This window comes from Papaver somniferum, chromosome 10, assembly GCF_003573695.1.
Source record: "Papaver somniferum cultivar HN1 chromosome 10, ASM357369v1, whole genome shotgun sequence".
In the NCBI taxonomy this organism is placed as follows: domain Eukaryota; kingdom Viridiplantae; phylum Streptophyta; class Magnoliopsida; order Ranunculales; family Papaveraceae; genus Papaver; species Papaver somniferum.
This window is the reverse complement of record NC_039367.1, coordinates 69,666,098-69,738,186: the sequence shown is the minus strand read 5'-3', so window position 1 is coordinate 69,738,186 and position 72,089 is coordinate 69,666,098. Positions and strand designations below refer to the sequence as shown.

The window sequence follows — 72,089 nt, the reverse complement described above, 5'->3', positions numbered from 1 at the left end:
TTAATAATGAAGCATGTACGAAATACCCGTACAGGCTATAACTCTCGGAGTGTTATAATAGCCCGATTGAGCATCTGGACTGTCTATATGAGTCTCAGAAAGGATCACGACCATCCAACTTCACCAGCATGATTGGATGGCTCAGATCGAATCCATAACCCTCAAGCAGGTATTGGAGTATTCACCACCGTCCCAATGCGGACCCGCATGGTCGGCCTCGCCAAAAGGGTAGCATGGATTTCCAATTCGTCCAGCCAAAGTAGCGTGGACGAGAAACCCTAAATTAGGGTTTGCAGCACATTACATGTGTCGCAAATCACTCTTAACCATCCATCTTCGCAGGCATAGATGGAGGGAGTAGATGTAGATTCAAAGGGCCCAGAGCATGTCAACACAAACACTGTGGGCCCGCCTACATACATGACCGTTCAGTCAGGACCACACATGGATGGTCGTCCCAATTCGTGCGCCCAAACAAGGCATGACGCACGGCTGGCAAAACCCTAATTAGGGTTTTCGATCACGAGCGTCCATTTTCACCTGATCGCACGAAGGGTCTAGGAGTCGATTAAGCAGGTCCAGTGAGTGTCAACACGATCACTGTGGGCCCATATATCTCCACACCCGATCGTCCAAGGCTTGTCATACCTGGTCGTCTCGATTCGCACGCCCAAACTAGGCGTGGTCACACCTCCCAATTGCAAACTAATCCCGACCACTCAACTTTGCCGGAAAAATTGAGTGGCTCAGATCACGTTTCTATGGGGTATTAAGGTATGGACGTGTACACCAGACCGCCGTCTGTATACCATACTAATCGGCCAAGACCGACCAAGCTTGGTCGTCTCGAAACGCGCGCCCGAAGTTGGCATGACGCGCGGATTTTGCGGCACCGGATTTCTGTCGCAAATTGATCTCAACCACTCAACTTCTCCGTAAAAATTGAGTGGCTTAGATCACACTTTCACGAGACAATGAGGTATGGGAGCCTACACCGGCATGCCATCTACACGCATGCACGATCGGCCCGACCAAAATTGCATCCCAAGCTTGGTTTCGACCAAGCTGAAGAGTGATGCTTGCGCACCTCTTCATAAACCCTAATTCCACTAAAGGTCGCAGATGAGCGTCTCAAAGATCATCTCGTCCGTTCAACTTCACCTGCTTGGTTATACAACCCTGGTCAGGAGTTAGCTGGTCAATGAGGTGTTGTGGTGATTACCATCCGCCACTCTACCACACCAAGTGATCGGTCAAGTCAGGAATTACCTGTACAGCCCCAAACGATCACTTGAAGATGGCTAGTGACGCATCTATTTTAAGACGCTTAATCGTGACTTACTCCATTAAGCCTTAAAACAGCGATGCTTCATACATGCTGAATATATTCGATGATTACATGCATAGAATTCACGTGATATTTTACAAGTATCAAATTCCAAATAACTTAGTTATTTAACCTAGCATTACACGCTACCTTTTGTGGGTCCCACAATCCACACGCTCGAGACATCAATCATGTCAAAAACTGGGGGATACATACTGGGGTATTGGTCTGGCAGTTTACAGCGTGCAGCGCATAACGGGCCATCACAAGAACGTGTCAGGAAGTCATGGACGGTTGGTGATGATGAGAGACGTGGGCAAGACTGATCGTTTAACACTAACACCCGCAACTCCACTACTCCATCACTCCACTTTCTCCACTTCCCACGAGATACGTGAGTAAGGCTCAATGACTTATATAAATAGGTTCTCCTCTCTATTTCGACAAGACAAGACAACAGAAGCAAGTGTTGATACAACCGTATTCAAACACCGTAACTGATAGCGTACATTCTGCAAGCCAGTTCAGCTTTCTGATACAAGTCATACATAGCCAACACCTTCACAATCTCAACACCTTCTTCGCTTCCCTCCCTAAGATCAACCCCATCTCCTTCACTTTGTGACCGAAGCAAGTCTGGAACGGCCATTTCTTGGTTTAGGCCAGAATTGTACATATTGATTTCTCGAATCACAAAGTACTTCCGTGCAGTGCATTTGTTTAGGGTTTAGATTCATTCCTCATACACACACCCCAAATTACCAAATTCGGCAGGAATAGTTTTCACCTATAAACAGATGCATAAGCAAGTTGAAGACTACGTGGATGACATAGTGGTTAAGTCAAAAACCCGGGCGGCCCATACAGAGGTTCTGCGACAGGTGTTTGAAAGGTGTCGTGAATACAAACTAAAGATGAATCCTTTGAAGTGTGCATTTGGCGTCTCTTCGGGAAAATTTCTAGGTTTCCAGGTGACCGCCGAGGGAATCAAAGTCGACCCAGCCAAAACCCAAGCCATTCTCACGATGCCACCTCCAAAAACTGTGAAAGAACTCCATAGCTCCATGGGTAAGGTAAACTACATCTGGCGTTTTATACCGGGTTTAGCTCAGCTTGTTGCTTCATTCACCCCCTTGCTGAAGAAGGGGGAAAGTTTTGTTTGGACGACACTACAACAAGAGGCTTTTCGGAAGATTCAACAGATACTGTCATCCCCAGCCGTCATGAAATCTCTTGTACAAGGAAGACCGTTGTATCTCTATACTGCTTTTAGTGATATTGTTGTCGGAGCTATTCTCGCCCAAGAAGATGATGAAGGAATTGAGCACCCTATATACTACTTCAGTCGGACTTTGAGGGATGTTGAACTCAGAAACCCTAAGGCAGAAAAAGCGTGCCTAGCTCAGATTCACTCCATTCAGAAGTTTAGGCATTATCTGCTCTCAAACAAAGTGGTGCTGATATCTAAGTCCGATCTTGTGAAGTTCTTGCTTTCAAAACCGGGCCTGATAGGAAGGCCAGCCAAATGGCTCTTCCAATTGTCAGAGCTTGATATAGTGTGTGCTTCCCCAAGAGCTATCAAAGGATAAGCGGTCGCAGATTTACTAGCGGCTTTCCCAGGAGAGGGTACCACATCACTACACGAAGACCTTCCTGGAGAAATTCTGTAAATCTCTTTTGTCAAAGAAGAAGCGTGGCTACTATTTTTCGATGGCTCCGCCACCCCTAGCAATAATACCGGAGGAGCGGGAGTGGTTCTAGTATCCCCAACCGGTGAAGTTTTATCGCATTCCTTCAAGCTAGACTTTCATTGCACCAAAAATTCAGCAGAATGTGAAGCCTTTCTCATAGGGTTGTCATTATCCAAGCAAGATGGAGCCACACGTCTGGAAATAAGGGGTGATTCTAAATTACTGGTTAACCAGATGAATGGAGTATATGCACTGAAAGAGGTGACGCTGGCCCCGTATAGATCTGAGGTGCAAAAGCTGCTAAATTACTTCGCTGACACGACCATAACACATATTGGTCGTAGCAACAACAGACATGCTGATTTCCTAGCCACATTAGCATCAAAGCTGCAGTTCGGAGGTTTGGAAGAAACCCTGACGGTGAAAAGACGAACCGTGGCATCAACATGACTTTCGCAATCTAAGGAGACTGAAGCCAACGACTGGAGAACACCGATTATTCAAGAACTTAACAGCTCTCTTTTCCCAAGGAAAGGTCAGTCTCAAAACCTTACAAAACTTCTTCATGCTTCATGGGATGTTGTACCGCCTAACCCAGATGGTTCCCTGTCAAAATGCCTCAGAGATGAAGAGGCACAACAACAGCTGAACTGTATTCATAGTGAAATTTGCGGAAAAACGTTGGTGGTAACACTTTATCGTCGTCTGCAACGCCTTGGATACTACTGGCCAGAAATGGAGGCTCAATCTCGATTGCTCCAAGGATCTTGCTCCAATTGCCAAGCACCGCCGCATCAATTGGAAGTTTTCAATGTTGACCACGCTGGGGACTGGCAAAAGTTGTACATCAGTGATCTTCGTGACGGCGTACTCCCTACAAGCAAGAAAGACGCAACCAAGGTGAAGCAAAGATCCAAGAGATTCATACTCCATGAAGGAATCCTGTTGTAGATGGTGGATTTTCGACAAGGCTAAAATCGTAAAACCCTAATTATATATGCTCCTGATCCGGCAGTCGGGCGAGTATTGAGACTCATGTCTCTCATTAAAGCGTGAAAGCTCATGCCATGAATCTCTGACTAAGAAGGATGTCTCTCAGAGCATATGTAGATGTGTAGTCTCCCAGCTGAGGTCACGGCACATCTCATGAATACTGAGCAATTTCAGTAATTATTTCTGTATAGAATCGAAAGATTGGACGGCTCCTAGACAGCATGCCTGCTAGTATAGAGCAATAACATCTTCAGTATGCAACCAGGTTTTCCCTGACTATATAGGAGAAGTATCGCACTCCAGATAATTAATGCTCAACTCTCAGATAATTAATGCTCCTACACAACATGCCTGCTAGTATAGATCCATCAATTAATTATCTCTGATCGTAATTGAATATGCAGCTATATTCTACGATTCTTCGAATATTTCGTTACTTAAATTTATGGTTCTTCCCAGCAGAGTTCCATGGGTTAGTAATAAATATTCAATGTACGGGCATCTGAGCATCGAATAAGCCCTGACTAAAATGGTGCAAGCGTACTTAGCAATAATGCACAGACCAGCATCTGAATGCACAAACGAGCATTTCGGAACACGAAGGAACGATGAACCTATGCAAAATAGGAAGAAAAATAATAATAAAATATTAACAAAGGCGCCATGGGACTGGGCTCACCAGCCGGACAGTCACGCCGAGACCAATCCCACGCCCAATTTTATATTTTATCATATTTTATTATTTTTCCCTGATCTCATGAAAATTCTCTCATTTGAGCAAATCTCCTTCGTTTCAAGGAAACTCCCAGTCTCATGGTGTTTCCGCACGCCAAGGAAATAATAAAATTAGGAAAAGGTGTCGCGGGACCAAGCCCACTAGCCTGCCGGCCATGCCCTAGCCGTGGCTGGTCCCACACCTCATGGTTCCTTATTATTTTATTATTCCCCTCAATCCATGAAAACTCTCTGATTTCATGATTTTTCCCTAAACCCATGAAAAGTATTATAAAATTAGAGAAACCGTGGGACCGGGCCCTAGCCGGCCAGTCATTCCCTAGCCGATCCCACATGCCCCTTATTTTATTATTATTATTTGTTTTGTTTTCCTCATTCCATGAAAACTCTCTGATTTCAACAAAATACCTTGGTTTCAACAAAACTCTTGATTTTATGATATTTCCCTAAAATCATGAAAATTACATAAAATTGGGAAGAGTGCCCTGGGACCGTGCCCGTTGGCCGGCCGGCCATGCCCTAGCCATTGACGATCCCACACTCCATCATTCCCTATTCTATTATTATTTTATTTTTCTAATCTCATGGAAATTCCTTAATTTCATGAAATTCTTCAGTTTTAATAGAATTTCCCTCAAATCAGAGAAAAGATACAAATAATTATACAAAATTGGGAAAAGTGCTGAGGGACCGAGCTTGCTAGCTGGACGATCATGCCATGGCCGGTCCCACACTTTGCAATCCTCTATTTTATTAACTATTTTTCATCATCTCATGAATTTTTCCTAGTTTCAGCAAAACCCTGGATTCTGCATATTTTCTCAAAATGTTGCTCAAACGCGCATCGGAAAATATCCAAACTCTCAGGACTGAGACACGAACACCATGGTGACACGGGCACATCCCCTTGACCGACCAAGGGTGGCCCTAAGGCTTGCAAATAGCCGATCCCACATGTTTTAGTTATGTTGACCTAATTTGCTCAATTGCCCGTATTAGGTCCAAACTCTTTTCAAACAATTGAGGGTTTGCTCAAATGACCATCAATTGATCCCACAACCACCAAGGGCCAGTCTCGTGACCTCTTGGTCGGTCCCTCATCTTTTCATTGCTAGGTTTTACTACATGTCGCTCACACGAGCATCATTTTAATAAATGATTAAACCAGCATTTAATCATTCTTTCACCAACTGGTCTTCAAGAGACATTGGTATTTTGCTTATTCGAGCTTCTGGGTGTTACATGGTACACTCATCATCCCATGTAGCTGGTCCCTGCTTCGCTCTGTGGTTGATTTTCAATAAATCATCAATTCATTAAAATTAGGGTTTTGAATCCAGAGTTCTGCAAAACATAATTCTGAACAGATTCAAATATTGATAATTTTATGTTGATCCCGTGATCAACACTTTTATTTATTATACTCGGCCCAACAGTCGGTATCTTAAATTAGTATTTTATTTGGTCCTGCTACCAACAATTCATCGAACTAGCAATATTTTCTCAAACCGGCAATATTATATGCTCGAACTAGCAATATTTGCTCAGATTAAAGAATATTGGTTCAACTATCAATATTCAACAATTCAGCAACACGGCTTGTTCAAGTTATCAATATTTGTTTGACAATGAAATTTTTGCCTCAAAAGGCATGTTCGATCCATGAGTCTTAGAACATTTGCAAATTATGTTCAACTCAGCAATACAAGGACTCATCGTCCCATAAAGTCAGCAACTGACTCCACAATCACGAGATATCATTCGTGTCACATGGGGGGATATTAACTAGGGTTTTGGTCTGACGGTCTATGGCACATGCGTCTAAACACACGACGAGAATGTGATCAAGTCGTGCAATCAGTTGGAAGAGTCAACAAAGTAGTGGGTGGAAAATTAACCAAGTCTCCGCACGATGAGCAACTGGTTTTGACATGATTTCCCACTTCCCCACTCTATGACTCCAGCAACGGTCACGCTTCATGGGATCATGGTGTTTACAATTCCAGCAATATAAATGAGTCTCTGAATCCTGATTGAAAAGACAAGGAATTTCTCGGCAAGTTGATACGGATAATGTTTCGTCTACACAAACTCATCGTCTGAGCAATCACTCTCAATTGAGTAAACTTCAATCGTTCAGAACTTTCCTACGCTGAATTCACAACACACCTACAATCTCAGATCACCATTGATCCCGCTCATTTCTCGGCTTCCCTCCTACAGATCAACTCATCCTCTCTTGTGACCGAATTGACTCTGGAACAGCCATTGTTCTTGGTTTAGGCCGGAGTCCTACAGATTGAGCTCTCGAACTTAAAGTACTCCCTTCTTGCAGTGCATCTGTGTGAGGTTCAACATTTCGCTCGGTTCAAGGAGTCTCCACACAAACGTCTCCTCAATTCCGTAAACACCAGCAAATCGTTTTTCCCCATCTACAGATTGGCGACCACAGTGGGAGATCTTTCTCTCGGTTGGAATCTCAATTCTCACAAAGGTGGTCGGTCTTAGGTATGGTTCAGTTACCAATCTGGGTTTAACACCCAACTCTAACATTGCAATTTCTAGTGGTACTTCCACTGCAAATATTAATCCTCTCAACGATGCAGTCTCTAGTGGTACCGCTAACACCAGTCCTCCGGCCAGCAATGTCACGCCATTAGTTACTCCTCCTCCTCCGAGTGTTGGTGCTCCGGTGATCACCCCTGCAAGTGATGGTACTGGCGCCATCAACAATCCACTCTTCGGTCGGTCTCCTGAAAAAACCAGAGAAAATTCACCTACCATAGGTGATCTCATGAATGTGCAAGAGACTCTTGACAAGAATTAGACTGACATGGCTGCAACACAGAAAGAGTTGTGTGCTTATTTCAAAACTCTCACAGACAAGCTTGCGTCTGAACGAACTCAGCCTCAGCGCGAGAAAGGAAAAGCTAAAGAAACATCTTCAACTGCCGATCCTAAAATCTCTCAAATCCATGTTGTACACGATGAAGAAGTATGCAAAGCTGCAGATGAATCTCCAGCAATGGAACCTGCAAGTTTCATCACTCATGAAGACGTGGAATGCTTTTTTGAGGATCGAGGAAAAGAAAAGACATCATCTGTCCACAGTCACCAACCTCCTGCTTCTACTCAGAGGATTCCACTTCCAAAAGGTTATACCTCTCCAACATTCACTCTTTATGATGGAACATGAAATGCTCGAGAACATGTTCCTCGGTTTCCGGAATCATTGGGAGAACACGAGCACAACCATGTCGTCCGTCTGAAGGAATTTTCAAAGTCTCTGACAGGCAGAGCATACACCTGGTACAACAACATCGCACTAGGAAGTATCACCAGTTGGGGAGAGATAATTAATGTTTTCGACAGAAAATACTTCTTCGTGTCAGAGCAAGTCACTCTCTCTGATCTAGGAAGAATGTTTCAGAGGAGCGATGAACATCCCAATGATTATGTGAAAGGGTTCAGAGTTCAAGCCTTGGACTGTCACGACCCAAACGTCACAAGGCAGCAACTTGTAGACTTGTGCATCAACGGAATGATCTCGGTTCACAAATATTTATTGGAAAATATTCGTTCCTGACTTTTCAGAACTTCATGAAGCATCTAAGCTATCAGCAACTATCGCGCCTGCTTTACTAGAAAGGCAAAGTCTACAAAGATTGAGGAACCTCGTGGAACTCGCGATATCCGACACTCAGTCAACGAACAATACAATCTCCAACCTTCCAAAAATATTATTGCAGAAGGAAACAAAAGGAAAGCCGAGGCACCACAGCACAAGCACACTCCTTCAATCTCACAGGCTCCTCCGAAAGCGGAAAGAAAAGATAACCAATCCTGAAATGCACAAACCTCGACCTAGCATCAAAAAACGGGAAATGATCAGACAGACTCAAACCTCCCTCTTCACAATGAAGAAGTGATCGAGTTTCCGGAAGTATGGGTTCAAGATGATACAATCAAATTGATGTTCATCAAAGAGAGCCAACTGGAGCAAAAATGGAGAATCCCAGGTACTCTCACCTTCATAGATTCATCAATCATCCAAAAAGTAACTACAATATCTTGAAGCACGTCTTCAAAGAGAAGGTTGATCCAGCTTCAACTGGGGACTGAAGGAGTACACAAGAATCTTCTCCCAGTCAGAACCTTTACACTCTCTGAACAACAAGTCAAAGAAGCAGTTCAATCGTTGATCGAGCAGTGAATTGATCTATCTGTCTAAGGCACAAAGGAAAGTCATGTTCACAGAATTATATTGTGTCAGACGTATGCCCATCCCGGAAATACTCCTTGAACCTTCATCCACAGACAAGGAGATGCACGACTGGGGACTGCTTACGACAGTCCATCTTAGAGGAAATGAATTCGGAAGAATGTTGATCGATGCTTGTACTTATATCAACGTCATTCCACTAAAACCTTGAGAGCTACGGGACAAGAAGCTACTCGTGATCAAGTCTCAAGCAGAGACCTTGAAGGAATGTTCGGAAATACTTATGGCTACATCACTCTCAAAGTGAACATAAGTTCAACCTGGACAGAAACCAAGTTTCACATAACCAGGAAGATCCAGGATTATAACATGTTCTTTAGACGAGCATGGATCCACGCTAAAAAGATGGGTACTGAAAAAGTGCATTTGGTTGCATATCTCTCCAACAAAGAAAGTTCTGATCCGGAAAATTTGACGGACATTCCATCATCAGAGCACTTGGAGGAATTTCTAACTTTGACGAGGTTGAAGCAAGAACCAACAAAAACATGCATAGACATTCATCAAGAGGTTTCGTACTCAGGCAAGTCTCATTCTTTCCATGTCCATGTCATTTAATTCCTCACATGCTATCCTAGCATGGGTACTCAATTCTGCTAGCAACTCTGCAAAGACGTTATGAATGGATAGCTCCACCACCTCTCCGAATCGAGCATCTCACTGAGACATTCATTAATGAGAAGATATCCAAGCATGGCAAAGAACACTTTGGGCGTTTCTCCGTAGCCTTGCAGGAGTGTCCATGTGTTCCACAAAATCAGAAAGTTATGATGTCTACACAAGTGTGGAATCCTACCGCAAAAGGAATGTTGAATCAACAGAAGATACTCGAGGCCAAGACGATCAGGCGAAAGACATTCAACTCTTAAGGTATGTGACGCTTCAACATACAAGCATCTAAGAAGCCTTCAAATTGTAATCCCAATCAAATAGTATACCTTCAACAATAAGCGCCTCTAGCTTCAGTACAAATATCTCGACGATGACACACTGATTCAACACCGACACAATCAAAGTGTTGTAGTCGATAAGTCTTCATTATCCCATGATAATACTTCTGGAGCAGATGAAGCGTCATTCATCGATGGTACAAACTCCTTCAACACAGTGGGGACTTGATCTTATTGAATGAAGTCCACTGCTGCTCTTCCGGAACAACGTCAATTCCCTGACAAAGCCACTTCGCGGCTCAGTGGATGGAGGAGCAAGACTATGTCGATAATCATGGTTCTAGCCTTCTCGGTCTCTGGAGCAACTCCGACCATAGTATCTGCATCAACAAGGATATCTGGAGGAACTCCATCCATGGTCTCAGTATCGACAAGAATTTCTGAGGAAACTCAATCGTGATCTCAGCATCAACAACGGTCTAAGGAGCAACATCCTCATGACAGAACTTCATCAACTAACCATTCTCTGAAGTGTTACACATGAAGCGGACTTCTCTAAGAGCCAATGATTCATATCAAGATGTGTAGACCTAATAACATACTCGAATGAAAGTCTTCCCAAAGCTTGCACGACTGGTGGGCATAATCCAAAGTCTTCTACAATATTGTTCTCATCACCTCTACAAATGAGATACAACACACTTCAGGCCATGGGTTTGCAAAAACGTACCAATAGGTGAGAAATAGGACAATGTTTCCTCAACGAAAGATGTTTTTCTACGTCTCTTCTACAACATACCAAAAGGGCGCATCAATCGGACATATGAGCTGAAAGATATGGCCTCTACCGTCAAGTCTACGAAATCTGAAAATTTTGTACGGGATTACAACTTACAAATGTGCACGCTTCGTTGGCTGACCTCTACAACTCCAAATTGAGTAATTCTTTTCTCATGTGATAACTAAGTCTCTTAGCTTCAAAATTTTGGGTCAAGCATCGAATTCCTATGTCGTATGAGGTTCATACAGCTTCCAGAGCATACAACATGCAAGCATCAATTCTTAGACGGGATTCATAACTTCCACAGTCGATCGGTGTCCACTTGGACTTTCCGCTAAGTCCTCATCAAGGTACCTCCAACTTCGACCACCTGGGTCTTTACATCAATTTTTCTACCTGGGTCCTCTATCTAGGTCTTACCAGAAGAAGGGAAAACGAAAAGGATAGATTACTGGGGACTGACGGTCCACTAATCATGACGATCAGTTTCACAGTCCAAGACCCGTTTCACCAGACTCTCATATGTTGATCATTCATCATAAAATGAGAGCTACCACCGGGACATGCAATCATGGTCATTACATCACCCCCTCTTGAGAGCAACCTCAGTCATGGTCCCGTGACCAGTGTTTCAGATGTGATGTTTTTACGGCTGACAGAGACAAGATGGTTGCAAGCACCATGCTCATTTATCAATCAAGGGGTCCTGATCTCAAATGAATCAATGGCATTGAAATCCTTCACCAACCGTTCAAAACACAAGCGAATGTTCCAAAGACACAACAAGAGTGTTTTACAACAAGCTCGTCTGAGATGATTTTATATTTTCCCGCACAAATAAGCGATCTGGGGGCAATTGGTGAAGAATCTAGGGGTGGGTCATATACCATTCTCTTCGCATGGATTTCCTTTACAACATATCCAAAATTCACAGCAATTGGAGAAACGAGCAAATAGTTGTGGCCAAAACATTGGATTATATGTCAGCTGAAAATTTTCTGAAGGTCTCATGAAAGTTTACTGTTTCGCTGATTTCGGCTCTTAAACGTGCTCAAAACTCTAAAATCTTCTTCACTAAAGCTTGGTGTTAGAGCATAGCTCGGTCGACCTCGCATGCGTTGCTATATCAAGCATGTTTGTCAATGTTAGTAATCAAAACTATGAGTCTTGATTTCTAGTCTATTATGGCTAGGTCTCGGACTAGGATAGAAAAGTGTAGTTGAGCTCAAGGACTTCATGGAGATTCATCATAAAACGACGAAGATCTACTCAAGGAACCATGGAACTTCATCAACAAAAAGGTATGTGGAGACTTGAACTCATCTATCACTCAAAAGTCTATCTATTCTATCTTTTACTTCTTATGAGACAAAAAGTCGTACGCTATATATACTGGATCAAACACATTTGACATTTCGAGCTGAGTATTCACTACTTATCTTTTTCTCGAAATCGTGTGTTGGTAAAGCGTTTCGCTTTGATCAAGTTTATCTTCACCTAGTGACGAAAGTCATGAAAAGTTTCAATTACTTTGAGAATTGCTCTGACGTGAAACGGTCTGTGAATAACGGCTATATAACATCCTCTGAGAATGTCTAAATGATTGGAATGAGATTTTTAGATTACGTAACCATGTACTCCTTAATCTGAAGTTTTCGAACTTTATTGATTGAGAGAAACCGGAAGAATTGGCTTTGCCAGGGCCGTGAACCCAGTTTGCGAACTCAGTCCGCGAACTGTCGGAATTTCTTGTACCGAGAATTTCTGCTGGGATTCCAAATTCGTTCGTGAAGTTCAAGTCCGTGAACTCAGTCCGCGAACTATCAAAAGTCTCTTTGCCGAGATTTTCTGCTGAGTTTGGAAAACTCTGCCGGTTACCTTAAGTCCGCGAATTTGTTTGTGAGATTAAGTGGTTATGATCTAAATATGTACTCTGAACATGAAACTTAAATTACTAAGGAATGCTTATGCAAACCGTGGCTATAAAGTTCATGAGACGATTCAATCGAATCGAATCATCTTTGTTTCAATTTTCTCTTGTGTAGTTACATGAGACCGCATAGCAATTGAACAACTCTCTAACTAGTTCATTTGAGTCAGTTGAACTAGTTATGGTGAAGAAGAACTAGGTTAATATGAATTGCTCATATGGTTAACCTTTTGGGTTACTATGTTGAACCAACATACACGTACACGTCTGGGCATGGTTTTTACAAACCAGTAAACGTCTACCCAAGTGTGTGTGACAAGCTAAGTTTTCGATCTAACGGTTGAGAAATATTAGCTTGAATCCAAGTCAGGTTTTCATCTAACGGTGAATATGGATTGCTTTGTAACTAAGGCAAAACCCTGATTTGAAGGCTATATAAAGGAGACATCTAGCATTGTGCAAAACTAATCCCCACACGTCTGTGTGATACTAGTGCGCTCGCTAGAGTCGATTCTCCTTTAACCTTTGGTTTTCTTCTCTAAAACCAGGTTAGCGACTTAAAGACTTCATTGGGATTGTGAAGCCAGACCGATACTACTTTTATCGTAGTTGTGTGATCTGATCTTGCATCTTCTATCGTAAGAGTACAATCTATTGATTGTCTTTAGATCGTGAGAGTTATCCGATAGGCAAGATAAAGAAGTCACAAACAGCTTCGTCTCATTGTTTGTGATTCCTCGACAAACCGCTTGTGTAGTCAAGAAGGATTGTTAAGAGGTGGTTGATTAATCTAGGCTGTTCTTCGGGAATATAAGACCAGATTATCAATTGGTTCTTGTTCACCTTGATTTTATATCTTAATACGGAACAAAACCTAGGGTTTTTCTGTGGGAGACAGATTTATCCTTTGATAGACTTCTCTGTGTGAGACATATTTTTTTATTATCAAGTCTGCGACTTTGGGTTGCAGCAACTTTTAGTTGTGGGTGAGATCAGCTAAGGGAATCAAGTGCGCGGTATCCTGCTGGGATCAGAGGCGTAGGAGTACAACTGTACCTTGAATCGGAGGGAGACTGATTGGGGTTCAACTATAGTCCAGTCCGAAGTTAGCTTGTAGTGGGCTAGTGTCTTTAACGGCTTATTACAGTGTGTATTCTATCTGGAATAGGTCCCGGGGGTTTTCTGCATTTGCGGTTTCCTCGTTAACAAAACTTCTTTTATCTGTGTTATTTCTTTTCCGCATTATATTTTTTATATAATTGAAATAATACATGTTGTGCGTTAAATATCATCAATTGGAAATCCAACCTTTGGTTGTTGATTGATCCTTGGACATTGGTCTTTGGTACCATCCAAGTTATCTCTCTTTGATAAAGACTCGCAGATTTCCATTTGCTTGAGTAAAGATCAAATCGAGAGATTGAGATATAAACTCTTTGATATATATTTTTATTGATTGAGTCTAACTGTCTAGTTGATTCTCATAAAAAATATATTGGAGTTTTTCCATACAGATTGCTAAGAGAAATATTGGGTGGTGTTGTTAGACCCCCGCTTTTTCAATTGGTATCAGAGCAGGCAAACACGTTTAAGACCTAACAAGTCCGTGTTTGTAGCGATCTGACTCTATGGACAGAGGTGTTATCTCTATTAACGTACCACCATTCTTCGATGACTCCAATTACTTATGATGGAAAATTTCTATGCGATCTTTTCTTCGATCGCGTGATTTTTGATCATGGGTATATGTGGTTAATGGCTATGATGCTCCCGTTGTGGCAATTGGTGATGTAAACGTTCCCAAACCTATTGGTGAATACACTGCTGTTAAGATAACTGCTGCAAAGAAAAATTCCGACGGTTTGAATGCTATCATACATGCCATTACCCCAAATCTTCAGCATCATGTGACAAACTGCACTAGATCTAAAGATGCTTGGGATATCTTAGAAACCGTATTTGAAGGCAACTTCAGTGAAAAGGATGCTAGGCTTCAAAACCTTAATTCCGATTGAGAGAACATTCGTATGGAAGGTGAAGAAACATTTGATGAGTTTAATCACAAAGTGTCTGAAATTGTTAATGCATATTTTGCATTGGGTAATACTATTCCTGAAAAGGACATTGTGATGAAAATTCTCAGATCGCTGCCATCTAGATACGAGTCTAAGAAGCATGCCATCGTTGAGGGGAATAACCTCGATAATCTTTCCAGGAACACCTTGGTTGGAAATCTTATGATCTTTGACCATGAGCATACATCCAAAGTCGGTAAGAATGTTGCCTTTAAAGCACAAAAGAACACTAAATTACTTGTCAAAGGTAAGAGTGTTCATGTCTCTGAGGATGATTTTTCGGATGAATATCTTGAAAAATCAGTCTCCTTGATCACAGGAAAGTTTAGGGATCTTCTGTTGAAGAGAAGTAAACGGTTTTTAAGAGAGAAACCTAAGTCATCATACAAACCTCACTGTCGCGTACCTCCTAAAAACAGGGATGCTGACGAGGATGATGACGAGGACATGCTCAGTGCTTTAAGTGTAAGGGTTTTGGCCATTTTGCTAACGAATGCCCAAATCGTAGAAAATACACTGGGAACAAAGGTCTAGCTGTAACACTTGGTGAAATGTCTGAAACCTATGATTCCGATGAAGATAGGAAATCAAGTGTAGGGCTTCTTTGTGAAAACATCGATTTTGAATCCGATAACTGGAAACCCTATCAGTGATGTTTCAGGATCAACTGTATGTCTAGCTGCTTGCACATCTCAAATGCCTGAATACTATCCAAGATTGACGTGCTCGTTTTGTTCGATGAAGGGACACGATCTATCAAGGTGTTACAAATACAAGCACCAAATAAAGCACGCCCGCAAACTTCAACGAAGAGCAGATCGATTAGCAAGGAAGCTGAAACTTGCTCAGAAGACCTCCGAGGTATGTAGGATCTTATCTTCGTCTAAGAAGTTGGTTTCCAAGGATAGAATAAGACCATTTGAAAAGAAAATATGGTCAAATTATTTTGATAGACAGAGATCATATGATTCCTCCCATGAGGAAAAAGATGGACAAATCGTTGTTCATCGCAACACAACTTGATTGTGTTGTTGGGAAAATCTTGTCTCATGTGCCTGTTCGAAAAGAGACAAGATTGAGTACTGATCCAGGCTTCACAAAAGTTTTTCCTTCTTTTCTTAGATTTGTTATTTTATTTTTGTCTATCAAATAAAACAAAGGGTTATTATCGACAATTCTACTCTTTATAGGGTTTTAGAGTTGGGCGAATACGAACCTGTTAATAGGTTTAGAACCCTATATTCCTTTTTCCTTTTGACTTCCTTTATAAGACTGCTTGTTGATTTAAGTGATTCCATCACACAAATCCAGTTGTTTATAACTGTTCTCAAAGCACTATGTCGTCAGAGGGAAAGGATGTCAACATGATTGTTAAGTCTTCAATCAAGGAAAAAGAGAAATCTCCTGTTTCTAAGTCCCTGAAAAGAAAAAGAAGGAATACACGAAAACCAAGGGCTGTTCCTTCTAACTCTCAGAAGTTTTCCGATGTTCTAGATGAGTTAAAGGAAATAAGAAGGGAGATTTATGAAATAAGACGTTCGTGTCTAAATCTTTGGAAATTCATAGGACCCTAATTGGACCTCTTCAGCCAACACAGTTCGTCGGTATTGACACTTATCTCCGTGAACCTTATGTCCCGATGGTTGTCGATAACAAGGAGTTCGGGAATGATAAAGAATTTCTCAAAGGAATTGTTTCCTAGTATGTCTTCTTTTTGGTTTAGTTGGAAGAATAACTAGAGATTTGAATAGTGAAGATTGTGACTACACATAGCTATTTTTGTTTTCATCTTCTTATGTTATTTTTTAGGTTTATTGGTTTTTAAATTCTAAATTTTTTTGGAGGATGATATTATTGCAGTATTAATTTGTTTTGAAGCATTGCAATATTTTTATGGGATATGTATTGTTTGCGTCCATGAACTTGAAGGTCCCATATTGTGTCAAAAGTAAAGTCGTTCATAAATTGATATTCGCATTGATGAAAGGACAAATGGACTTTTGACAATTACAAAAGTTATGCCTATGCAGTCATTTATTTGATGGAAAATAGGATGAAATCTTTTGTTTGACAAGGATAAAGTATATTATGTCATTATGCAAATAGTGATGGAAAATAGAATAGATCCTTGAATTTTATCCACGGTATAGATCTTCATTGATCCATTTTGTTATGTTTTACCGTGAAGGCTCCATTGTGTATCTTATGTTGAGCACCTTACAACTATGTCGATTAATATTGGCCTTGTTGGTTGTTCCATGAGATGCTATTGAGCATTCTTGAACTAAATTAATCATATTGATTGGTTATTTAGTTATTTGCTCCGAAAGTCTTCTTTTGTCGACCAAAATATTTTGACAATTAAATTGATTGCTTCAGTGATTAGTTTGGTTGTGTATTCCAATTAGATTAATTATAGGTTTAATCTAGTTGAGTTTTTCATATGTTCCACAAGTTCTTGTGTTGAGTATATGAACGGTTATATTAATCATGTTCTTTTGGTTGATGTAGTCGTATATTCCATAAGGTTTTCCTTATGTTGAGTATTTGAACGATTAAGGTAGTCATCTCCGTGTGGTTATCTTAGTCGTAGATCCGTGAGTTTTCTTATGTTGAGTACAATCAATTAAATTGATCACTTTTGTGGTTTGATTTAGTTGTGTATTCCGATTAAATTAATCATGGTTTTACTTGTGATTAATTTGATTGAGTTTTGGATTTAGAAAATCATTTCCATGGTTTTTGGTGTCCAATTAAAAAATCCTTATTTTCTTTCGAAATTAAGGTCGCTCTTGTTGTTCTTTCGGGAATGACATCAAATGGGGGGAGTTCTTTTGAACTTGTGCTTAATGGTAATATCTTGCGGGGTGTGCGGCTGTGGAATTTTATAGGGGTTATCTTGTATCTTAAAACTCCTTGATGAATGCATTTAGCTTCGGCTTTATGATTGCATCTAAATTAAGTTGGTATGTTTTTTTCTTTTAGTCTATGAAATGTCTCTTGTGGAAATTTCATTATGATCCCGTTCTTTTACCTTTGCCAATTTTATTGACAAAAAGGGGGAGAAATAATGTAGTTCACACTACAAATACATATGGTTTTCGGATCATTGTGTAAGGGGGAGTGGTTTCCATGATCGAGATGGAGTATTGACTAAGGGGGAGTGATACATATCACCATAGTATTGTTGTTAAAGTCGTGATGCAATTGGACTTTGATGTTACATAATGATACTATGACACTGTATAATAATGATCGAGAATCTCGATTTCTCTCATTGTTATAGATACGGATCTTCAACAACGGTGGTGCTAAACTTACAACCTTTGGGATCATTGGAGTACTTGGAAGGATGAAGATTTCAAGGAACGTTGAAGATTAGACTATGGAATAGGAGCCACTAAAGTTTATCTTTTTTGTATTCCATATGTATTAATAGTTTTGTCACTAAAATTGACAAAGGGGGAGATTGTTAGAGCATAGCTCGGTCGACCTCGCATACATTGCTATATCAATCATGTTTGTCAATGTTAGTGATCAAAACTATGAGTCTTGATTTCTAGTCTATTATAGCTAAGTCTCGGACTAGGATAGAAAAGTGTAGTTGAGATCAAGGACTTCATGGTGATTCATCATACAACGACGAAGATCTACTCAAGGAGTCGTGGAACTTCATCAACCAAAAGGTATGTGGAGACTTGAACTTATCTATCACTCAAAAGTCTATCTATTCTATCTCCTACTTCTTATGAGACAAAAATTTGTATGTTATATAGATTGGATCATACACATTTGACATTTCGAGCTGAGTATTCACTACTTATCTTTTTCTCGAAATCGTGTGTTGTTAAAGCGTTTCGCTTTGATCAAGTTTATCTTCACCTAGTGACGAAAGTCATGAAAAGTTTTAATTACTTTGAGAATTGCTCTGACGTGAAACGGTCTGTGAATAACATCTATATTACTTCCTCTGAGAATGTCTCAATGATTGGAATGAGAGTTTAGATTACATAACCATGTATTCCTTAATCCGAAGTTTTCGAACTTTGTTGATTGAGAGAAACCGGAGGAATTGGCTTTGCCAAGTCCGCGAACCCAGTTTGCGAACTCAGTCCCCGAACTGTCGGAAGTTCTTGTACCGAGAATTTCTGCTGGGATTCCAAATTCGTTCGTGAAGTTCAAGTCCGCGAACTAGCGGAAGTCTCTTTGCCGAGATTTTCTGTTGAGTTTGGAAAACTCTGCCGGTTGCATTAAGTCCGCGAACTTGTTTGTGAGATTAATTGGTTATGATCTAAAGATGTGCTCTGAACATGAAACTTAAATTACTAAGGAATGCTTTATGCAAACCGTGGCTATAAATTTCATGAGCCGATTCAATCGAATCAAATCATCTTTGTTTCAATTGTGTCTTGTGTAGTTACATAAGATCTCATAGCAATTTAACAACTCTCTAACTAGTTCATTTGAGTCAATGGAACTAGTTATGATGAAGAAGAACTAGGTTAATATGAATTGCTCATATGGTTAACCTTTTGGGTTATTATGTTGAACCAACATACACGTACATGTTTGGGCATGGTTTTCACAAACCCAGTAAACGTCTACCCAAGTGTGTGTGAAAAGCTAAGTTTTCGATCTAACGGTTGAGAAATATTAGCTTGCATCTAAATTAGGTTTTCATATAACGGTGAATATGGATTGCTTTGTAACTAAGGCAAGACCCTGATTTGAAGGCTATATAAAGGAGACATCTAGCATTGTGCAAAACTAATCCCCACACGTATGTGTGATACTAGTGCGCTCGCTAGAGTTGATTCTCCTTTAACCTTTGGTTTTCTTCTCTAAAACCAGGTTAACGACTTAAAGACTTCATTGGGATTGTGAAGCCAGACCGACACTACTTTTATCGTAGTTGTGTGATCTGATCTTGCATCTTCTATCATACGAGTACAATCTATTGATTGTCTTGAGATCATGAGAGTTCTCCGATAGGCAAGATAAAGAAGTCACAAATATCTTCGTCTCAGTGTTTGTGATTCCTCAACAAACTGCTTGTGTAGTCAAGAAGGATTGTTGAGAGGTGATTGATTAATCTAGGATGTTTTTCGGGAATATAAGACCGGATTATCAATTGGTTCTTGTTCACCTTGATTTTATATCTTAAGACGGAACAAAACCTATGGTTTTTCTGTGGGAGACAGATTTATCCTTTGATAGACTTTTCTGTGTGAGACAGATTTGTTTATTATCAAGTCTGCGATTTTGGGTTGCAGCAACTCTTAGTTGTGGGTGAGATCAGCTAAGGGAATCAAGTGCGCAGTATCCTGCTAGGATCAGAGGCGTAGGAGTACAATTGTACCTTGAATCGGTCGGAGACTGATTGGGGTTCAACTATAGTCCAGTCCGAAATTAGCTTGTAGTAGGCTAGTGTCTGTAGCGGCTTATTACAGTGTGTATTCAATCTGGGCTAGGTCCCGGTGTTTTTCTGCATTTGCGGTTTCCTCGTTAACAAAACTTCTGGTATCTGTTTTATTTCTTTTCCGCATTATATTTTTTATATAATTGAAATAATACATGTTGTGCGTTAAAGATCATCAATTGGAAATCCAACCTTTGGTTGTTGATTGATGTTGATTGATCCTTGGACATTGGTCTTTGGTACCGTCCAAGTTATCTCTCTTTGATAAAGACTCGCAGATTTCCATTTGCTTGAGTAAAGATCAAATCGAGAGATTGAGATATAAACTCTGTGATGTATCTTTTTATTGATTGAGTCTAACTGTCTAGTTGATTCTCATAAAAAGTATATTGGAGTTTGTCCATACAGATTGCTAAGCGAAATATTGAGTGGTGTTGTTAGACCCCCGCTTTTTCACTTTTGTTATCTCCTGGGCATAAGAATACATGGGCATATCACAAAATTCCTACATCAGACGAAGATTCTAAAATATTTTCTATGAAGACCTAACTTCTGAATTTTATGATGACGAGTCATGATGAAATTCTTCATTCATCCACGTCAGAAGCTAAACCATCAACGCAAGGCCACTTCATCTTCAGTTGATAGTCTCACTTGCTGAAGTCGACGGTGTTTCCGCTAATGAGATATGAGCTTTTCATCTTCAGCTCCTTTCTTCTGTGACATTTCACACGTCTCTGCTTTCTCTCCGCATCTGCTAATACCAAGAGAGCATATATCTTAGCACGGACGACTCCCAGATGATCGAGATATATACAATGTATCAGCTTTCCAGCGCCTCTAAAAGGTTGATTTACCTCGGCATGAACATCTGCAAAAGTCTTCATCTTTGACTTGATATTTCTGGAACGATCTCCGGAAGATCCAGAAGAGGGGTTGTAACCAGAAGTCACCACCATCTGAGGCGAAAGTCATGGAGTCATGGATCTACCAATAACAAACACGCAACAAAAATGGTAACCATCCAACTCTTACCTATTTACAATTTCACTAGCTGTAGTGATTATAATATTGAGAATTTGTTCGCTCCTTCAAACCTGCAAAGACGAAAAAAATTCATTATTCAAAATCATGACTTGATTTTCATAAAACGGTGAACAACCCACGTGAATTTTAACATCCACTGGTTTTTCAAAAATTGGACAGACGTCCATTCTACAATTGTGAAAACTCACATGCAAACATTATTTCACCATGTATAATGGTCTAATTTCAGTAGTTGTTCAAAATCAAAACATGATTTTACAAAATATGTAAATATTTAACGTGAAACTCACGTAAATTTGAAAAATATATCTATATATTTTTGCTCCCTCGCACGAGCATCTGTCTTTGAAGCGAGAGTATATTTTCAAAGATTTCTGAAAGCTCGAAGATAAAAAATTTCATGAAAGCTCATAAATAAAATTTTATTACTAATAGACGCACGTCTATTCAAAAAAAAACTTTTCTCTCGTACGAGCATCCACCTTTGAAAGGAAAGTTTACCCCCCTTTGTGAAATCTCACATATTTAAAAAATAAAATTTCGGTTTTCGTGAAAGCTCATAGACAAAATTTTATATCATTAGACTCATGTCTATTTTGTTTGTTCCTTAAACTAACGAACGAACGAGCGTATATTCCTAAAACAAGGATTTCTTTTCATGGGACCGACCCGTGAATCCTACATCGACCAAGGTTTCGTCATCAAGTCAGCGGTCCTACACCAATTTATGCTCATTAGACGGTGCTTTATCATGCCACTGGGATCTTCGTTCAAGCCGTGGTTCGCTCGCTCAATCGAAAATCCGGTAACATCTTATCTTACGACTAAGTTCAATTACTTATTTCGTCCATAACTGGAAAATCACCATTCAGTGCTGACTGAGGAACATGATTGTCCCTCACTAAGCAGGGGACTTAATGTAGATGGTGGATTTTTGAAAAGGGTAAAATCGTAAAACCCTAATTATATATGCTCCTGATCCGGCAGTCGGACGAGTATTGAGACTCATGTCTCTCATTAAAGCGTGAAAGCTCATGCCCTGAATCTCTGACTGAGAAGGCTGTCTCTCAGAGTATATGTAGATGTGTAGTCTCCCAGCTGAGGCCACGACACATCTCATGAATACTGAGCAATTTCAGTAATTATTTCTGTATATAATCGAAAGATTGGACGGCTCCTAGACAACATGCCTGCTAGTATAAAGCAACAACGTCTTCAGGATGCAACCAGGTTTTGCCTGACTATATAGGAGAAGTATGACACTCCAACAAGTTCATATTGCTCAACTCTCAGATAATTAATGCTCCTGGACAGCATGCCTGCTAGTATAGAGCCATCAATTACTTATCTCTGATCGTAACTGAATATGCAGCTATATTCTACGATTCTTTGAATATTTCGTTACTTCAATTTATGGTTCTTCCCAGCAAAGTTCCATAGGTTAGTAATAAATATTCAACGTACGGGCATCTGACCATCGAATAAGCCCTGACTAAAATGGTGCAAGTGTACTTAGCAATAATGCACAAACCAGCATCTGAATGCACAAACGAGCATTTCGGAACACGAAGGAACGATGAACCTATGCAAAATAAGAAGAAAAATTATAATAATAAAATATTAGCAAAGGCGCCAGGGGACCGGGCTCACCAGCCGGCCAGTCACGCCGTGACCAGTCCCACGCCCAATTTTATATTTTATCATATTTTATTATTTTTCCCTGATCTCATGAAAATTTTCTCATTTGAGCAAATCTCCTTCGTTTCAAGGAAACTCCCAGTCTCATGGTGTTTCCGCACGCCAAGGAAATAATAAAATTAGGAAAAGGTGTCGCGGGACCAAGCCCACTAGCCGGCCGGCCATGCCCTAGCCGCGGCTGGTACCACACCTCATGGTTCCTTATTATTTTATTATTTCCCTCATTCCATGAAAACTCCCTGATTTCATGATTTTTCCCTAAACCCATGAAAAGTATTATAAAATTAGGGAAACCGTGGGATCGGGCCCTAGCCGGTCCCACAAGCCCCTTATTTTATTATTATTATTTGTTTTGTTTTCCTCATTCCATGAAAACTCTCTGATTTCAACAAAATACCTTGGTTTCAACAAAACTCTTGATTTTATGATATTTCCCTAAAATTATGAAAATTACATAAAATTGGGAAGAGTGCCCTGGGACCATGCCCGTTGGCCGGCCGGCCATGCCCTGGCCATTGTCGGTCCCACACTCCATCATTTCCTATTTTATTATTATTTTATTTTCCTAATCTCATGGAAATTCCTTAATTTCATGAAATTCTTCAGTTTTAATAGAATTTCCCTCAAATCAGAGAAAAAATACAGAAAATTATATAAAATTGGGAAAAGTGCTGAGGGACCGAGCTTGCTAGCTGGCCGGTCATGCCATGGCCGGTCCCACACTTTGCAATCATCTATATTATTAACTATTTTTCATCATCTCATGAATTTTCCTAGTTTCAGCAAAACCCTGGATTCTGCATATTTTCTCAAAATGTTGCTCAAACGCGCATCGGAAAATATCAAAAATCTCAGGACTGATAAAAGAACACCATGGTGACACGGGCACATCCACTTGACCGACCAAGGGTGGCCCTAAGGCTTGCAAATAGCCGGTCCCACATGTTTTAGTTATGTTGACCTAATTTCCTCAATTGCCCGTATTAGGTCCAAACTCTTTTCAAACAATTGAGGGTTTGATCAAATGACAATCAATTGATCCCACGACCACCAAGGGCCGGTCTCATGACCTCTTGGTCGGTCCCTCATCTTTTCATTGCTAGGTTTTACTACCTGTCGCTCACACGAGCATCATTTTAATAAATGATTAAACCAGCATTTAATCATTCTTTCACCAACTGGTCTTCAAGAGACATTGGTATTTTGCTTATTCGAGCATCTGGGTGTTACATGGTAGACTCATCATCCCATGTAGCCGGTCCCTGCTTCGCTCTGCGGTTGATTTTCAATAAATCATCAATTCATTAAAATTAGGGTTTTGAATCCAGAGTTCTGCAAAACATAATTCTGAACAGATTCAAATATTGATAATTTTATGTTGATCCCGTGATCAACACTTTTATTTATTATACACGACCCAGCAGTCAATATCTTAAACTAGTATTTTATTTGGTCCTGCTACCAACAATTCATCGAACTAGCAATATTTGCTCAGACTAGCAATATTTTCTCAAACCGGCAATATTATTTGCTCGAACTAGCAATATTTGCTCAGATTAAAGAATATTGGTTCAACTATCAATATTCAACAATTCAGCAACACGGTTTGCTCAAGTTATCAATATTTATTTGACAATGAAATTTTTGCCTCAGCAGGCATGTTCGATCCATGAGTCTCAGAACATTTGCAAATTATGTTCAACTCAGCAATACAAGGACTCATCGTCCCATAAAGTCCGCAACTGACTCCACAATCAAGAGACATCAGTCGTGTCACATGGGGGGATATTAACTAGGGTTTTGGTCTGGCGGTCTACGACACGTGTGTCTAAACACACGACAAGAATGTGAGCAAGTCGTGCAATCAGTTGGAAGAGTCAACAAAGTAGTGGGTGGAAAGTTAACCAAGTCTCCGCACGATGAGCAACTGGTTTTGACATGATTTCCCACCTCCCCACTCTCTGACTCCAGCAACTGTCACGCTTCATGGGATTATGGTGTTTACAATTCCAGCAATATAAATGAGTCTCTGAATCCTGATTGAAAAGACAAGGAATTTCTCGGCAAGTTCATACAGACAATCTTTCGTCTACACGAACTCATCGTCTGAGCAATCACTCTCAATTGAGTAAACTTCAATCATTCAGAACTTTCCTACGCTGAATTCACAACACACCTACAATCTCAGATCACCATTGATCCCGCTCATTTCTCAGCTTCCCTCCTACAGATCAACCCATCCTCTCTTGTGACCGAATTGACTCTGGAACGGCCATTGTTCTTGGTTTAGGCCGGAGTCCTACAGATTTATATCTCGAACTTAAAGCACTCCCTTCTTGCAGTGCATCTGTGTGAGGTTCAACATTTCGCTCGGTTCAAGGAGTCTCCACACGGACGTCTCCTCAATTCCGTAAAAACCAGCAAATCGTTTTTCCCCATCTACACCTGTATCGTAAAGGTTTTGGAGGAGATTTATTACAATGCCTGGGCGAGTCAGAAATCCCAATCATGCTGAAAGAAATGCACGAAGGCGAGCACCAAGGAAAAAAAAAATTGTTTCTCCAAATACACGAGTGATACTACTGGCCGACCATGGAGGACGATGCGGCTGCTTTTGTTCAAAGATGCCACAAATATCAAATTATTGGAAATCTTATCCACACACCCTCTACTCCTCTGCATTCGGTAAGTAGTCCGTGGCCGTTTTATAGCTGGGGACTCGACATCATTGGGAAGATCAACCTGTCGTCATCAAAACAACATGAGTATATAATAACCGCAACAGAGTATTTCACCAAATTGGTCGAAGCCATCCCTTTACGAGGGACTACTGGAGCCACAATTGCAGCGTTCATTAAGGAATATATCATTTGTCGTTTCGGCATGCCTAAACACATCATCACCGACAACGGCACTCCTTTCGCCAACAAGCAAGTACGGGAGTTACTTGAAGAACATAGAATTAAACAAATCTTCTCCACCATGAATGGGCAGGCCGAAAGCACCAACAAGACTCTAATTCGAATCCTCATCCGGACAGTGCACGATAACCCTCGGACATGGCACGAACAACTGCCAATGGCACTTTGGGCATATCGGACATCACCAAGGATCCCTACTGGCGCCTCCCCCTATTCTCTCGTTTACGGCGCAGACGCCATTCTCCCAGCAGAAATTAAAATCCCATCGGCTAGGATTGCCGAGGCAAGTGGAGTCCAATGGAATGAAGTCGAAACATCGAATGCCAAGGTAGTGGAGCTAGACACTTTGGATTCCAGAAGAGCTAAAGCATAAGATCACGCGCAAGCATACAGAAATAGAATTTCCCGAGCATATGACAAAGTTGTGAAACCTCGAGTTTTTCAAGTAGGGGATCTGGTGTTGAAGACCTCCAAACACATCCAACAAGACATGTCAGCACCAAAAAATTCTCCCCAAAATGGGAAGGGCCTTATGTGGTCACCAAAGCGTATAACAGTGGATATTACAAGGTCATCAAGGAAGATGGAGGCAAACTGGAAGCAGTCATCAATGGAAAATGGCTCAAGGAATACTACGCCTAACTATTACCCCACCCCTCGCCGTCTCATAGCACGGCTAGCCAGGAGTTTTTCTGTTTCCTTCACATCCCAGTTATCAAATTTCATTTAATCGAAGCATATTAATGAAAATTATCTTATTTCTCCAAAACCAATACAAAAAAAAATAATACATTCGTGACCCAGAAGGAAAACCAGGTGTCTCACAACTACATAACTCATAAAAGCCCATCCAATAGATTGTAGTTCCTTGAAAGCATCATCTTCAACCTATTTTGATATCTTTCAGTCCTACTCTTCAAGTCCTGGATTGGCTTTTCCACCTTTTGGGATTCCATGGTCAGAGCCTTCTCCTCTTCCAAAATGGATTTTATGGCAGGAACGACGTTGGCAAGGATACCGGCTCTATCAACCTTCACAATGTCAAGGCGATTCCGCAGCCAACTTATGTTAAACTCAAGGGATTCACAGGTAGACACCATGTTTTCCCATTTTTCAATAGTTGATTCAGTGACGTCGTGGATGGATGTGCCTTCCATTTCAACAATCATGGGCAGGAGACAGTTCACTGTGGTAACCAAGGCAGACGAGCAATGCTGCACCATGTTCCTGGTGGAAATATGGCCATATCTTCTCCATATTTTTGTGTACAGAGTCACGAATTCCTTTCGCACTAGGAATCTACCAACGTTTCGGTAGCTAGAAGATAAACACTTCATGCGGATTTCGAATGACAAACCTGCATTAGGATATTCATGGCAAGAAATACCCAAATCAGCATTTTCCAGATCTGCATCGGTTGGTGTGCTCAGATTCGAAGGAAGGGGGTGGTCAGATCATCATCATTGACAACGGTCACACATGTTCCAGATAAATATCTCTGCACAAAAGAAACTCTCTCTTTCTCACTCGCTGGTGGTAACAAACAAATATCTATTGGTCAATAAAAACACACTGGTATGATCTTCTTAACTCGGATGATCCGGACGGGGGAGTTGTCGCCATAATCAGGTATTTGTCCACACTGAGAAAAGAAGAGAGAATGAATGTTATGGGAAAAGAAGATTCATCATTTCTAAAATTAAGAGATGGTTAGAGACATACTCTGGATGCAAGCCGCCTGCGTTTGACTGAAGAATCTAGCTGACTCGAAGATGATTCGCTTCTGCTCGACATGATGAAGGAAATATGGATTCAACAGAAAAAGTCTTTGTTTTGAACTAAGAAGGACAACCTAATTGCACCAGCATATATACTGTAGAAACCCTAAAGAGAAACGGATGCTGAGAAAATACAATGAGTTTACACGGTGGCCGAAAAATCAGCCTCAACCAGATGAAGCCTCTCGTCGAAACCCTAATGAGGATCGGGAGAAAACAGTCAGATATCCAAAGGAGCGCCAGCTTCACCGCTCAAAGCAGCGCCATCTCCGCCCACCCTACATCCTAGCAAGCAGCGCCATGACTTCAGCACTCCGTGATCAAAGCCACACGATCTCTGCCCATTCTGCGACCTAGCCGGCTCCATCTTCACTGTTTGGTAGCCAAAGTTCCAAGTGTTGTTCCTACCATTACACAGACTGAAGCCAGTTTCCATCATTCCATGGACTGAAGCCAAGCGCCATCTCCATACATTCCGTGACCTATCCATCTAGCGCCATCCACCGATTCGCGGACCAAGTCGCAGCGCCATCTCTGCCGATCAGTAGCCAGAATTCCAGCACCAACGCCAGCACCCTATGGCCAAGCCGGAATTACGCAGAGTCGCCAATACAAGGATTACGGATTCCTCATGCCTTCCGCCAAAGGTTAGTCGAATTTCCCTGACAATCTCTTCGCGTCTTGCCCTTTCGATTTTACTCTTGTCTGTCATTATCTCGTGCTTACCCCGCAACAATGCCACTGTTACGTGCTAAGAAGGGGACTTAATGTTGATGGTGGCTTTTAGTTCAGGGCTAAAATTGTAAAACCCTGCATTTAATAGGCCATCACTCTGCAAAGAGACAGAGCCATGTAAAAGTGATGAGTGTTCAACCTCTTCACTGGCACACTTATTGAGCAACTCAATATTTTCCACATCATGGCCTTTCTATAGTTCCTTTGGCACAGCTATGGCACCGTTTGCACAAGAAGTGTCGCCATGCCGCGTCCGCATGCCACACACACACTAATTAGGGTTTCGGCATGCCAAACCCTAATTTAGGCAAAGTTGCTACGCCAACCAAGCCAAGTAACGTTCCCCAGAGCATTGGGATTGATGTGGCAACAAGGCCAATGTTTCCACGCCACATTTAGGGTCTAACACCAATGTGACAAAATCTAGCGGACATAGCTATGCCAGGCGCTACTTGTATCATCGTGCCACTGGCATGCGCCAGCTATGTCAGCCACGCCACCGTGCCGCAGCGCAGTGCTAATTAAGGTTTCGATACGCCAAACCCTAGTTTAGCTAAAGTCTCCATGCCAACTAGGTTAAGTGATTCTCCTAAGGCTTTAAGTTTAACTTAGCAATAGGGCCAATGTTGATAGAGCCATATTTGGGTCTAATACCAATATACCAAAACAGATGCCACGGCTACGCCACTATGCCAATGGCGCCACTTTGTTATACAATAAGATATAGCCATAATAAATGGACATCCTTTCTCATGAGATGCAATCTTAGCCATCCAAATTCGCCACCGAACTGACAGACTTGTGGCAAGTTTTAGGCGACCAGCCGCTTAAATCTCGTGGCCATGGCTATGCCAGGCACCACTTATACCACCGTGCCACTAGCATGCACGAGCTATGCCAGTCTTGCCGCAGTACCACTGGCATACACCAAAAACGCCACTGTGCCATTGTCAGGCGCCAATAGATGGTAGCCATAATCAATGGATACCCTTCCTCATGAGATGCAATCTCAGCCATCCAAGTTCGCCACCGAACTGACGGACTTGTGGCAAGTTTTAGGCGACCATCCAAGACGTGCCTAATAGCATCACATGTTATTTTCCTGCGGCAAGACTCTTGACTTTGACTTGCCGTACATAGCAACCTGCTACACGTTTTCCACGAAAACACTCGAGACATCAAACATGTCACAAACTGGGGGATACTCATCAGGGTATTGGTCTGGCGGTTTACAACGTGCGGCGTGCAATACACCCGTTATAAGAAAGTGTCATGAAGCGGGACAATTACAGGCGGCAAGAAGTAACGGGTGTAAACGGATCCACTTCCTTCATCATGGAAGCATGGGTTTCTATACGTTACTCCACTCTTCCATCACCCAATCGTTCCCACATCCTACGAGACCAGGGTACGTTTAAATATGACTTGTATAAATAGACTTCACCTATTTCCACCAAACAACAAGTTTTTAGTCGAAAACAACATAGTATCCAGAAATCACCAAGAACTGATAGCTTTTTCACTCTGCAAGTCAGTTTCACTTTATGATACAAGTCATAAAACAAGCCACATATTTAGAATTAACCATTCTGGTCTCAACACTCTCTTCGCTTCCCTCCCTAAGACCAACCCTTCTCCTTCGCTTTGTGACCGAAGCAAGCCTGGAACGGCTATTTCTTAGTTTAGGCCAGGATTGTACAGATTGATCTCTCGAATCAAAAGTACTCCCTGTAGTGCATTGTTTAGGGTTTAGATTCGTTTCTCATCCACACACCCAAAATTACCAAAATCAACAGAAACAGTTTTCACCCACAAACAGTACCATAATAACAATACCCGTAAAAGACCAGCACCGGATGATCTACAAAAGTAATGTTAGAACAAACCAAAAATATGTCACTCTGACTGCGCCCTTCTAATGAGAGAATACGATTGTAGAATAACTCCGGACTCGAATGATAGCGCCATCCACACAGAGTGCCCATACAAAACATGATTCAGGAAACTACCATTATAAGTCCCGAAGGTTTTACAATCAAGCGTGATATGCATACGAATGGGTTCTCACAAGAAAATGTAAAAGATAATATTGAGATCCGAAGCCCCTATAAGAAAAATATAATTGCCTCTTTGAGCTAGTAGACATAAAAATAAATATAACTTTTGGAGAATCCAAACAATGCATATTACACAACATACCCACTCAATTTCACACAAATATGCTCATAAGAAGTAAAGACACACCATGCTCGCATTTGAAAGAGACTTAATGATCACAAGAAGGTTACAGAGTTCCCACCTGTTTTGATGACAAGCCATGCCTACCTCAAGATCCGCGATCCACTTGCTCATCCGTCAATTTGATCGTTGTTAATAAAGACTAACTATTAACCACACAATCACACTAAGAATTTAGACAATAGGCTCACGCAAAGTTCATAACGTAATACAATACCTGTCTTAAGTTTATGTCTAAGTGAAATAACACATAGTTCTAGTTTTATCAATGGTTTTATAACCTAGCATTTAGTGTTCTAGGCATAAATCATATCTACTTGTTCAAATGGGTTCAAACTAGGTGTCATCGGAAAGCCCTCGAAAAACCATACAACTTTATAGAAGGAACTGAAAGCTAATTGGACCATAAGTGGTCCAAAAATACAAAATAAGGTTTCTGGCCGTAAACCCAAACCCATTGGGCCTAACCCGTCACGGCCCACTAACCCATTTCCTAACTCATCAGGTCAACCCACGGTCCGACCCGAAAACCCGGTCCATGACCCTAATGGCCCGCTCAGTCACATTCTTCACTAGACAGCTGAAAATATTCTGTGTTGACACTAAACTCAGATTGAGAGGTCAACTTCCAATGTCTCTATATTGTTCATTACAGATCCAAATTCAACAAACTACGTCCTATTAAAATCACGGGATCAGCCTCTACAACTTTTTCCTACTAAATAATTTCCAGTTCTAACTCTAACCTAACTTACCAAGCACAACCCTTCAGTTGACTTTGGCTTCTTTTATGGAGGATGGGATGTGGGACTTTCCTAGATGCACTCATAGTGAGTCTTGTACTAGTTCTATGTTGCTGCAAGGTATGGATTTTGATACTAGAGAGGAGGACTTTTGCATATGGAAGGTTAGTGTCACTGGGGAATTTTCTATGAAGCAGACTTATAATACTCTTAGTGGGACTGCTGTGGAGGTTCAATGGCATCAGGTTATGTGGTTTAAGACACTCTTTTATTTGCTGTCTAGCTTCCCTAAGGATATCGAAGACTAGAGACAAATTGCACAGATGGGGTGTAATTGAGAATCCTTCTTGCTTATTGTGTGATCAGAGTGTTGAGGATGAAGACCACTAGTTTGCTTATTGCACATTTTATAATTTTACCTATAGAAAGGCCTTTTGCTTAAGATAGGTTATGGGAGAGATTGCTTTGACACTTGGGACGTTGAGCTAAAATGGTGTCATGATGAATTTAAAGAAGACGGCGATGTGGCTACAATTAGAAAGCTCTGTCTCAATAGCTATGTTTATCACATATGGAAAGAAAGAAATAAAAGATTTTTCTCTTCTCAGAACTTGAGTGCTGACGGGTCACCTTATTGTTACTGATGTCAGGTTGCAATGTATAGCTTCAAAGCTCTCTGAACTGGATAAACCTCATACAAAAAGATTGTTGGATGCTTGAGGTATTGACTGTGTTTATAAAGATAAAAAGGTGGTGGCTTGCTCTTGGATTTTTCCTAGTGGGAATGAAGTTATGATAAATATTGATGGGTCAATGAACCTCTGCTGGCAGTGGTGCTATTATAAGAGATCATATGGGCACTCCTTTTGCAGCTGCTTGTGGTGGTGTTGTGCCCACGACTGTTGGGGTTCATGAATTGCAGGGAGCTGAGTTAGGTTTGAAACTGGCAAATTTTAAGCGCTACAAAAGAATTCAAATCAGTACTGATTCCATCATTGTTTTTCATCTTATATCTGATAAGAATGTTGTTCCTGATTGGACTGTAAAGCACATATGGAGAAGAATTGTTCACTTGAGGAAGATTTTTGAGACAGTTAGGTGATCTCATGTGTATAAAGAGACAAATAGGGCAGTTGATATTCATCCTGCTGGAAGTTTTGTTGAAGTGGATCCAGGTAGTTTTGATAGTAAGTTGCGGAAAATTGTTGAGGAGGATGGTAGCCGTAAGTTCTACTATAAATAGTAGTTTTCTTTTTTGGTTTTGTCGTTTTTTCTCTTTTGTTTAGTTTGTAAGGTTCTGAGTTCCCCTTAAACCCAGTTGATCGTGTCAAAACCCAAAAAAAAAAAAAAAACTTACCAAGCACATACATATGGATCATCGTGATCGTATACACCTGGGTTTCTCTGCGTCGACTAGTTTTCCGGCATTCATATCTCACTCAATATTCAAACGATTGAGACAAACTTTATATGTGCAAGATCACCACCTGATGTACTACAATTTCCTTTTATAGAACTATGTCTAATTAAGTCTCTAGCGTACCTATAAAAGTGTCTATATTATGGACAGTGAACAAAATACCATTACATCAAATCATGACTATCAAGAATATTTGTATGATTGATTTTACACTATTTTCATTATCTAGTCACTGACCAATCATTAATAACATACCAAGATCGTATAAAAATGTTACCTTAATCATTAGAGGGTTTTTATCATCATATGATCATGATTCTCATCCACTCTATCATCATCAACTCAATTAATACAACATCAAACCCATCATCTCCTTTTATTCCTTCCTTCTCTGAGAATCCTTCCAATCTATATCTAAACACTTATTGATTCCATCACATATAACTTTAACATCATCATCATAAAACACATCAACCATCTCCATAAAACATCACCATATTATCTCCATAACCAACTCTAGCTCCTACTCTTTCTCTAACTTATAATCACTTTAAAGCTATCTCTCAACATCTCTACCCTATTTCATTCTATGTAGAGGCTAACCTCTACCAACCTCTATATAGTGGACGAGCCCATTTAATTTGGTGTTTGTTTTTTCCACTACCTCTAGAAAGATAAAGGCAAATCTCTATATATGTAGAGGAAATGAAATAGCACCAATCAGGTGCTATCTTCTTCCCAAGCCTATATTAAATGTGTAAATGTCCCTTTTAACCCTAGACAATTTTTATTTTGACAAGGTCTACGAACAAAATCTAAAATCCCCGAAAACTTTCATATAAACAGAAGGTTCCAGAATTGTGGCTGACCCACCATCAGATAGCAAACGGATTAACTTAATCTAGGTTTTGGATTAACATCATTTGTAACAATATCACATCTTGTGACACCTGCATGGACACGTGGCTAGTCCACATTATTAATGCCATGCACACAAGTCTGTATATAGACTATCCTTGTATTGCTCGGTGCACTGACGGACCTACAGCTGGGCTAACCTGGGTTTTAGCCCAGGTAGCCATCATAGTCCAACAGCCTAAAAAAGTGAAATGCTTTGGTCTACCAAGGCTATTAGCTCAGACTGGGAAAAGAATGAAGACTTCTTGGGTCCGTTCCTGGATCGGTGTAACAATTATAGAATCTGTAATAAGAACTTCACATTTCGCTCTCCCTCTTATTATATTTGTTAGTAGCTACAGTTTAGCTAAAGGCTGAACATGAATTAGTTGGCCTTTCTCTAACATCATTTCTGGCTTCTTATGAATTAGTTTTATAGTCGAGTACTTCCACTTTGGACTAAAGAAGTCACAATTGTCATAAAACGTTATCAGCACGAGTTGCTCTGTGGTAATCGAGTTGGGGGCTGACGATACGGAAAAGGATAATTCTATTCAACTCTTGTATATTTAATTTAACTATTGTTAAGTAGTTATATGCATAAAATTCTTATAATGTCTAACTCAGTTTCTGTTTTGATTAGGACTTATCAAAGAAAAAGTTAGACATCTTACCGCATTCAGTTTGTGTTATTGATAGCATAACAATTATTGTGGTAAAAGAAGAGAAATCCAAAATAGGTACGTATTAGTAACGACTCATATTTTTGATATTATTCGATTTTCGAATTCAGCCAAATATTTGAGTTTTGTAAGTTTTGTTATTTTTCTCTTTAGTCGACCAACGGAAGGCTTTTCCACGTCCTTTTGAATAGTGTAGAGAATAAAATATCCTTTGTTGGTACACCATTAATTTTTGTGGTGTTAACGGTTTTAATATCGATAGAGCAAGGAAATGTTGCATCCTGGGGGATAGAAAAATTCTAGTATTCCTTTGCTATAAGTAATCTCCGGAATTCAAAGTCGTTCCACCTAAGGTCGGAATGCGATGAAAAATGGACACTTTGGTTAACACGGTTAGCCAGTCTCTATCAACGGTCCTTGAAGCGACCTACAATTGATATCGAGACAGATTCTTTTAAGGTATAAAGAATGTGTTCATATTTCAACTTTGATAAATTAATACTTCGTCGATCCTAATAGATGAAGTTGGAGATTTGTCGGTATTGTGTTAAAACCATATATATTACATTTGGAATGTTTTCTTCCTTGTTTCACCATTAATTTTGATGGTAAGTAGTTCGGCCTGATTTTAGAGAAGATATATGCACTGTATAAAATGTTGCGGCGAGCAATAAGGAGAGTCGCATATTTTGCGCCCTTATGTGTTCCCGCTAGCTTTACGGCGTGCATAATGCGCCTATTATATGCATCGACAAGCTTTAAAGAGCTAGTGCTTAATTTGCACTTTATATATGTTGTGTCAACAACGAATGCTGCAAATGTTAACTGCGCCTCATAGATATACAAATGTCGAGCGATAATGAGTGTTGTATTTTTGTAAATGATATTTAAAGTTAATATCATGTCTTCTCGTCGCCTGAGCTATTGCCTAAAATCCTGAATTTGGTGAATTAAATTTGCAGCAGTGCTTGTGCAAATAAGTTTATCGTTGGCAAAGAAGGAAAATGCAATTGTGGTAGGCATATTTAGATATGGTAACCACAATAGCTTTCAAGTTTGAGAACTTGGTAAACCCCGTACCACCAGAAGTGGAAAAATACGGACGATAGTATAATTATTAGTTTGAATAAGCGATCTTTGAGATTGGAAGAGCTCTGCTATCGTTGTGACACAAAAGACACGGTACGTGCATCTGAAATGTTGTTCATTGTTGTTAATCTCTATCGGTCGTCTTGGCAGGAATGGAATTGATATTGAGATAGTGTCTATGGTCACAAAATTTGTTTACAGTTTACTGTTAATTTTACATGGCAATGTAAATTATTAAAATTATTCCAGCTGGACAGTAAACGAGAGAGGAAACCTGATCAGTTACCTCTCCTGGGTTGCGTGTTATTGTTGTTTTCTACACCCAGTTGCTCCGTTGATAGGTAGAGTAATGCGGAACTAAAGGTTCTGTTGATGAGACATTCCCGCCTAAGGATCAGGGGGTGAATCGTCGACGATAATGGTTTACATCAATTATGTCTCATCTAAATTCTCACACCGAGAAATGCCTGAGGTGTTGGAGATTACTCTGTTGCTAGATTTAGCAAGAGTACGCTTGCTTGATTCGGCATATATTAAAGTCCTTGCAAGGCTTGCTATGTAATCGCAGCGATTGTTTCGTCTGGATAATATGCTAAAAAGCATAGACGAAAACCTCTTATATGAGGTATGCCAATCTAATCAGATGATGTCCATATTCTCTTTGAGTTATGAGTTGATAACTCCTGACGAGGAACATATCCATAAAAGTTGCGTTGATATCTCATGGAGGAGAATATCTGCATATTGAAATTTGGTACCAAATGGATTAAAATATCCTCATGCTCTTGAGAATGATGTGAGATCGTCATTAACTGATTATTAACTGGTTATCGATAATCTTCATAGTAGCTACTGAAATAACTGTGGATGTGTATCCCCCTTTGCAAAGGAATTATCGACAAAGTTCATATGATTGGCAAATATGGATCTCAGTCCATATTGAGTTGTTCTCTCACTAGTATCTGCTTTTAGGATCTCAGTCCTAGCATCCACGAATTTTAGTTCGAAAGATGATGCTTATAAAAAAGCATAATGAGAGAATTAAGGTCGCTTGTTGTATAGCGCTAACCTTGATAACGAGTTTCCACGAACATTAACCAGGTTCCTGGAAGTATGGTCTGGTAGTCATGTGACTCGACATATCACCTGGGTGGTAACTGTATATGTATACTCATATAGATTTGAATAAAACTCTTATTTGTTGTATCATCCTAGGGATGCACTGGGCATTGATGGTGAATACTCTATTATTCATGTGCATTTGTTGAATAGTTTTTGTTTGTTCGTTCATGTTTTTTGTTTGAGACATGTTATTTTCCATTGTTGTTACTACTACAAGATTTTCAAATTTGATGAGAAAGTCTTCCCACCGTTTGGGGGAGAAAAGGGTATCGCCTGAAAAACGGCGTGAAGAATCCTGGTTTGCTAGTTTGCAAAGAAATAAACCAGGATATATCTCATCTAGATATACAGAAGATTTGATATCTTTGAAAATTGCAAATCAAGTTGCTTATTGAGAAGATGTGTATGTAGTAGATAGCATGTCATCACCTTGAGCATGGAAAACTACTTGACTTAAATATTCTGCACCTCCTAAAGGAAGAACCGTTCACAATCATTGAAAGATAGAACTCTTTAAGAGACTATCAAAGTAAGATCTGATTTCTCTGAATATAATTCTCTTAATAAGGAAACGTCTCTATACATGCCGTGGAACCTCAAAATGAGAGGATTTCCACAAGGCATGCGTGCAATAGAGAAATTTGCGATCGTAATAACTGATGGTGTTTGTGTATATGATTGGATTGATTATGAAAAATCTTTCAGAGTTGCTGCTAACTTTGGCATGGATTGTACGTTCGGATTTTGATTAAACTCCTGAATTTTCCATGTTTGCTTTATGGTTATATATATATAAGTATTGGTTGGAACTTACTGAGTTTCTGGAAAAAAAATTGGAACTTTAGACGTTTACAATCGCTCCTTAAATGTTTGTGGAAATACCTAAGAGAATAAATTGTTCTTTAGATGATCAAGCACAAGCAGTACGTCTAAGAACTCGATTGTGAAAGTGTAAAGCTGTAGTTTAATCTCAGCTAATGTGATTTTACAGGTTGTTGTTTTATATTGTTAGTGAAAAGCAGCATATGCATATGAATTCAATGCCATATCAAGCACTACCTAGGGAAACTTCAATTTGGTTCCTGATCATTTGAAGAAATTAGATGATGATTGATCTAGCCAAAGCAATGTGCGTATATTTCTTGTACAGAAATAAGAAACATCTACACGTTTTTTTTAGTTTTGGTTTTAGAATTATACCATCTTGCTAATGAATTTATTTGCAATATCCAACAGGCAAAAAGAATTAAGTGGCTTGCTACCATTGGAAGGGATTTGATGTCTCTGCGAACCCGGAGGGGAATCGTAAGCGTAATAAGGTAAGACTTGCTCACTATTTAAAGAGAGTAAATAGGCTTGCCCGCCATCGATTCCATTACTTAGCAGAAACAATTACTAAGTACTTCCATGAAGTATTGTCAGGGGTTCTTGAATTTACCAAGGAAATGTGGTGGTGTCGTCATGGGAAGGGAAACACCTGTTAGGGTCTAAAATGTTATTGTGGTTAGTGTGTTCAAGGTATGAACTATTTAAAAACGGTACATAGTGACTCAAAAAATATTTTTGAATAAGAAAAGAAATGCATGTCGATGAGAGGGAGATGAACCTCGCCGGAAATTATCAACTCACTTCCTCACCATTGATCGAATCTTTGCTGCAAATGGCTGTCGACAGTGTCAACTGTTGTTTATTAAATTGTTAGTCTGAAATTCAAATTTTGTTAATGAACATTTCTAAATTGAAGTTAACTTGTATACAATATATTTTTGAAATGAAAGGTCAAAAATTTGATATCATAGTGCTACAAACCCACAAATGTCATAGAAAGCGGTGCCCAAATAACTAATAACAGCAAACACAAAGAGGAGAACAAGCCGTCAATTGTTGCCATTGGTGACAAGAATTCACATGTGAACCAAAGAGAACAAGCCGTCAGTAATTCTCTTCCCTTGGCATGTTACAGAGAAAATGAAAGCATTCCAGTTGATTGCAAAAGAAGAGATTTGTTGGAGTAAGGAAAGATGATTGGAAGGAATGGAGAAAATGAATGTGTTCAAATAATGGCATTCCAGGAGAGATTTGTTGTTTTTGCATTCATGGCAGAATCCGTTCAAATATGTTCACTGCTGCCTTCTAAAGTAATTAAAATCTTTGTATTTTTCCGATATTTGTGCAAAAAAGAGGGGGTTTTATCTGGTTTTTTGTATCACAAATTGAAACTGAACCAGTCAGGTTGTCACTTGTTTATGGATGTTTGTATTGAAGATGTTTGGTTGGAATGAATCTTCTTGGATTTTTTTGAATTTTCCAGGGGTAAAATGAGAAGAAAAAAAATCTGGTTACACAATGTAGAGTTATTAGATAGTGGTAAAACAAACATAAACTTTGGAGACACTATATAGTGGTATTTATATAGAGAAAGAGGTTAACCTCTATACAGAACCCTCTACTTATATAGAGGTTAAATTATGTTTGGAAGGCACATTTGGGGCTATATTTATGCTCAATACCACGGCTTCCAAATACTTATATAAACTACCTCTAAATTTCCAATATACCAGAGCCGGATATTATCTAATTAGCGAATTCCGAATGTGTGCCAAAGAATCTGTCGCACGTATTTCGCGGTTCAATGGCCCATATAAATCATGAAAGTACTGCATTTTACCATTCTGTTTCTCTCTCTTCAAATATTGGGCGAGTATCTCCCAATAAAAAGCTTCAAACCCTAGTTCTTTTGGTGCAAATTAGACCGCGACATAGGTGCTTTCACCCATCAAGTTCATTAAACGTAAGCTAAATATACCCCCTACCGCGACCGCAACTCTAATTTCAGATTATTTTGTATGTTTTCCTAACTTTCGCTTTTTGTTTGGATTGTGTCTAGGGTTTTCAGTTTTCGGCACTGGTAAAATCTTTTCCTTAAATTTATTTTAACACTCGCCCATTGAATCCATGGATTTTTCATGGTTATTTCAATTCTGGAAGTAATAAATTAATTACTAGTTATTTCGTTGTTTTATACTTATTTGTGCGTTTATTTTAGAATTGGAGAAACAATTCTATGGGTTTTTCATGGTTATTTCAATTTTGTAAATAAATTACTAATTATTTCTTTGCTTTACACTTATTTGTGTGTTTGTCGCTGAATTTACTTTGTTTTGTCTAGACCATAGTTTAGTCCATCATCTTGGAAAAAAGGAAACTGTTTTTCCTTTCAGATACTGACCCTGTAAAACCATACATGACATTTAACCCTATTTAATCCTTTGCAAAATTAAGTATCTCAAAACAAACCCACTGAAACTTTTGACCGGATTGAGAGTGACTGTTATATCGTGCAGAGAATGAATTGATATAACGGTAAATTGATTGCTTATCCGTGGTGTTAGGAAAAGATGTCTGCTACTACAGCGGGAGGTGCAGAAGATACTGACATCCAAGATGATGTCAGCTCCAAAGAATCGTTAGAGACAGCTGCTGCATCAGGAACCGAGCCATTGTGGCATTGGTGTTGGATCGCATATTTTTGGAAAATGGAGGTGCTCACCCGTTGATGGATTCATAATATAAATAGGATCTTGTATGCCGTGGTGTGAAACATAAAAACATACCAGACCGTTACAAGATCCAACGATTGGGTGTGACATGTTTTCATCATAGGATTGGATAATATTCCGGGTACCATTGTTTCCAAATAACATCTGACTGAAATCTCCCATCATCGTGTAGTAATCTTCCTCCTCAATTTGTTCTCTGTAGAAAAGTTATGTAACATTTTCTTCTCCCACTTTTTTAGTGAAACCGAAAAGGAGTCCAATTCTTTTGTCTGCAAGGACAGAATTCCACTCTTTGCATACACATTTGCTTGCCAAAATACTTTCTGTACTTGGGAGGAGGTGTAGTATCTCGGGAGTTAAATCCGGTAATATTTCCATTACTATTACTGGTGAAATATTTTTTTTTAAATGTAGAAGCATTTAGGATTAAGTTTTTGTTGAATGCTACTAGCAGATACGAGTAAAGCTTATGTAGACATCAAATGGATGCAATATGTGTCCCCACACGACACACCTGTTGGAAATTTCACGTCTTTTGGGGTTTCAAAATCTATCACGTCTTTTGGTATTTCAAAATCTATTCGGTTAGAGGGGTGCGAACCATTACACCGTTTGGTCAATGGTCGCATTTTTAATCAGCCTGCGTTCTTTAAAAATTCATTATCCAAACAAGAAACGGATATTTTCACGTGTTTATGTGAGATTTATTCCAGTTTATCAACATTCTATTTATGTGTCCATTGCAAATTGGGGAAGATGAGGAGGAAGAGGAGGATGAAGATGTGTCAGATGGGTATGGTACCGCTGCATCCAGCAATAGTGATGAAGAAGGTGATATTGAGGAAGAAGGTTTTGGAAGGGACGATGAAGAAGAAGATAAGGGTTCTGATTAGAGTTCTCCAGAGATTCAGAAAGATCGAGAATTTGTGCATAATTTCAAGCTTAAATATGATTAGCAAGTTTTTCTCCAGAGGTTCTTATGTCTGATCTTCTTGTTGCTGGTAAGAATCATCTTGTTCTTGTAAGTTCATGCAAGTCGGCCGGTACAAGTAGTTGTTTTCATTTTGTTGTCTTGATGAACTATATCAGTGTAGTTATAGTAAATGTGGGTGTTTTTCTTTTTAGGAGTTTGAAAAGGGTGTGAATGGATATTTTGAAAGCTATGTTGTAAATGCTAGCAATTAGTAACTAGGGCTTCTTTGCCGAGAGTACTGTAAATGCAGATGTTGATCTCGGTTGTAATGAACTGGGTCTTTTCTGCGCAACTAGTAATCTTGTAAGAAATCCATTTAGAACTGTAATATTGGCTTTGTGAGAACTATTAATGAATTGAGTTTTTGAAATGGATGTTTAATGAGGCTAACAAGGTAACTTAATCTTTGTAGATAGTGTTGAAGGTAGATTCAATCAGGAGAGAATTTAATTTTGCAGGATGTTGTGGCTTTGCAGGAGAAAAAAACTTGGGAGAACATGCAGAAAATTTATACAATTTTCAGGATTTAATATAGTTTGAAGGGTGTTACCCTTCTAAAAATTTCTGCAACACGTGTTTTGCACTCAGATCAAACAATTTTCTTCGGTCAACCAATCAAAATCGAGGGTTTTGTCCACCTACATATTTACTCTTTTATCTTACAAAATACCATTGAATAGCGTCATATATGCGACTCATTTGCGAAATGAGTGTAATTTTCCTAGCAAAAAGTAGCACTGAATACGCGACTCCAGTGAGATTGATTAACGACACTCAAAATAATGTGCGACCCCGAGCAGAACGGCTCTTAACTTAATAGCACAGTTTTTGCGATTCTTATTTGATGGATGTGCTACACATGAGCGACGTGGGGCCCAATGTTTAAGCCGAGTAAACGCTGGCAGTCTCTTAACTTAATAGCACCATATTTACGTTACCCTAGTGATGGGTGTATGACATATCTGCGACGAATTTTAATGGCTTGATTAAAGAAAATTAATAGCTAATGGTTACTGTTTCTGGTTCGCATTAGTGATTCCTGTTTGAATAAGAATTAAAACTAATTGAAGCAACATCCTATTGAAGTCTCAAGAATAGAGATTTGAAATCAGTTATAGAAGATATTATTTTTTAGATTGACATGAATCATCATAACTAATCAATTTTAAACTTCCTTATACCATACAGTTAATCGGCTGCAACACAAGCCTGATAATGATAGCTGATCCACCATGAATGGGAATCCTAAGGGTATATTCAACAAACGAACCCCACAGGAACCTTAAAGGAGGATTTTCCATCACGAGTCTAATTAAAACTCTTTTACAGGAAACCTAATTAAAACTCTTTTACTGGAAACCCTGAATCACAAACTTACAGACCAAATCAATACTCTTTCATTACAACAACCATATATTTTATCGATCAAACATCCGTGAATGAGAATCCTAAGGGTATATTCAACAAACGAACCCCACAAGAACCTTAAAGGAGGATTTTCCATCACGAGTCTAATTAAAACTCTTTTACTGGAAACCTAATTAAAACTCTTTTACTAGAAACCCTGAATCACAAACTTACCGATCAAATCAATACTCTTTCATTACAACAACCATATATTTTATCGATCAAACATCCAAATCAATCATGCATCAGATCCCATTTTTCAAAATGTGCGACCCCATGTCCGAGGATATGTTAGGTAATCTATGCTTTATTTGGGGCGAGTTAGTCAAACAATAAAATGGAATGCTATTATGTTAAGTCGTGGTATTTTGTGTTTCCTTAAATTCTATTGTGGTACCAAACGTCATTGACCCCTTATATAGAGGAAAAAACAAACATGTTGTAAGCGTATTTATTTTTCCTTTCACCACTTCTTTCCAACTCTCTATTTGTTCAAACGAGAAACACCACCACCTTCCCGCATATCTTCACGTGATGGAGATAAACTTCAATTTTAATTTGAATAATTTACTTTATTCTCACACCTCATTTACACCTAATGGGTTTTACTATTACTAACACTAAAGATTTACTAATGGCTGCCTATTATCAAAGGTCCAGTCTATTCGGTCAAGTCAAGTCAAACGGTCAAGTCGTCGGTCAAGATGACTAGTTTTTACTCTGATTTCCACATATGGTATCTTCTTCATCCGGTGTCCGATTGACGTGTTCGAGTAGTCCATTTCGCGTAACTTTTCAAGATCTATCTAATGGTACTAGTTTCACGTCTAAATTATTGATAGATTAATTTTTTTTACTAATTTTAGTTCATATTTAATTAGTTGAGTTATTAGCGGCTAAATGGTCTCTTGACTGGTCTAATAGCGTTGAGGAGCTTGTGAATCCTTACATGGGTTCATATCATTTTTCCTTCCCTTAAGAGGAAAAGTGAATCTACCATGAGAGTGATGCTTCGAGCTTTATAAACCATATAACTGATTTTGTTTGATTTTGAATAAATCGTCCAATTCTTTTATTTACATATATACGTGTTTAAATTATATGGGTTGATTTGAAACTGATTTTGTTTGATTGAGATAATAGGTAGACAGCGAAAAATGAGGGTGCCCTTGGAATATGAAATTTTGGTTTATGGAGAGTCGGAAATCAGAGATAATAAAACAAAGAAAATTAGATTACAATGTTAAAGTGAAGCTAAGCTTGTATTTTGATAAAGGAAGATTTTTGTTCTTCGGTTTTTTTAAAGAAGGGGCAGAATTTGTATTAATAAGAAAGAAAATGTTACAACCCTCACATGTCAAAAATATATATATGAGGAGAAATTTTAAGAATGCAGCCTCCTAATGATAAAGGATGTTGCTTACAAAGATATAATTGAATAAGTCTAAGGTCGAACCCACAAAATCAGTTGAGACTTCGTCTGTAAACTAATGTCATCAATTGATTTTCTTCTTCCAACCAATAGCCTTTGGGGATAATATATTTCAGAATTTACTTTTCGAATTCTGGAAACAATAAAACCAGATGTTAGTTTGGCGATACAATTTCAGAATGACTTTTATATAGAAAAAGTCAGCATTTTGTGACTTCTGCTTGCGACATCCAAACAAGCTATAAATGTTGTTGCATTCCTTTTTTTATTAATTGCTGATAAAATTACATAAGGACGTCATACCCATAACTTTTTACTCTTGCCAAATAACACATCGAATCTTCAAGCTTTATGGTTGTTTTGTAAAGTATCATGCATACATCATATATTAAATTCCTTTACAGGAACAAAAAACACACTCTTTTTGTTTATTCATAGTTGAACCAAATATGATCTCTCTATTCGTATTCGTTACCATGTAGCTTGCAAATTATGCTAATGGTGTGAATACATCTATGTTACAGATTAATGAGAGTTGGCAAAGAATTGTGAAATATTGACCAAGATAATATATATATTTTAGGAGGAAAATTAGCTAAAATTAGAGAACTAAGCATCTACAACACTACTTTGCCAATCAAGGAATTCATAGCATTTTCTTATTAAGGAACTTAATGTTTGAATCTCGAAGAAAACTGACTGCATCTGAAATGACGAGGGTACCAAGTACACCATAATCTTTTCGATATCCACCTATCCAAGATATACCTTGTGTGATCTGATGTGGATAAGAACTGTCGAGAAGGTGACAACCACAAGATGTACACTTTGTATATAGTCAAAGTCCGGAACTGAACCAAGTATGGAATCAAACTAAGTGTTTGATTAACATACAAATGTATTTACTTTAACTATAAAGAACCAGTATAATGTGGAAGTAAGATAAATCATACGACACACAAGATTTTGTTAACTAGGAAACCGTAAATGCAACAAAACCTCTGGACCTAGTCCAATTTTGAATACTCTCGTAACTAAGTCGGTATACAAAGATTACAATCAACTTCGTATAGTTGAGACCAAGTAAACTGACTCCGAGTTATTCAGTTCCTTCAATATCTCTGCGCCTACTACGAATTTGGTTTACGCACGTGAATCATAAGATATAGTCCATTATCTTAAGTCGCTTCACTCGATGTGAAGACTTCTAGCCCTAAACCCTTTTAAATCGCATACCAAAACAATAAAAGACTAATCTGTTTCGATAACCGCTTTATAAATCTCCTAGATCAACAAGTTAATCAACGTTAAGTTGAGTTACAAAGGTTTTTCCGTTTAAATAATATAAAATCCTTTATAACGGTTTAGATCAACTAAGATATAAAGGCTATCAAAGATAATCAATCTTAGTTCACAATTTATCAAATTTGATTTCTGAAGAGAAACACCAAGTAATAGATCGTCGATCCATACACAAAAATATAAAAGGTCTATCGAGATAAACAAGCTTGTCAGATCCCAGTCAATAAAGACGAAGTATAATCACAAAGATAAGAATACAATAAAAAAATCTTTTAGTCTTCAAATCTTCAAAATATCCGCACAAACAACTTGATTATCTTATGATCGAACACGTACAAAACGGAGTCTGTTAACCCTGGATGATCACAAGTCTTATATTCAGATCTTGAATCAATAAAGAAGATTTGAAATATGACGATCCTTGATCTAGTTCGAGTGACCTTATATCAAAAGAGAAGGATCGCATAACAAACAAACTAGGTAATATCAAGGTTCAACTATACCGTTAGTCAATCAAATCAATAATCGAAAACTAAAATAACAATATGAGTCTAATTTCCCTCCAACAGTACTACTACACGCTTCTTGATCTCAAATAAGTATTTAAATGAAGCACATGTAAGAGATTTTACCTAATTAGGATATCCTCCTCTCCAAAGAATATTATGATAATACTGCTAGTAGGCTTACCTCACACAAACTACAAGATGAAGTACTGTGTTTTACGGGATAAGTTTGCAAGAAAGACAAACTTCACTATTTATAATGACCAACGTAGTTTGGACGCAAGTAATTTCCAAAGGGTAACTTCTTTAAATACCCCTCAAAATCTATCTCTTGAAATGTACCCTTATACAATTTTTATAGGGCTATTTTCCGTTTCCTCCCCTACCCAGATCGCTAATTAGTGTTTCCTCCCCAAATATATTGAAATTAGTGTTTCCTCCCATCGTTAGTTTTTCCATCCATTGCTCGGTTAGCTGAGTCAGCGCATGTGCACGCGTGGCATAGATTGTACACGTTTTTCATGATCTTCCGAAAATACCCTCTAATGTTCTCCTCCTTCTCCGGCACCAGTGTGCTGGCCTTTTCCGCCATTAATCAACACCAGAACTTCAATTAACCCCCGAAATCAAATCCCCCATCATTACTGATACTGCATCCATCTAATATTCATCCAGTAAAACAATCAAACCATCTTTAACTCGATCAAGTTCTTCTTGGTATTTTTGTTGTAGAATTTCTCTTATGAGAACCCCCAAATTTGATCTAAAATTCAATTTCGTACCACAACAAAACCCCAAAATAGATCCATATGAGAACCCCCAAATTTGATGGTTTGTAATATTGGGGAGGAAATTAGCGTAATATTTGATGTGTTCAAACCCTCTACAGCAGCAACAGCAGCTGTTCCATACACCACCAACACCAATTTCATACATATTTCTTCTCTACCCAGCTGCAATCACCTACACAGAGGCAACCGTGTTCTTTCCCCAATTACAGAATCATCACGACCCATCTCCAATCATACTCAAATTCCATTTGTTACTATCAAACCCTAAATCCACTAAACAATTACCATCCACAAGTGAAACGCATATACACCATAAACTCCTCCAATTCCATTAAATCTGAACCAAACTCATCTTTAATTCATCACCTGAATCATTCAATGTCATCACCAAATCGCTTCACAAAAAATATCAGATCCCCTAATTTCTAACCATCAAACCCATTTCCTCTCTTCCATTTTTATTGGCAGCAACAATTCTCGGTTATAAATGTACCACCAGACTCAACCAAATCGATGCCATCATCACCAAATATGATCTTTGATAAACCCTTCTTTAATCTCTGCCATTTATCACCTCAATCGACAGCAGCAACAACTCTTCCATCACCTTAATCGAACCCCATTAATCTTCTTGCTAACTAAGAGCACTTCTGATCTTCAAATCTATTACAAATGCTCGGTGAATACCCATCTGAGTTCGTGGTTTCCGGTAGCAGCTGCTAGGGCAGAGGGAGCTCGGTGTTGTTGATAAGAGAAGGGCAAGTGAATACGACCTAGTTTGTAGGGTTAAGAATTAGGATCGACTATTGGCACCCGACTCAGCCAGGTGTGTGAGATCTATTTTGTTTTTAATTGAGGGTATTTTCGGAAGATCACGAAAAACGTGTACATTTTATGCCACGCGTGCACATGCGCTGACTCAGCAAACCGGGCAATGGATGGAAAAACTAATGATGGGAGGAAACACTAATTTGAATCTTTTTGGGGAGGAAACGCTAATTAGCGATCTTGCCAGGGGAGGAAACGCAAAATATCCCATTTTTATAGGATACCCTTCACCGAGTATTATGATAATATTGCTAGTAGGCTTACCTCACACAAACTACAAAATGAAATACTGTGTTTTACGGGATAAGTTTGCAAGAAAGACAAACTTCATTATTTGTAATGATCAAGGTAGTTTGGACGCCAAGTAATTTCCAAAGAATAACTTATTTAAATACCCTCAAAATCTACCTCTTGAAATATACCCTTATACAATTTTTAAAAATAAACAAAGATTGCGCTTCTTTAACAAACTCTGCAAATCTTGGTGTTCCTTTACTTGCAAATCTGGTGTTGTTTTATTTACTTAATTCTAGTTTTTCGACCCAAGCGTTATAGGCGGTGGAACGGAAACCAAAATCTTTCGTTTGTTTCTGTTCGATTGATGATAATGCTTGAGTTGATAAACTACTATTAAGCAAGGAAGATACGCTGTGCTATAAGATTCGCAGCGATGAAGATGATTGTTACGATTTCAGACGTGGGTTTAGCGTGTGTGATCTACCTGAACAAGATGATTATAAGTTCTAAAATGGCGGTATCGAATCGATAAGTTGACACAGTTACCGATTTGTAGGCTGCATTTCCTTTTCGTTTCATTTTTTAAGTTAGGGTTTTAGGTAGTGCCGTTGTGGTGGTGGTACAGGAAGGCGAGTAATGAGTTCAGTTTGTGGTTAGATTTGGTCGTATGTTAATGAATCGGTGAGTGAGTCAATGAATGACTCATTGATTGATTTGACTAGTTGATCCAGTGACCGATTCTTATGGAGGTTCTTAGAGCAACTGCACTGGTGCGATCAAAACTAAAGATCAAAGACCAAAAAAAGAGATCAAAATTTGTGTTTAGTCTGTGGTGTGACGCTATCATAATGGAGTATATTTAGTCGAGCGGTGGTATAGCATGCGTCTGCTGTGGAGCGGTGGTATAACATTCGTCCAACAGAGGCGAACATTTACTAAACGTGCGTTGTGAGGCGTTGGAAATATAAGCGCTTGGTGTGGGACGTTTATATAGTCCACGCCCGAACAAGGGACGGGGATATAGTCCACGCCATATGGGGCGTTGGATACTATACACGCCTGAAATTAAGCCGGCAATATAACACGGCATCTTCTTCACACACTCTACCCTAAGCTTTTCACACACTATGCGGGCGAACATTTCAGCACCGTCTGATTGGGGCGAATATTTCAGCACCGTACACAATGAACCCTTCTGAAATCCCAAGTTTGTGAAAAGTGTAATGACCATTCTTACTTCCCTTAGAAGGAAATTCGATCGACTGCATCCATCCACCACCACTACTACCAAGTTTCTTGTCATCTATGTTGTTGGGATTGTAAATTCTTACTTTGTCATTATCTAACCAAAACAGATACCCATTACAATTATGTGTTCGATAAGATGTACAGACTCCCTCTGCGTTCAAAACTCGGTAGATAATCCATTCACATGTATCGGAAGAGAATACTTGAAGGTCGAATTCGATTTTTGGATGATCAAAATATGGGATAATCACCACCTTGTAAGTAGTCTTTTTGGTGTGATCAAGTGATGTCGATGACAAACATTCTATATCACGCGGATAATATGTTACAGCTGCTTGTGGAGAAGGTAGTGACACCCATTGTTTGGTAACTGGATTACAAATATAGTACCTACTGAGAAGCCTGATTGAGGCGTTCATTTCAGCACCGCCTGATTGAGGCGAACATTTCAGCACCGTCTGTCATGGGGCGTACATTTCAGCAACGCTCCATTGAAGCGTAGTTTATATACGTGCCTCAGCGTGGAACGAGGACTATACATCCGCTTTATGTGAAGCGTAGTTTTTATATACACGCAGGGACGGAGCCAGAAATATTTTTCAAGGGGGACTAACTAACAATTTTTCTTCTAAATAACAGAAATTCCAAAGGGTTGATAATGAATTAACGAGAAACAGGGGAGGCGGGGGCCACCCCTGAACTACACTAAGCTCCGTCCCTGTATACACGCCTAGTGACAAACGAGGACTATACATTCGCTCGACTATATTTGATTTTGGTCTTGATCCCAGACCAAATATAGTCTGGAATTTGGTTTTGGTCCGGTTCTTGATCTTTACTCCTTCCCATTGTGTCTCGATGCTGAATTATATTTATAAGTTTGATCGTGCACCGTGGTTGCTCTTAGGGTGCAAATTCTTTTATCTCCTCCCAGTATCAGTATGTGTTAAAATTGAGGGTTTTAGGTTCTGTAGGGATGTATTGGGTGGTTAGGGACATCGAAAACATTTACTACATTATACCTGCTAGCTAGGGAAAATGCTATCGGATAATCAGTATGCAGTACGTTAAAGATTTGTACAAATATCACAACTAATTATTTCATGCAGAAGCTAGTTGTCTTTAATTTTAGTTTTTAACATATAAATTGTACATTCTCTTATACTCCCTCCGTTTCTTTTTTATAGGCTGGTTTCCTAAAATATAAGTTTCAAAAATATAGGCTGGTATCCCAATTGGGATATACTAGGTTTCACTTTTACGATTTTAACCTTCTTAAAATTGTTTTTTTCCCACTGAGACACCTTCACCGTCATTAAAGGCGTCCTTCAGCTTCATCTTCTCCAGCAGAAACCACCACCAGCAACACCATCGCCACCACTACACCACCAGAAACACCATCTTACCGGAATCATTCTCCTCCTTCTTCTTCACAGCAAAGACGTTCTCATCATACCACAATCATTCTTCTCCTTCTTCTTCACAGTAACACCAACAAAACCAGTCAATTCTTCACCATCTTCAATGGTACCATTGATATCTTCTTTCTTCAATCTAATCAACTCCGACAACAACTCAACTGATTCAAGACTGATAAAATGGTTAGACATTCATTTGGTTTTGTTCGTCAGTAAATCCACAAATCAACTGAAAATATTTTGTACTCAATGGTTTTGAAATTCAATGAATGGGTTTGCAGAACAAGACTCAATGATTATAAATCTAAAATCAAAATTTGATGTGGATAAAACTTTGCTAGACAATTAGATTTTCATGGGAAACTTCGATTGTTGCTTTAAGGAATTTTTTCTAAAATTTTGCTTTAAAATTCTTACAGTGTAATGATGAACGCGAAGACGACGGCAAACAGAAGAGCAACAATAAGAATAGACATACAGAAGAGATGACAAAGCTAAAAGACCCGAGTTGTTCCAGTAAGCACCAACTAAACCAGCTAAGGAAACGAAGAGGATTAGTATTCCTATGAAGAGAATTGGCCACCGGAATAGACCTATGCATTCGTTGTCTGGTTTTGATGATAACCAAATTCCTGAACCGATTATGGGTATTGAGCAGAGTAAGGCTATGAAGTTTAGAAGTGATGTTATGTTGTTTCTTAGTGCCATTGGGGATCTAAGTTGTGATGGTGGTTGTGGTTGTGGATGTGGTTTTGAGAGATTTTTGAGTCTTGAGACTTTGTTTCGGTGAAAGGGTTAAAAGCGTTGGTTACTCAATTGTGATGGTGGTTGGTTGTGGAGTAGTAATCCACTGTGGATGGAGAAAATGAGTGAAGTTTCTTTTCCGATTGAAAACTTATGGAAAGTTCTCATTAAAGAATATGGAGAATGGAGTTGAGTTTGTTACTGTAATTGTAATTTAAAGAGATGGGAAGTATGGAGTTACTGTAATTGTTACTGTAATTGTAATTCCACAGTATGGATTTCTCATACTCAATCTACTCAATGGAGTGATCATGGAGGAAATGATCATAGAGTACATTCAATACTGGCCAGTATTGTAACTTGGGAGAAAACACAATCATTAAATTACTGACCCTGACTAGCCTAGGCAAGTTTAATCAACCAAAATGGGAAAAAACACATAACTCCAAGCCAGGAGAACAATGGTGGTACCACCCAAAAAAAAAGAAACCAGAATCTGGGGCTATAATACTCCAATTACTAAATCTGACTATGCTGGCCAGAGAGGTACTGATGAGAATTCCAACATTTGGCCGTCTACACAACTGTGATCTACTCGACAGCCTACATCATAGCTTTGGAAAGCTTTTCCACAGATTCCATAGCTTTCTCGACAACGTGCATCATCTTCTTCGCCTGTACGTATGTGCAAACATAATTATTCAAATATTTTCAATGCGGGAGCTGATGCGTAACCTATAGCGCCATTCAAGTGACGGGTTCTGTGTAATGATAATTACCTTGCAACTCAAAGAACAAAATCTGAATGAACCAAGCAAGGTCCTGCCACAAATTTCACATGTATTTGTAACTCTTTTACCATGTCTTAATTGAGGGCGTTCGTTGAGAAAAACGATTTCAGCATTGTTAATTACATAATGTTGAACACCAGAAATGTCTACGTGCTTCTGAACTTCATTAACCCTTATAACGTTGTGGTAGTTAGACCTCCTTATCTGCAATTGGCGGAACAAAAATGTTACGTACTCATGTATGTTGAGTACTTACTTACGTTGTGGTAGTTAGAGTGGAAACCCATACAATAAAAAAAAAAACTGAGAGAACTTACTTGAACAATGCGATGTTCTCTATGATGAATCAGACAGTAAGAACAAATGGATTTACCCATACAATCCAAGCAGAAATATTTGGATTCACTTTTAGACATTTCTTCCCCATGGTCTCTACAAGGAATGAAATAGTTTGCTTCCAGTAATGGCCTTAACCATTGAGCACCAAAGCCATTGTTTTCTTCAATTGGGATAAGCGGAACGACCTAATCAGAACACACAAAGAGAATTCTAAATCAGGTACATTCTCACACATACATCTGCATTCTATACAACCAATTTGAAGCCACCATCATATTTAAAAATTGAAAGCTAGGCTCATGACGTGCAATTCAAATAAACTGTATAGCAAGGTACTCTTAAGCAAAAATCGATTTTAGGCTGGTAAATCACTGATTAGAAAGACTAAAGATGGTAGAATTTTCAACTGGAAAGTTGAAAATGATGACTCTCTATGCACGTAGCAAGAGGCATTTGAGAAGGTTAATTTATCTTTGGGATTCAGTATCGAGTTGAAGTTCGATGACTATGTTATCTACAAGGAGGAAGAACTAGTTCATGCTCTTCAAGCAGTCTTAAAAGTGGTGTTTGAGTATGCTAAAGATAGACCTATTATCTTCTCAACTTTCCAACCAGATGCTGCACGGCTAATCAGGAGTTTACAGAAAACGTATCCTGTTTATTTCTTAACAAACGGCGGAAATGAAATTTACTCAGATGTAAGAAGGAATAACAAAAGTAGTGGGAAGGGTTAGCTTACTGGTTCAGGTGGTTTGGGTAATAGATCCCTGTATAGATCAAGCAATGGCTTCGGATAATAGATCCCTGTGCAATGCTTTCCTGCCAACCCACATACAATCGCTACTGGAGGGAGGTCCATGAGCTGTGCTATCTTCATTTTATTGATCGATTTGGCTCTCTGCAAAAACATCATAGTACAAAGGTGTTTTTAGCTACAAGGAAAACACTGCAGAGTCACCAAGTATTGTTCCCAGTCATAGATTTTTGTATAGAAGGTGGTGTGCAATATTAAAACCTTTTTTCTTCCGACAAGGTCAGAGGCATCATCAATCCAGCTCTGGTAAAGATCGTTGCCGATGATAGTTTGTTTAAAATCCATAGCAAGCTGGCCCGTTCTTTTTCTTTTCGTATTCGCCTTCATTTGATTTGCTTTCATAGGGTCTAAAACTATTATACTCCATGGAGACAAACATTGAAGGATGCAGCTGTTAGTGTTTAATAATTCATATATATGTGCCAGATAACTACAGTAATGCACACCGTTTCTTCGATTTTCTTATGGAAATGATGTACATAGATCGTCCCAAACAGGAAAATAAAAAAAAATGAAGAGATAACAAGAAGCAAATTAAAATTATTTAGTTGAGATATTAGGTACTAGATAGATATCATATCACTGCTTCAATGTACTGCTTTGCTTTATGAATGTGAATGAAACCAAAACTTGAAATAGAAACAAGGAATTCAGATGTGTCTTACCAATCACGGATTTTTAGAATCCATCATGGTTCTAGTAATTCAATTGTCAATGAAACACTATCGAATCAATATGTACCACGAGAGTTAACTAATGTACCAAGATAAATAAAGGCGATCTCTCCAAAGTCAGCCGTGAAAAATCCAGGTTATTGCCCCCTCTATAATTCTAATTTCTGGTAATAGACTTTCACTGGCCGAGGACGAACCTTGTGGATGTTTTAACGCTTTTCAAATGTCTTACATGTGAACAAAACATACAGCATCGAGGCAAGACAGAGAAATGAACAGAAAAGAAGAGAAGCCAATGCTGATAAGTTCGTTCCAAAATGGTTCGACTTGAGTGATGAAGTAAAAGCTACACCATGGGGTGATGTACGGTCTTACAAATACAATGGTAACTATGATGAACACAGGGCAGCAATAGATACATCTACAGATAAGGATGTAGACATTCAACCAACTGAGTTCAACCCCTGGCCTTTATTTATGCTAATAGAAGTACACGGTCACTAGCAGATCAAGATGGGTAAATATGTACATATATCAGTTCCTTTTGATCTATTAGCTCACCGTGTTGAATCTTCTCCGACATGGTCACAGGAAGGAAAAAAAAACTGACTCAAATTATCTTTAAAGCACAACGCATCAAAGGTAAAAACAAGTTTGAAATCACATACCTGAAGAACTTTCTTGCGTAATTTCATACTCCTTCATAAATTCCCAGGCCTCATTCAATACTTGAGGATCACAGTCAAGTACATTAGGGAGTTGGCCATCTCTAATTAAACGCCATTTATGCATATGAGGAATCTTGTAGTGAATTCCACCCTTGATTCTAAGAATCTCCTTCATGCAAGATTGTAATGTTATGAAAACATTATTTGCGTCTTCAACCGAGAAATTTTCAAACGCTCTCGTAACACTTGCGATAAACTCATCTACTGTGGTTGGAGCATCAGTATGATGAAGTGCAGATATAGCGCTAAAGAACCCAAGGTCTAAAACATTCAAATCGGGGCTGTTTGGAGGTTGACACAACAACTCTATATCCAACCCGTAACTTTTAACCGCTCCCATAAATTTTTTATCATTCTCGTGGACATGTGGTTTTGCATTGTCTTGTTGTATAAAGATCTTCTTACAATTATTAAACGGCCATTTTTCTTGATAGCAGGCAGCAATTTCTCAATCAAAAAACACCTCATAACCTCTTTGTCAACAGATTTCATGGCCTTGGTTTCCATTGTCCCAGCTTTGCGGTTTTTGCTGCTCCTTTTTGCGGCTTCTTTAACAACAAAAGGCCATATTCCAATCTTACCATCAAAACCCAAGCGAGGACGAGCCACGGCCGTTAAAAACATGATTTTGGTGATAAAATTTTTACTTTTGCACGTGCGTAAAGGCTCTTCTTCTTCGGCATGAAGATAATATTTTGTGCTCTTCTGTAATGTAAAACCATTTTTCATCTATATGAATTCGATCCAACATGTCAATGAATGAATTTGAAGATTGGTTCATACCTTTGTCTATCATTTTTAAGCAAAAATTCACCCTTGCTATTTGTTTGCATCCGTAAGTCCCGGCCTCAAGGCATTCGAATGTGGTCGAAGATTCCCATCCTTGATTCGTCGATGTACTGTTGAGGTTGACAAGTTTAGTGCGTGTGCTAATCTCTTATCGTTGTTCGTTTGCGAAGAGGTACCAACTTAATCATGTAAATCTAATTGAATTCTCTTTATACCAACTCTGCCGACCATCTTAGAAGATATATCAACCACATCTCCATTGGTATCAGCCAGTTTTGCATCATGCCATAATCTTGAAACAGTTCTGATACCAACTTTAAATAGAGCGGCAGTATCAGTGATAACTCCCTTGCGAAGTCTCCTATTTGTGCTTCCTTGCATCAATTTTTCAAGAACCTTTCTCTTCACATCAGAGGTTAAATTCTTCTTCTTATTTCCATGGCGAATAGGTTCTGGTTCTGCGATGGTGTTAATGGGACAGTGTATCTCTTCCTCCTCCCCCTCTTCTTCCTCTTCTTCTTCTCTTCTTCTTCTTCTTCTTCACTATCACCATCATCATCTTCTTCCGGGTAACATTCGTTTAAATCGATGAGACAATATTGATTTGAATCATTAATAGTTGGAGATTGAATTGTAATTGGAGATGGAAAATTACCTTGAGATAGATTATCCTCAGGAATTTGATTCAAGTCAAAACCCATTTCACTCGGTAATTTTATCAAACACGTAAAGGGTGAATCCCCATTGACACACACTGAGAATAATAGTTGGAATTCATCAACACAGTTCACTCAGATTCAATACTTTAATATCAGCTGGAATTCATCCATCCATTTTCCGCAGACCATGTAAACAACATCAACCCCTGTCTAATTGTGCATACCCTACAAAGTTATCTGAAAAAGAAACAATACACAAAGAGTAACCATAACTAGTCATCTGAAAACTCCAAATCTGATCAAGAATAATGCTCACAATGTTAAAGCTTTGGTGATAGTTTCACATTTCTCTTCCTGCTGATATAAATTTTATTTTAATTTTTTTATTGAAAGACATGACATGAGAAAATAATGTAGAGTGCTACCTCTGGCAGAAAGTTACAGCTAAAAGAAAAACTACATAAAGATTGTAGCCCAGTTAAGAATTGAACTAGAGAAATTGATATGTAGTGGAGTTCCTGCCACTAGTGACTGAGTGACATTTTGTTAATAGTACACCCAAAACTGGTTGCCAAAATGAAATCCTAATTGCTACTCTATGGTATGAACTCATTTGAGGTTACGTGCTGTGAGTAGTTTACAGTGCTGTTAGAATCATGTGACACAGAGATCTTCGCGGTGTTTGGCAACTCTATGGTATGAACTCCCTTCATCTAAATCTGAGATTTCCTGTCTGATATCACCAAATCCCCAAATCCAAGACCCCCAAAATTTAACAACAAAAACTTCTGATAAAATTCTCTTTTCCTAATCTGAATTCATGAGAATTATGATCTGAATTCATGAAAGTAGAAATAGAAGAAAAATACTCCAACAAGAGAACATCAAAAACAGAGCCGAGAATCTGAAATTTCTACTGTAGATTCATTTGAATTTCAAGGAAATCTCGGAACAAGAATACAGTTTCATCGAATTTCAAAAATCATTCACCATGAAAAAACTTACTCCAATCAAAATCTCGCTCGATTTTCATCAACGCAAAACAATAAACTGAATTCAATTTTCGAACTAAGTACCGAACTCATCTTTAAAATTTAAAATTACCTGAAATGGAAGCAAGGTTTCTCCAAGCACCAACAGAAGCTGAGCTTGCTAGGTTTTTGAAGGGAGAAAAATGAGAAACGAGATCAGTATCATTAAACTGATCTAAAACCAAACTCCAAATTGAAGGACCATCATGTTTCTCAAATTTATTCAAACCCTTAAACAATCTGACGACGCTTCTCAACTTCTTCTTTAGTTAATCAATTTTTTTTTATTTGAACAATCTGATTCATCTTGCTTCTTTAGGAAACATTGATATCCATCTTTAATTCGATTCAACAGATCCAGAAAACATTCATGGTGAATCTGAAAGAGTTGTTTTCTTATTCTCAATTTCAAAGAGAAATCCCTTTTGAATTTCGTTGTTTTGGAGAGACGAATTGATTAGATAAGGGTAAAAATGGAAAGAAACACAAAAAACGGCGGAATGAAAAAATTCTTAATCTCCCCGCTATCCCATACCAGCCTATAAAAAAGAAACGGAGGGAGTAATAAATAAAAAACAACAAATTTGACATGGTTGATCCATAGCTATATATTTCATTGAGTTTGTTAAACATTGCCGTGAAACATATTTTCAATTGGTATGAAAGATCAGTCGCGAAGGAAGGATTGTCGCAAAAATTGAAGGATTCCAAAGAACCCAGATAACGTGGTACTATTCTCAACATAGACCACTTTGATCAAGAGAAAAAACTTTATGCTTTAAAAAGCCCAGATTTGTATAGGACAACATTTTGAAAATTGATAAACAGAAAAATGAACACAATTTGGTGACTAATAAAAAAACAAACAGTAGTTCTACATGAACTGCTGGTAAAACTAAACAAAAACGGCTTCCTCACATAAAAAGCATTTCAAGGAAGTAAACCATCTAACAAAACGATGCAACAACCCAAATGGAAATATTGCAATTTTATTAATAATTTCTTCTGTGTTGAGTCTCTGATTTTGTGAACACTTCAATTTGATCACTTGCAACTTGCAAAGGCAGGATTGTCCTAAAAATTGCAGGATTCCAAAGAACCCAGATAACGTGGTACTAATCTCAACATAGACCACTTTGATCAAGAGAAACAACTTTATGCTTTCATAAGCAACTATTTGTCGCGGATAGCATTTCGAAATATAGGCACCACAATTCTATAAATAAACAAATTCTATAGGTACCAGAATTTGGTTTCTGTTGAATTTCTAAAGGATCCAAAAAGAAGCAACTAATAAAACAAAAGAGAAAGACATTCCAAGGAAGCAAACCATCTAACAAAACCATGTAACAACATAAAAGGAAATATCTTTGATTGTTAAAATCTTCTGTGCTAAGACATCTCTAACTTTGTCAACGAAACATACCTACTTGTCTGGGAACTGCTGAGCACCCTGGGTCCCCGGCCCATACCATGTTTCCCCGAAATCTTTCAACGAAACATAGCTGTTTGCATGAGGAATTACTTGCTTCATACCCATATCTTTCCGGCGGCTTCTTATAGTTCGAGTTTCAGGGTCATAACAGTAGATATGAGATGCGCCCAACACTAGTACTTGATTGCTTTTTGTAATGGCAAATGGCTGGTCATACAATCCACCACAATCATAGAAGCCACTACAGTACTCTATACTAAAATCCTTGACCCAGTTCCATGAATTTTGATCATGCTCTTCGATCTCATATCTATTATTATCAGCGTTGACAACATTTTTCTTATATGCCCATATGTCTATGCGAGACCAGGTCCTCTTAAACCAACACAAATTCCCTCCCAACAACTTGAGTTCATTTTTAGGATTTGAATAATCATCCTCATCAGCCTCAGAAGGTGGAAGGGGGAGCTCTCCGAACTTCTCATCTTCCAAATCAAAGAAGACAATGCGACCTGCTTCTTGTTCATTACCCAACCAATGGAGAAAACCATTTGCAAAGATACCAGGTCCAGAATCATAAAATAATGTGCCATCTATAAGTGTTTCCATGTCTCTCCACTTGTTGCTGCCAATAGTATATACTTGGGCGTATGACACGCGCCTTTCCTCGCTGATGCTATAAAGTCTAACAACCTTGTACTCGCCGGTTATGTGACAATAACCGAACCCATTTGAAACTACCACTGCACGGAATTCCCACACCATATTCAAATCTGCTCTCAAATTTTCTTTAAGATAAATAAATTCACCTGTTAAGGGATTGCAAATTGCGAAAGGCTCCTGCACGTACCGGTCACCAGGATCCTCTTTCTGAAAACAAACCAAGCCATTGCATGATCCAACCATGATATCATAAACTGGATAGGATTTAAAAACAAATCTGCAATGCTCCATCTCCATGAGTGTCTCATGAGAGTAGTAATAGTTCATCTCGTTACAATCAATATGATCATATTCTGCTTCAAAACAGAGATGAATTTTACCATCTTCTAAGGCATCTTTGTAATCACGGCATGCGAAAAGGAAACCCACCTCGTTATTACGTCTATTAGACAAGATATTTTTCCATAATTTGCACACACGTTTAGCCTGTGAAGAAGGTGTCCCTAATGGTAACCAAAACAGTATGTTTTCTAAGACACCATCGTCAAGATTTTCGATGGAAATGCCTCTTATGCTAACTGCCATATCAACACCAACACCAACACCACCACCCATATCAAAACCATTATTACTTGCCATATCGACACCAACACCATCACCAGTATCCATATCTGCATCACCACCACCAATAATATCAACATGTAATGTAACATACCCATCCTTATCTTCCGCTGCAACTCTCCACATTTCAAAGAAGTCTAACTCACATTCAATCCGATCATTGCCCCAAAAAATCTCCACACCAATTTCAGCAGACAAACCCATACACCTCAACTTACTCTTTACCATTTGTTTAAAATTATCACAGCTAATAGTAGCACCACAAACATTACGAAAATACAATTTTTCACCCTTTAGACCGCTATTCAATACAGTTAAGCTAAAATTCCTTTGGACAACTTTCCTGAAATATATCAAGCATACAAATCACATGTCAATCAGTTTCAGTCATTCCTAACCTAATAATACACAAAAAACACATTAGAGTTCATGCAGCAACAGTGGGTATCCCTAATTTAAGCAAAACATGTTATATTGAATCCCCAAATCACTAAACCCATAATTTCTAACACTAATATTATTAGAACCCTAAATTTGTTAAAATCCCCATATCACTAAACCCTGAAGCTAAAATTAATCAAACGTAACCAAATTACGGTGTATTAGAGTTCATTCTACTGCAATTTATTAGTAAATTAGGGGAAAAAACGAACATAAATGCAATGTAGTTACCCTTTTGGACGAACGATTGCTGTGATTTCTGTCTTCATCTTCCTTTTAACTTCAACTGATAACGGAAATTCTCCAGTAAACACCAAATCCCTCTAAAGGCACACCTTCCTCCTCAATTTCTGACTGCACGTCTCTTATTCTCTCTCTTTTAAATGGAGAGAAGCTCCTACCCGTCCAATATCTTCGAAATAACCGACAATCTCTTTTGTAGGAATCTATCTATTTTTGTGCGTCCTCGGACGGAACTGGGATATCCCAGCCCAGGCTAGGTTCTCACCAAAAAAAAAAAAAAAAAAAAAAAGTTGTTTCTAGATATGGAGGCAACTAGTAGAAGTTGTTTCTAGAAGTAAAGGCAACTTTACACGAGTTGCTTCCAAAAAAAAAAAAAAATTTCAAGTTGACTCCAAAAATGTTATTTTTTATTCCTCGGGGTACTTGTGTTAGGTCAACAAAAATGGAGGGTATTTATAACATTATCATATTTTCAAATCGGAAAATACTAAAAGATATGCAATAAATACTAATTTTCGGTTTTGTATAATTTCAACTGTAATCGAACTAATATACCGAAATCTCTAATGGATGTCAGCTCAATATTAGCTAGCATACAAGTATAATGTACTAATATAATATCCATGGATATACTTTAATTACTAGAAAATTAAAGAAATATAAAATTTGAATATCAAAGAAGATACTATGAAATATTTTGGTTTGGGATTTCACCTTGAGCATGAAGGAAAATACTTGAACATCAACTAATAATAGTTTAGCACATGTTCAAAATATTATGTCGATATTGTGAACTTTCCATATTAACAAAACCGTATTTCCGATATCCATCCAAACCCTCAGTTTATATATACCGGATCGGATAAACTTTTAATTTTATAATAACCGGATCGGATAAACCTTTAATTGGTTAAGACTAAGGATGGGTCATCCTATAGATCCCAAGGTAAGGAATCAGCCCTGCTATATTTCCCTGGTAAGGAATCGGTCCTCCTATAGATCCTTGGGACCGGTCCTAGTATAGATCCTTGTTTAAGGGATCAGTCCCAGAATAAATGGTTTGATTCCTTTCAACTAACAAACAAGTTTCGCAAGTTTATTTCGCAAGTTAAACATGGTTTTTTATGCATGGAATCGTTCAACACACTGACTAATAACGAGTTACCAAATAGTGTTATATCGCATTTACAAAGTCCAAAAGATAAACGTTATACTTTGTAATCCAATATGCCAAAGTTGTATAAAACAACTAGTATATACTTCTTTGATACTTTGATCATAACATAATGGTCAAGTCACCAATACTAGAGGTACATAAATATACTTTGTATGTTATGTTTTCAATCTAAACAACTTAAAAGAAACGTAAATAGAAATGAAAACAAGTCAAGTCTGTATTACTAACCTCGAACATAAGGATGATGTATATGTTGATGATGATACGTCTTCAGACTCTTCGGAGTAACACGAGTTTGTCTCAATATTTCTAATGTCCTTAGTCTAACCAAACATAGTTGATTCTAGTAATCCAATCAAGTAGCTTCGAGTTTTGGAGCTAAAATACGAAAACCAAACTTGACAAACGAACACTTGGTGGGTTGACCGAGCAATGCTCTAACAGCTAAAACGCTCTTCGTCAATGGACCAACTTAAGTAGAGTTTCCAACAGAAGAAAAATCCGAATCTCATGTATAAACTAATATTGTCCAAAGTGAACAAGAAGTTGGCGCTTTTCGTCAAAAATTCGTTTTTTTTGCTTCAGAGACCTTCAATTCAAGTCAGTACTAGACAAATGATGGCTCAAAGCTGGACGAATAAACTGCCATGGCATGTCAACTGCACATACGACTGTCCTTAAGAGCTACATGTGGTAAACAACGATTCACACGACCAGAACTATGCAGCGTCTGAAGAATTAAGTGATGACAAAGAAGGGGGCGGTCAAAGTGAAAGTGATAACGAAGAAGAATGAGGAAAATAAGATCAATAACAATCAGGTAAAGCAAAACCTCCAAAGGGACCACTGAAGAAGAAAGGTGAACACATGCCCACGCCGGAGGGCTGTCAATAAACTTCTGATGTTCGAGATTCGTTTCCGAAAGTTCAACATCCTATAGGATTTTAGTCCGATTTGTTGGATTTCGGGTTTCAGAACCAGATATATTATCGGACTTTACCCTTTAACCTTATCGGAACCAGATTAGGCAAATTCAGTTTGGCTAAGTTCCGACATCCCATAAGCCTAGGGGTGTACTAGTAATTTTTAACCCGTAGGATACCCCTTATAATAGTTAACAGTATGGTTTAGGGTTCTTGGTTACATTTCAGACCGAGAAAATAGTTAAAAAAATATGAGATGATCTGCTGATGCCGTTAATTTATGGTTTTAATAGAGGAATCCGATGGTTTCTCTGCGAATATTAGTACCTGTAATAGAAGTTGTGAAGAATACAGACTTGAGAGCTCAAATGGTTAAGGGATTTAGACATGTGTTTGTGTTAAAACTTCAAGTACAAGCCAAGAGAGTAGAGTTCAAGGAAGAAGTTCGGTTGCTGCCATTGATCTCTGGCAGTGAATTTGAGTGTTTATAAATATTAAGGATCGTTTTGGGTTGTGTATGATTGCATGTGTGCATGGGAGGAGATGGAAATGTATTAGAAATCAAGAGGGGAAACATCTCAGAAGCACCAGTTTCTTGCATGCAAGGTGCTCTCGAAAAGCTTGAACTAAAGATAATGGCTAACCTATCGGAATAAAATCTGATATCCGATAGCTTAACCTATCGGAATCAGATTTGATTATCGAATTCCGTCAGATGTTATCGAATATCGAAATTCCGATAACAGTTAACCTATTAGAATCGGATCGGTCAAAATCCTACAAAATTTTATCCGTTGAAAGTTCTATGTTTATCGAGTGCATTACATAGTTTAGAAATTAGTGCATTACACAATTCAACATGCGTATTTTTGAAGCTTACATATTAGTATATCGTTAGTGAACCTCCAAGCATTGTTTATTCAACGCGTTGTATTCCCACACGCGCACGAATTGTCGTTCACAATTACAAATTCGTCATAGGCCAGAATTGTATCACATTCGGGTTATATTAAGTCCCGCATCCACTGATTATGTTATTTCAATCGGCCTTCCGCATCCACCAATTATGTTGATTCAATCGACCTTTATGTCCACCTCCGTCGATATTTTGTTTTTAAATAATGAAAATATAAACGTTTTTTTTAATGAAAATGAACAATGATCGTTTTATATAACATAATCTCCAACATTTACCTTAAAACAATCAACCCTTATATCAACCTATATCTGTCGATTCTTAGTGTTCTTGGTAGATGAAAAATCGGCATATTGTATCATGATTGTCATCTTCTCCGCTGATTCTTGGCTGGTGTTCCTTAAAAAGTAATCAATTTATGCAAAATATTTCATCTTTGTTGTAGGGCCTATGTCCCATGGATGTGCGGTCCACTAGAATATTAGGGTTTTCCATTTTTTGTATAAATAAAATACTGTACCTCTGTAATGGTGTTGTCTTTTTGGTTAATCGAAAGTTCTTCTCTCTTCCATTGTTGTTTTCTCTTCCATTCTTACCCTGACATGTTATCACGCACGAGCTCTTCCCACCGCCTATGATTTGTTAATATCAATTCACAATACGAAATAATCATCCGTGACATCCATCGGATCTGTACTTCAATTTTTTTATTTCAATCGGATACTCAGAGGTATGCCTAAACAGATCCTTTTTTTTATATTTATAATATGCTTTCTGATGCATCTCTATTTTTGTGTATATCCTTGTCTTTATATGGTTGGTTGATTAATATGATTAATAATGATTGATTGGACGTATGCTTTACATGTCTGTTTGATGATTGAAATCTCTACCATCAGTTTGACTGTCATATGTTGTTTGTTCACATGTCTGTCTGATCTATATTATACGAATTCATACTTTTTAGTGAAAAATAAATAAAATAAATAACATATATAATATTATTTGTTGCCTTTTAGATTTTCCCGGTGTAATTTCCTTTTTTTTTTTGTCTGGGATTGTATATATTGATTGTCTACTAGTGCTTGATATATATGATTATATTACTATGTATATGACTGATTGTCTGCTAGTGCTTTAATCCATTATTATGTATGAACGATTATTATATTATTGATACTCATGGTAGTCTAGTATTTTGTTTTATGCCATATTGTGTGCTTAATATTTTCTGATTGCATCAAATGTAAGTTTGAATCACATGCTGGTTGTAAATTTGAATCAAAAAAGTCTTTGTCTGCACTTGTTTCACTGAATCAATGACATCATTTGTTTTGATATTATTATTATTTTATAATTTTATGTATGTGTGTTTTTTAAGATGTTACCATATGATACATACTTAGTTTAATCTTCTAGTGGTGTCTGGTTCATATGTCTATATTATGTTTGACCATCGCATGTTGTCCCATGCTATTAAAAAAAATTGTCTAATTGTGATTGCAGATGCTTTATCGTATTTTATGACATGATTGATTGTGACATGATTGTCTTGCATGTTGCTAACTTGTGTGCTACAAATCTGAACGCATGTCTTTGTGTAATTCTTTTTTAATTTCAATTTTTTTCTTTGCATTAAATGTCTTGATTGATTTTGAAAATAAATAATAAAATAACTGATTTTTATTATTATTTTGTCTTTAGTACTATATGTAGCGTATGAATCTTTATTCATTTGCATCATTTGGTTGATTTAGTTGTAATGTCTGTAATAAATTTAGGTATGATGTCTGACTCTATATATTCTAAAATTTATGAGTTCTGTGTATAAATGATGTAATTATTATTATTCCACAAATACTTTCTACTGTTACGTGTCTTCATTTTTTTTGTGTGTTTGTGAATTTTTTTGATAATTCTGTTGATATCGTAACGGGCTAAGCATTGTCGACCACTAATGGGGATATGTTCATTGATTATTGACTTTTACTGATCGATTCATTCATTTTTTTAGAACCATCAAGAAATTTGGTTTCTAAGAAATGCATTTTGACCATAAAGAAGTTTGGTCATGTCCTTGAATTATAGTATCGGAATTGATCATACTAATGTCCTTTAACCTTGTCTTATGTAGATGAGCAAGACGGAATCAATCCGAGAAGAATTTGGACTGTTGGACTCAAATGGACTTGAGTATTACCGTTGGATGGATGATGTGGATATCGTTTTTGTAGCAAAAGAATGCACCCACACCATCAAACCCTCTACTGACAAAGATGCAGCCCCAACAACTGAGAAAGAAAAGGCTGAAGCCCTCCGATATTTGAAGAAACATATTGACCCTATTCTCCTTTGGGATACCAACACTTAAAGTGTCCTAAAGAACTATGGGATGAACTAGCAATCCATTTTGGGAACATAGAGGATTCCCTTCTCCCTCAGTTGAATGAACAATGGCATGACATCTGGTTTCTTGATTATGTGAAGGTAGGTGATTTCCAGAAAGACATGCTTAATATATAAGCACGCCTAAACTTCTGTGGGATAAAACTCACAGATAATGATATGATTCAAAAGACATTGTCTACTTTTCCTTTGTCATCTGTTATTCTAGCCAACCAATACCGCATAGAGGTTGATAATAAGAGAATAACAACTTTTAGCAAATTGATCAACTTATTGCGGGTGGTCGAAAGGCACAATGAAGTTCTAGCAAACAACAATGCTAGAGCCGTCGGGAAGAAGAAAATTCCCGAGGCTATGGCAAGGATAACAAAGGAAAACACCCCAAAGAAAAGAGGGTTAAAAATGTTGATTCATATTCTCATCCTCCAAACTCACGTGGGTATAATAACATACGCGGAAGAGGACAAAAGGGTCATCGTGGAAGGGGCCATGAGCGTGGAGGCTTTAGAAATCGAGGGTCAACAGGGGTCGATAGCCGGGACTTTCCGATCCCTAATTATATCACCAAAAGTACATTAAAAGTGATAATACGAAACATATATCACCAAAGTTCTTTTACAATCAGCAACAACAGTCCCTTCTGAAAATTCAAGTCAGTCAAGTAAAATCTGATGAGAATGCGGCAGACCTATTTACTAAGTCATTGCCCAAATCGACTTTTGAAAAACACGTCAAAAGTATCGGACTAAGAAAATTGTCCGAACTCCCTTCATTGCAATCATGGGGAGATGCCAACATCAGGGGGAGTATCTAATGATATGATGTCGACAACAAGGGAGTATCTGTTGAACTCTTTTTCCCTTCACCGAGTTTATTTTGTCGCAATGGGTTTTGTCACTCGGCAAGGTTTTTAATGAGACAACAACAACACCGATATTATGACTCCTCGGTTGAGATTATCTTTTTCCCACAAGGTTTTTATATATTTTAGGGTTTTCTGAAAAGAAGTCACCAACGTTATGAAGCAACTTTACTATGACTCAACACGTTGTACTCTTTTTCCTTCGTCAATGTTTTGTCCCATTGGGTTTTCCTTGTCAAGGTTTTAATGAGGCAACACATTTGAAGTTCCGTTTTTGAACTGCACAAGGGGGAGTGTTATAGGGGATATCGCCCATGGATGTGCAGTCCACTAGAATATTAGGGTTTTCCATTTCTTGTATAAATAGAATATTGTACCTATGTAATGTTGCTGTCTTTTTGGTTAATAGAAAGTTCTTCTCTCTTCCATTTTTTTTTTAATCAAAGGCCTTCAAAAAGGCTAATGATCCTCCTCAACTGTTGGTAGGAGCCAAATAGGAGGGGCAGACCAGTACATAATAGAATTGTTTTTCTTAGCCCATAAAGCTAGTTCATGTGCAACAACGTTACAAATTCGAGGTTGAAAACTAAAGATACAAGCAACTAACTTAGAATAAAAAAGTTGAATATCTTTAAGGGTTATTTGGTTTTTGGTACTCGGGTTTTGACCGAAACTTGGGTTTGGTCTAACATTTGTCCAGCCTTTGCGTTTGGTCTAAAGACCAATGTTGACCTATGTTGACCACGTTAAACCTTGACTTCTGTTAAGTAATTAAAACTAGACTTGACCAAGTCAAAGTAAGTCAACATTGGTTTCTAGACCAGATGCGTTTTCGGTCAAAACTTGAGTACCAAAAACCAAATAACCATATCTTTAAAAAGAGCATCCGTACGCGAGGTTCTTTCGAACTTTCCAGCTGAAAATTGGTCGATGAAGGATTTTGCATCACTTTGATCAATGATATGAGTAAACTGTTGCTCCAAAGCTTTCTTCAAGACTGCCCAGATGGCTCTGGCTTCAGCTTCTTCAGCAGAATGAACTTCAAAGACTAAGGAGGTATAAAAGGTTGCTTTTCTTGAGAAATCACGCATCACATACCCTGCACCATTTGCTCCAGAAGTAACATTAAAGGAACCATCAGTATTGCATTTAATCCATACAAAAGAGAGGGGCATCCATTTATCACAAATACTGACAGAAGTGGTAGTAGAAACTGTAAAGCTAGTTTTCCTAGTAAGGAGCATAACTCTAGCTCTAGCAAGGACAATGGTATGATTTTCAGTGAGGTTTTGGAAAATAAAATTGTTTCTACTAGTCCAAATAGACCATAAGATAGCAACAAACATGCTTTGATCTTCATCAGAAAGTTTATACATATGGTCAGTTAACCAAAAAAGAAGCCAGTCAGTGAAAGACTTGTTTTGAAAAAACTGGGTGTTTTTGAAGATAGTCTTTGACGACTTGAAAGTTTTAGCTAGGAGAGCTTTCACATTTCATTTTACCGAGTTCAACATTAGCTGGCTTAGTCAACATTTATATGTTTCGATACAACAACAAGATGTTATTTGTAACAAGTAGTTTTGTTGGTTAGTTAATTGGTCACATTTTATTCATGAAATGGGTGGATTGGTATTATTCTGGATACATAAAAATAATTCTATTAGATCGAATAAGTACCTTGTGTCAGAATTGAGAAATTTTATGGCTCGAATCTTTAGTATTGTCTTATTTATCACCCGTGTCTACTATTTAGGCAGAATACCGTCACCTATTGTTACTAAGAAACTAAAAGAAGAAACTGCCGAAACGGAAGAAAGGGGGGAAAGTGAGGGATAAACAGACGTAGAAATCGAAAAAAATTCCGAAACGAAGGGGACTAAACAGGAAGAAGGATCCATCGAAGAAGACCCTTCCCCTTCCCTTTGTTCGGAAGAAAATTCAGTTAGAAATACTTAAACTTAAAGAAGATAAAGACCTCCTCCTTGCTTCTATCTGGTCTAAACTTGTTTTGAGTATTATCTAGGAGAGCTTTCTTATGCTCAAGAATCTTCCTACTAAAAAGAATACCATATTTTTCAAAATTTATTCCTTGCCCAGAAGCCAGGCAGTATTTTTGAAGGTAGTCTTTGATGACTTGAAAATTTTGAGAAGTAGCTTTTGAAAACAAGAGAGAATCATCAACAAACAAAAGATGTCTCATTTCTGGAGCATCTTTACAAACTTTGATGCCTTCTAAAATACCCTTTTTTTTTAAGTCTATCAATGTAAGAAGATAAAGCTTCAGAGCACATGATGTAAAGATAAGGAGAAAGAGGGTCTCCCTGTCTCAGACCTCTTTCAGGTTGAAAGAACCCAGTTGGGCTACCATTAAGAAGAACAGAGTAGGAGACTGTAGAAACACACTGATTTATGAGTTTAACCCAGTGGTTAGAGAGACCCATTTTAGTTAAAATATTTTATAAGAAATCCCATTCAAGCTTGTCATAAGCCTTAGACATATCAAGTTTGATGGCAGCAATGCCTTCAACTTTGTCATTGTGGTTGACAACATATATGGCCTCATTAGCTAGCAGAATATTATCAGAAATACTCCTCTTAGGAATAAAAACACTTTGATTTTGGGATATTATATTATTCATAAAGGGTTTGAGTCTATTAGCAAGGGTTTTTGAAAGAATTTTGTAGATGAAATTACAGAGCCCTATATGTCTGTATTGAGAAACAAGTTCAGCAAGAGGAACTTTGGGGATAAGGGCAATATTAATATGGTTAAAAACCTTAGCAATATGCCCAGTTATGAAGCAGGTCTGAGTCATATCAATGACAACATCTCCCACAATGTCCCGGTATTTTTGGTAAAAAAACCCTGTGAAACCATCAGGTCCATGAGCTCCCCCCCCCCCCCCCCATTTGGAAAACAACATTCTTAATTTCCTCTGGAGATAGAGGCATATTCAAGATTGTGTTATCCTCTTCATAAAACTTAATGGGGAGATCATCAAGAATTTCATTCTGGAATTGTTGAGGATGGGAAGAGTATAAGGTTTTAAAATAGTTATGAAAGAAGTTCCAATACTATCTTTATCAGTTAGATAATATTTAAGGAATTCTTAATCCAGCTAATGGCATTTCTTTTTCTCTTGGAGAGAGTTACTATATGGAAATCAAGCTTATTATAGGGGCGGCATGGTTTATTAGAGGGGCGCATTCTAATAGGACAAAAATGGTCATTACATGATCATTCAAGGTGTCCCTTATAAAAAAAACTGGAAATGACAAATTAACCCTCATTATTGATAACCTAGTTTAGTGATGATAATCAAGTTTAGTGTTAATGATTAATTTCACTTATATTAACTCAAAATCAAAACAAAATCAGATTTTTAGAGTTAAAAAAAAGGTTCAGAGGATAAGAAAAAGAAAAACTTTTGTGATATTTGTGAAACCCTAGATTTTGATTCACTCAACCAAAATGAGTGATTCCACTGACCCGATATACTTCTAAATTAGTTCCCATTAGCTTTTTCTCGCTCAAAATTATCTAAAGTACGTAACAAAATCAAAACTTTTAAATTTTTAGAAGAACTTACGGTTGCAATTTTGCTCGTGACCAACCGTAACTCTTAGTTACGGTTCGTAAGTTGTCGAATACCAACCTTAACTGGTTAAATTTGGGGAAGATCCAATCGTAAAACCAGTTACGGTTGGTAATTAAATTTGGACAACAACCGTAACTAAATTACGGTTGGTAACTAATGAATCGAGACCAACCGTAACTACCCAACGGTTGGTGTGTCAACTTAACTTTTGAGCCGTAAATCATTATTTGATAAATTCTTAAGACACTGGATTATTTACGGTTGGTATGGTTGTTTGAGTAACAAACCATAACTCAATTACGGTTGATAAATATGATGCAAATACAAACCGTAACTGAACAAATTTCTCAAAACTAAGAACTTACGGTTGGTATTTGAGTTAAAACCAACCGTAACAACAACCCATCTACAGTTACGGTTCGTATTTGAGTTATTACCAACCGTAACTCACATGCAACCAGAAATTTCAATTTCAATTTTCATATAAAACCCTAATTTTTGATACAAAATTAACTTAAATCCAATACGATAAACTAAACCCTAACTGGGTTTTCCCAAACATTTTTCAAATCGCCGATTCATCGAAGACGATGAAATTTTCAGTTTTAATGGAGGTTACGGTTGATGGAGGAGAAGAGAAGATGAACAAGATGATGAAAAAAATTGATTTGATTTTTTCTGATTCATTAGGTTTAAAAAAATTGATTTGATTTTGGTTGATTTAAGGTGAAAAGGGTAATCTAGTCAATTTACATCCCCCTTTAGGACATCCCCTAACCAATTAAAGGGACATTACTATCACAATGCCGCCCCTCTAATAAACCATGCCGCCCCTATAATAAGCTTGATGGAAATATGGTGAATTTTTATCACCTTCCATGAGCCAAACCTCTCTGGATTTATCTTTCCAATATAACTCTTCTAAAGTATAAAGGTACTCAAGCCTAACTTTGAGTCTAGAAGTACTGAAGTAGTGCTAGTATCAGTTGGATTAGTTCTCTCTTCCATTCTTACTCCAACAATCTTTTACTTTTATTTTAATCAATACCAGTTAATTTCATATTTAATACAATTAATTAACAATTCACATGATTAATTAGGGTCACATTAACCATCAATTCACCAAACTATTTTGATAATTGTTAGGGGAAAGCCACTTTTATTAGAGGGAAAGCTAGTTTTTGGGTGGATCTAGAAAAAAATTCCCATAATAATAACCACTTATAGGTCTGGTGCGATTGGAATTTTTATGCTGGTTGAAGAGACGTTCACACGAAACATGGTAATGAGCTATCAGACTTGCAGGACCACAACAAGCCACACTACAAGATGAAGTCATATTTGGTGAAAAACTTGGTCAAGTTTGCGTGAAACAATGCTGGATCCAATGTACAATAGCAAAATGAAAACAATGGGACAGTAGGCACGTAGATATTGTTAATGTCTTCCTGATTAGATATATGTGTGTGATTGTGCTTAATGATCAATGCTTCCGGATTGTAATTTTTTAAAACTCTTTAACGCACAGAAGGAGGTGCGCCTCTTCTTCTATCTCGTCGAGTTGCACTATGTTTGTTTACTCCTGACTCATCTGAGTCGTCTGGATCTGAGTTATCTGGATCTGAGTGAAATCACCTGACTCATCTGGATCTGACTCGATATGTTTGTTTTGAGTCAGGTCTGACTCATCTGACTCAAAAAAATGTGAGTCAGTGGTTTGGTCCCGTGAGTCAGGGGTATTTTGTTACCTGACTAAAATGGGCCCGAGTAAGGGGTTATGTCTGAGTCATAGGTCGAGTCAGATCTGATTCAAAATGCAAAACAAACAGTCTGATTGATGATTCGGCCCGAGTCACAGTTTGACTCAGATCCAGACGCCGAGTCAGCTGCAAACAAACAAGATGTTGGTTTCAATCTCTTGTATTGGAAGTTTGGAATAGATCAGTCTCTTGTTCCATCACGGGAGAATTCCCGCTGTTGTTATTTATTTTTAATCCACCCAAAAGTCAATTTTCCCTTTAGTAAAAATAGCTTTTCC

General features: G+C 38.3%; 2 protein-coding genes across 2 annotated transcripts; both read right to left on the bottom strand.

The window, feature by feature from the left end:
* Window positions 1-51,534: 51,534 nt before the first annotated feature.
* LOC113315000 lies at window positions 51,535-54,653 on the bottom strand. Its single transcript, XM_026563314.1, has 6 exons — window positions 54,227-54,653; window positions 53,086-53,237; window positions 52,810-52,968; window positions 52,049-52,255; window positions 51,720-51,935; window positions 51,535-51,615 (listed from the first exon to the last, which is right to left on the bottom strand). The coding sequence occupies exons 1-6, from the start codon at window positions 54,624-54,626 to the stop codon at window positions 51,544-51,546; spliced, it is 1,206 nt and encodes a 401-aa protein (XP_026419099.1). The 5' UTR covers window positions 54,627-54,653; the 3' UTR covers window positions 51,535-51,543.
* Window positions 54,654-57,962: 3,309 nt separating this feature from the next.
* On the bottom strand, window positions 57,963-60,336 carry LOC113316866. Its single transcript, XM_026565023.1, has 2 exons — window positions 60,157-60,336; window positions 57,963-59,827 (listed from the first exon to the last, which is right to left on the bottom strand). Exons 1-2 carry the CDS (start codon window positions 60,192-60,194, stop codon window positions 58,192-58,194), a joined length of 1,674 nt encoding a protein of 557 aa, XP_026420808.1. The 5' UTR covers window positions 60,195-60,336; the 3' UTR covers window positions 57,963-58,191.
* Window positions 60,337-72,089: the final 11,753 nt, after the last annotated feature.

Coding starts and splice junctions, on each gene's coding strand:
- LOC113315000 (XM_026563314.1), bottom strand. CDS start 54,626: ATGGGAGCGGTTAAAAGTTACGGGTTGGATATAGAGTTGTTGTGTCAA. Junction 52,969..53,085: donor ACCTTGTCGGAAGAAAAAAG/GTTTTAATATTG, acceptor ATGTTTTTGCAG/AGAGCCAAATCGATCAATAA. Junction 51,616..51,719: donor TTTGTTCTTTGAGTTGCAAG/GTAATTATCATT, acceptor ACATACGTACAG/GCGAAGAAGATGATGCACGT.
- LOC113316866 (XM_026565023.1), bottom strand. CDS start 60,194: ATGAAGACAGAAATCACAGCAATCGTTCGTCCAAAAGG. Junction 59,828..60,156: donor GCAATCGTTCGTCCAAAAGG/GTAACTACATTG, acceptor GATATATTTCAG/GAAAGTTGTCCAAAGGAATT.